We start from the raw sequence: 65,719 nt of genomic DNA, 5'->3' as shown, positions 1-65,719 counted from the left end.
GCACATAACAACAACAACAACAAGATTTTTATTGACTAATTTTCTGAAGTGTATAACCAGGCCTTTCTTGCTGGTCTATCTTAATCTGGAAACTCCACTGAAGCCTGTGAACCATGAATGACATTTTGATACTTGAAACAACAGGGTTATAGCTTTCAGCATCATAGCAACACACAAGTTACCACAAGACAGCAAACTGACAAACGACTGGTGGCTGTTTTAAATAGCAGCAATGAATTCTCTTCTTTGCAATTTAACATGGAATAATCTCAAACCCCCTATTATCAATTGCAGCTCGAGCAGTCTAATAGGATACAATGGAATTTCCAAGAGAGTTTCAAAGGATATATTATTTACAGAAGCAGACTCCTTCAAATTTCTTTTTTGGAGCAGCTGATGGGTTCAAAATGTAGACCTTTCAGTTTGTGGTTGAACTCTGTATTGTACCACCAAGGCCCCTCTAAGTCAGTGGTATATCAAATACATGCATTTATCTTACTTCCCTCCTAAAGCACCATAAAATATCATTAATGATGTGAACAGAAACCTATGAAGTCAAAGAAAAAAAGAGAAGGAGCACAAAATAGCAATCACAGCAAACACTGGCAATGTAGAGAACAGAGTCTATCTGTTGCAGCTAGGTTCTCTGAGAAACAGGCCTGAGATGAAATTTAACACGTGAGTGTTTACAAGTGAGGGCTCTTTGTAAAAGTGTAAGGGGAAAGGAGACAGGACAGGGCAGAAGAAATCAAGATGTCAGACAGATACCACAATAGCTTCAGTTATCCCCATGAGGAGTATGGTACTGTCAGAGCTGTCCTGCTTGGACCAAAGTTGGCCTACTTGTGAAGGTCTAGCCTTGAACAAATTGACTTTCTGCTATGGAGAAGATCGCTGGAGAAACTGACAGGAGAGAGCACTCCCAATGCTTCCTGTATCATTTAATATTTTGCCCATAGATTCCTTCACAATTGCAACTCAAGGCTTGAATCTGTTTTTCAGTTCTTTCTTCTCTTTTGCTTTTCTAACTCCAGTTATTTACACATTTCATTATAATATTTTGCTTTGTCTTCTCAAGCCGACCTAGAAAATTTTCCATTCAAGTCTCTCTTACTTCAGCCTCCCCTCCCCTCCCCACCTGCATCCCGCTTACAATGTAAATCTGAGACCCTCTTCTGACATCTTTTTTGGTGTTTGACATACTATAAGTGGCTCACTCCTGGAAGCTATGCCATGAGTATTTCAAATTCCAGCAAGGTTGCCCCTGGCAGACAGATGTCAGTGGAGATTCTAGACTAAAACAGATTAATAGGCAAGATGTTGGAGAATATCAAAACAAGGCCAGGGTCTGACTTCTGAATGGACCATGAACTACTAATATGCAAGTTCAAATTGAAGAATACATAATATAGTTTTAGTAAAACAGAAAATGGAGAGCTCTGTTGACTTAGTGGTAAGGAGTTGTGCTGCCAGCTCAGAGGCATGCAGTTCAAATCCTCCAGCTGTTTCTTGGGAGAAAGATGGACAAACTCCTCTTTTGCGATTTATGCTCTCTGAGAACCTGCTGCACTGTTAGCTATGAGTGTATCATCAGATACACAACAAAAAAAGAAAAAATGAGCTATGATGGCGTTGTCTGTAGAGAGTGGTGCTGGTAGCCCAAAGGTCATGCCTCTCTGGTGACTTGAATGAACTAGTTGCTCCAATGGAGAAAGATGTGCAATCTCCTTCCATGAGATTTATAGCCTCACAAATTCACCAGAGGACCAGCTATGAGACAATCCTAAATCAACAGCAAAAGATTTTAATACAAATAACAATTTTAGAAAAAATAATAATGGCAATTCCCGTACATAATAAAAATATTTGACAAATTGCTTAAGTTTAAAGATCTAAGCAGTTTTTAGGCAGGCTGAAGAGTAGTGTCCTCTGCCAGGCCTTGATGCATGGCATCTGGTCTAAAGTGGTCAGAGAAATAATGATTGTAGATCTGCAGAATTAGCAATCCTAGAAAAGTCTAGGTTTCTATGGATCCTTTTGTTTGTAGGGATGGCAACGTAAGACACTCAGAAATCAGCAGGGCAAACAGATGGCCACTCTTAGATAACAGAATAAAAGAAATTTTTATTGCCAAAGTTTGTGTCATGTGTCTTGTTCAGGGGGATACAATATAGGTAAAGGCTTTGTGAGGTTTATGCCTTACTGAGAACAGCTTCACTCAGCCAGCCTTGTATAGAGAAATTCTAGTGCTGGGGGAGAAAATAAAATTCTGTTATGAAGAGAAACTGGATGTCCTCCAAAAGGTATACTTCAAATTCAAAAGCCAGACATTCCCTTGTAGAGAAAGGCATCCCACAGCTAAAAGTCTGGAGGCAAATGGCACTTGGCTCATTGTTAAATCTTAATCACAGACCCTACTTATGTGATTCATACAGTTATCACTTATATAATTTGAAGTGTCAGCAATTTTGCTCCTGAGACAGAATCCATTGATCTAATGTTGGGTTGGTTTCCCCCCCACCCCCCTTCCTTATTAGCTGTGCAATAAATGATTTTCTATAAGGAAACCTATGGAAAAACACAAAAGAAAGTCATTGTCTGACTGCTTTATGCAAAGGCTAAACTAGTTTTACTTAGGATAGCATATGTAAATGGGACCAGAGAAGAAACTAAAAGACTAAAGAGCTTAGCCAAGTAAAAATGGGAATTTCAGTTACATTCAAGATATTTCTACCTTCTACTGTGGAGAAACTCTTATATATATGATACATATATGTATATATATTAAAATAATACACACACACACACACACACACACACACACACACACACACACACACGATGCAGCACTTGATAAAACAGTATTTTCTATAATGGTTTTTATACCTGAATCAACAAGGAAGAAAGAACCTGAAAGTTTGAAAGATGACAGATACCAAGTCATTTACCTTTTTAGAAAGTGATCTCTAGTAACAGTTAATTACAATCTCCCCAAAGAAGTTCTGGCAGGGGTCCCACTACCCAGGGCAGAACAAAAGTGTAAGTGAGAAGCTCCCCACAGCAGGTGTTTCTCAGGACTTTAAAAGCAGCTCCTGTATCCTGCCTGTTCTTCGGGCTTGGATCACACTTTCTGGCACTATATTTAAAAGCACCTTCAGAATATCTACTGCTCACATTTAAAATCTTCCTTTGCTTTCTTCTTTTTCTTCACTCTCCATGTTCTTTGTGTTTGTCTTGAATTAGATTATAACCATATTGCTATGTCTTTGGACCTCCTATTTGTTATCATCTTTATATCTCCCTTTATATCTCCCTTCTTCAATGTTGCTTGTCTGTGTTTTGCTCATATGAAGTGAATAGTACAATTTTGTTAAAGAAATATAACAATTCTCCAACGTTTCAAATGCTCTTGAGGAAATGACATGAAGTTACTAGATTTGTGATGTTTTCCTTTTTAAAGAATAAGGACTGACACTGAAAAATTTCAGGAAGTGCTATATGAACAGGAGCTAATGGTAATCAAAGAGGAAGTGGAAGTTGCATTGGAGGTATTGGGAAAAAATAAGGCCCGAGGAATTGAACGAATACCAATTGACTTGTTTCAATTAACAGATGCAGCCTTGGATACACTCACCAGTTTATGCCAGGAAATTTGAAGGACAACTGTCTGGCCAACAGATTGGAAGAGGTCTAGCTCTGTTCCTATTACCAGAAAGGGTGATCCAAATGAGTGTGGAAATTATTGAATAATATCATTGGTATCACATGCTAGCAAAATACTGCTGAAGATCATGCAAAAACACCTGGAACTACTGTTCCATAGGCAGGGAATTGCCAGACTTTCAAGTGGTATTTAGAAGAGGCCATGGCTTGCTGATGTCACATGGATCCTGGCTGAAAATATGGAATACCAGAAGAATGTCTATTTGTGCTTTATTAACTATGCAAAGGCATTTGACTGTGTGGATCACGACAAGTTGTAGCTGACATTGAGAAGAATGGAAATCCCAGATCACTTGATTGTGCTCTTGAAGAACCTATATCCAGACCAGGAGGCTATTGTGTGAATGGAGCAGGGGAGCACTGCATGGTTTGGAACTGGGAAGAGAGTGCGTCAAGGATCTATTCTGACTCCATACCTGTTCAATCTATATGCTGAACAAATTATCTGAGGACCTAGATTCTATGAAGAGGAGTGTGGCATCAGGATTGGAGGGAGACTCATCAATAGCCTGCGTTATACAGATGACACAGCCTTAATTGCTGAAAGTGAGGAGGATTTGAAGTACTTGTTGCAGAAGATCAAGGAATGCAGCCTTCAGTATGGATTGTGTGTCAATATCAAGAAAACAAAGATTCTTACCACTGGACCAATAGGCCATTGCCGTGATGAATGGAGAGGAGATTGAAACTGTCAACAGCCTTATCTTGCTTGGATCCACAACTAACACCCTTGGTACTAGCAGTCAGGAAATAAGGAGATGCATTGCACTGGGCAAAACTGTAGGTAGGGACCTTTCCAAATTATTGAGGAGTAGAGATGTCAGGTTGAGGACTAAGGTGCGTCTGATTCAGGCCACGATCTTTCTGATTACTGGCTATGTATTCGAGAGCTGGACAATGAATAAGGATGACAGAAAAAAAAATGATGCTTGTGAGCTGTAGTGTTGGAGAAGAGCACTGAACATCCCATGGAGGGCCAAGAGAATGAACAGCTATGTCTTGGAGATGGTGTAGCTGGAGTGCTCTTTGGAGGCAAGAATGATGAAGCTTCACCTCCTATACTTTGGATGTATTGTTAGGAAGTGCTATTCCTTGGAGAAAGACATGATGTTGGGAAAGATGGAGGGTCAGTGAAGGAGAGGAAGGCCCTCAACCAGGTGGATTGATACGGCGACTGTTGCAATGGGCTCTTGTGTGTCAGGAAGTGTGAGGTTGGAATAGGACAGGACTGGTTTCAGATCTTTTGTTCATAGAATCACTATGAGTCGTACTGGACTAGATGGTACTTAAAAACAACAATAACAAGCACCTTGAATACATGTCTTTTATCTATCTATCTATCTAACTATCATCTCTTTATTTATTTTGCTTGTTTTAGAATAAACACCTTAAATGCACATGGTAAGATGAAAGGGAGGGAATTTCTTTGCCTTCAGTGTCTTGCTGCCTCTCTTCTGCGAGGACACACTGGTCTGATCATGCAAGAAGTTTGTTGCTTTAAATGAGTTATTACATTTGATATTTTCAAGCGCAAATGAAAGTTCCTTCAAAAGGATTTTGATTATTTTTCTCCAAAAGTAGCCTATTGTGATGTATGTAAGTCAAGAAGAGTCTAGAAAGGGTCCATGGAAGGTATTATTTGATAGAAACAGAATAGTTCTAATGGTAACTATTACCAATACCTTGTAGCCTCATTCTATTTATTAATAAGCAGTATGAAATGTTTCAAACATATGCAAAACTGTTGCTGATGGAGTAAACCTTATGAGTAAGGGAAAAATACCTGTGAATTACACCATTCTATCTCATCATATGCCATCATGATGTTATGTACAAATTTACTCTGTATCTTGCTCTTTTTCCTTGATATCCTTCCATATAATCTCACGAAAGATGCTTTTTTTCCTTTTATTTTTTTTAAGTGTTGGATGATCAAGTGTCAGTTATTATTGTATCTCTGCTCTCATTGTACCCTTTTAAACTCTGCATTTTTAGATCCTGAGTAGCACTAACAATCAATCACTTGGCTACTGACTGAACGACTGATGGTCTACCCAATTATTGTTTTATGTGCTGCTGAGTTGGAACTGCCTCTACAGTAGGTTTTTAGAAGCAGTAAATAGCGTGGGAGGGGAATGCACATCTTTCTCCCATGGAGCAGATGGTAGATTTGAACCTCATGCCTTTGGGTTGTCGGTGAAGTTTCTTACCGCTAGGCCACCAGAGATACTTCTAAAAAATCAGCCACTGAAAACTTTAATTCTACGTTGACACACAAGATTGACTTGAAGGCAATTGGTACATTTTGTACTGTGATGCAATGGCTGGAACTCTGCCAATCTCATGGCTTGATTCTGTTAGGTCTGCTGTTAGAGGTCACTTAGACATGAGAATGCTGTTGGTGTCTATCCTCAAGTCAGAACCTACGCATAGCTGACCCTCCAGTGGGTGTTCGAACCTTTGGGATTACAGTGCAGCTTCCTGCAACTAAGCCGCCAGAGCTGTCAAGAGCTAATGCCTCTTAGCAAAGTAAGAGTGGTTCTGAAAATGTCAATGTAAAGGGCGTAGTAGGTAAAGGGGAAATAGGAATTGAACAGAGAAACCAGTTTCCACTGTGGGGTGAAAGGTCATTAATAAGGTGATGCTAAGAGATGAGAATGCTCACTTTTATTCGCTGCTAACTGAAAGGTCAGAGGTTCGAATCCACCAGCTTCTCCACAGGAGGAAGATGAGCTTTCTTCTCCTCTAAAGATTACAATCTCAAAAAGCCAATGGAGGACTGCTAAAAGTTGGACTTGACTCATTGGCAGTGCAGTTTTTCAGTTCCTCTTAGCCTCACCTTAATAATGACCTTTTAGGGATCTCTAGTGGCCTAGTGGTAAGGAGCTGTGCTGCAATCCTGAAGGCACACAAATCCACCAGCTGCTCTGCAGGAGAAAAATGAGCAATCTTTTCTGGTGTAATTCAACTGCTGCTGAAAACCCACTGGAGGATCTTCTCTGGGTCAATTCTAACTCAGAGGTACACAACAACAACAACAAAACAAGCACCCACAGTGGAAACTGGTTGCTATCTTCAGTTCTTACTTCCGCCTTCTCCTTCTTTTACTTTGGTATTCTCAGAACCAGTCATCTTTTGCTAAAAGGCATTAGCATCCAGACAAGTATCCTACTAAAATCCAAAAAAACCTCATTGAGTTCAGTCTATTGGACTTACAGGCATTGATCCTTTCTCGGGAATCTGACCAACTCCACGAGGCCTCTCCAGTAAACTTATACATTTTCTCTGTGTTCTTTTGCTTCTGAGATGCTAACTGCTGCTTCTTTTTGTGTTGTGTATGTGTATGTGTATGTGTTTAAAGCTCTCTAGTAACTGTTTAAGCTCTAATATAGTATATTTTATTAAAATTTTCTTTATTGAAATCCCTCCTGTGGTTTCTTTTTACCCAGCAGGGTCTTAACAAAGTGCAGTAATCACTGTTAAAATGGGTTTAGCACACCTGGAATCGCTGGGTCAGAAGTCCCCAGCGAGCAGAGCCTGGCCTGTTGTCTATACATGCAATAGACCTTGCTTGTGCTCTAGTCCTGGGAAATACCATTGATTTAACTAGTCCCTTGTAAAAGGATGTTTACATTGTTTCCCAATTTTGCCTCTATCAATGATGTTTTTAAACAGCCTCAAATAATTTTTTTCATCACCTAAGTATGAGATGTTTGTGAGAAAAATGTATAGAAGTGGAAGAGTTGGGCAATGGAATTGTCATATTGCTCTTCATAGAGGTTGTACCAGTTATAGCCTCTCACAGGCAATAAGCAGATGTATCTGCAGGAGACACAGAAAACATCAGCCAAGGGAGGAGTGAACCAGAAAAGACACTTGGATATCCTAAGAGCGTGTTGGCTGATGGAAGAGTGAAGACCATCTGGAATCTTGGGGAATTATTTTTGGCCTAGACTCTATGGACCTCATGTGAGTTCTTTTGGAGATAAAGAAAGATAAGAAACAAATAGAAAAACCTCTCTAAGACATTTGAGGGCAATACAAAAAAGAGAGGTACTACGCTACAGATCACGAGGTTTTGGCAACTGAAAGAGGCTTTGTGTATCTGGTTAGCAGCCATACTCTGTCAGCCTCAGTGTCAAGCAAATCTGGTTGTGGTGGTCAGAAGCAAGAGTCCGATCTACAGATGTGTGACTTTGTAGCAAATGCTTGTCAACTGGGCATACTGTATGTGGTAATAACACATGAGACATTTATTTTTGTTGTGGTTGTTAGATGCTGTCCAGTCAGCACTGACTCACAATGACTCTATACACCATAGAATAAAAAACTGGCACCATCCCTGGTGCACCCACCTCGCACCATCCCCACAAAAGCTGTTGTGTTTAAGCTCACTGTTGCAGACACACTGTCAATCTACCTCTTTAAGCATTTTCTCAATCACCCAGATATTCAAAACCAAAACCAAACTCAGTGTCTTTGAGTTAAAATTAACTAATAGCAACCGTCTACTGGATCTCTGAGGCTATAAATTTTAAAGGGAGAAAACTATCTTCTGAGGAGCAGCTGGTGGATACTATCGCTATAATACCATTGGTCCTTATTCACCTACTAAAATCCAAAAAACCCCCTCACAGTTATCAAGTTGACTCTGTTGTGTTTAAAGGCTAAAATCTTTACAAGAGGAAACTGCCCATCTTTTTCTCGCAGAGTAACTAATAGATTCAGTCCACCAACCTTTAAATTAGCACCCTAACACGCCATATGCCACCCAGACTCACCTACTAAGTCTCCCAAACATTTAGCTGGAACTTTGTAAGGCACTAAGGTCTGTTTCTTTGTATTAACAGAGAGGCCAAGAGACTATAAAACACAGTGACAAAACTCTGATTTACTAAGTTTGTCCGATTTTTTATTTCTACATCTTTGTTTTAGGCACTGGGATAGACTTTTGAGAAAACAAAGTAAAATATTTTTCCTCAAGTCTTGCTATCTTTATTATCACTTATTCTTTACCCAGTATGACATAGCTCCCATTATCATTGTCCACATTTTTCAGGCAGGTTACAATCTGCTCACTTTTGCTGATTTCAGTTTAGTATTTTGAAATAACAAACCCATCTGTACCAAAGCTGTGTCTCTTCACTCTGTAAGCGTGGAGTGTCTTCCTGCAGATCACTTTTATGTTACACTGTGTGTTGTTTGTGCTATTCTTAATTTACACAACAGAGATGCTGTCATTGCCAATTAACATTTTTCAAGGACCCCCTGGATGCATAGCTGCATGGAAAATAGTTTCATATTCTCTTTGTTTCAGCTCTCAGGTAGCTCCTTCAAATGCATTTTTAAATATTTCATTGGTGACAGAGAAGAACAGAGATCTCAATTAGGATTTGGGAATATTTGGCCTTTGCAGAAAATGCTTGAAGAAGAACATTAAGGATTTGTGTTAATATCTGAAAATTTAAAACAGGGCATCCTTAAATTCAGCCAACAAATGATAAGAGCAAAACGCATTAATTACTCCTGAAAAAGACCTAGTTGAGCATCCCATTCTAGCATCTGTCCTTTGAGTCTCTCATTTCACCCTATTTATTGACTCTATCTGACGCCTTGTAGTATGCTAATTCTTGTGCTAAGGAAGGTGAGGGTTTGAATCCACTAGCTGCTCCTCCAGAGAAAGCTAAGAAGTTGCTCCTCCCATAAAGATTTACAGCCTCAGAAATTCAATTCAAGGGCAGTTGAAAAAAAGATTTTTTTTTTTTTTAGGGAAATGGTGGTGGTGATGGTTTATAATTTACAGGGTTTAGGCTAAATATTTTTGATACTTTTTCTAATCATCTCTGTCCTTAGAATGACTCCTTCAAACTCTTGCAGTCCTTGTTCTTTCATACCAGTCATTTGGAAATGCAGCACATGATAAACTATTTTTGTTTGTTCGTTGAAAGGTAAAAAAGTAGATTCATTAGAAAGTTACATCCCAAAGGGATGGACCTCCTTCCTTGAATGGAAATATGAAGAGGCTGATACAATATATATACTATTTGGGAATGTTTATTCTTCCCCAGAATATCAGAAAACTGAACCATTTATTTTTGTCTTTGGTAGAGTCTATTAAGATCAGATGGAATTTTATTTAAAAATGATGTACAACTTGAGGTGGAACACTATCTTTAATAAAGTTTACTAATTTAAGTGCTGTGTGCACATTTTTTGTTGGGCAGTGGGGTATACTTTGGGAATGTTAGAAGCATGTCCTTGGAAAAGGACATCTTGATCGGAAAGGTAGAGAGGGTCAGCGTGGGGAGGGGAAGCTATTCAATGAGATGGATTTACGCAGAGAATATAAGGGTGGGCTCCTGTATGTCCAAGATAGTCAGGCTTCATTGTTTATAGGATCACCCTGACTCCACAGCACATAAAAACAACAATAAAGTGTAGATTAGCAGAGGGACCATCATTAAAAGAAGTCAGCAGTTTGTCTGCACACAATTTTCTTAATTTGCCTAAAGTGAATTCTTGGAGGCAAGAACTTTGAGACTCTGTCTCACATACTTTGCCACGTAGCCAGGAGAGAACAGTCCTTGGAGTAGGATTTTGTGCTTGGAAGGGTGGACAGACAGCACAGGAAGAAAAACCTGGGGATAGATGTGTCAGTAATAGTGAGATTGGCTCAGATAGTGCAGAATTCAGAGCTGTTGTGTATAGGGTCCCTACGAGTTGTAGTCACCTCAGATGGCACACACTAGCACCACCACCACCACGCTGCATTTTTTTAAATTATATTAAGTTTATTTTTAAAATTCGAATACATTGATTTCGAGAACAGATTCTTGCAATTGCCCTCACTCCCCCCAAACCCATCAAATCGTACAACTCTATGATTAATCTCCCATCCCCTTTCATATCCTCATCCCTCTGCTTCCAACCTTCCCTCTCCCATGGATCCTTATACTCATTCTACAATAATGGTTTTTTTACAATATTTGTCCTTGTGGGACTGAGTTCACTCAGCCCATCATCTCTGATGTGATAGTTACGTGTAGTGCGGCCATCGGTTGTAGGGAATTGTTATTTTGGAGGGTAATTCTGAAGACTTTACTTTCAAAAAGACCTTCACTTGTGGCACGCACTTTTGAATAAAGAACGCACCTTTAGGCTTTTTATCGTTAAGAACACCCGCCTAGCAGCGCCTTCCCCTCACATCCATTCCTCAGACCGCAAATCCTTTGTTGCGCACAACCCTTCGATTCTGTCCTTTTCTCAGCAGGATAAAGCTCCCGCGGGGCGCCACCCACTCTGCTTCCGGGGGCCTCATTGGCTAGTTGTCCGTTCTCCCCTCCCATCTGTCCCCTGGATTTGGCATAGGACGTGGGTGTCTTTTTGATCAGGCACTGATTGGTAGAAGTTTAATCGGTGCAAGAGTATTTCTGAGTCTCTATTGGTCTTTAGACTTGAAAATGGGCGGGGAATAGCAGAGCGACAGGACTCAAGGAGGGAAGCGCGGAGTGCGCCGGCGCGTAGTCTGAGACGCCGGGCCGAGGCTTTTCCTAGGAACCAACTGTTGTCGCCCCGCCCCCTCGGGGCCTCTTTGTCCCGTTAACTGTTGGAGTGGCGGGGGCGTCAAGGCTGGGCGACATGCCGGTGCGCTTCAAGGTGAGCCCAGGGCTCCGGGACCCGAAGGCGGCTCGGGGGAGCCACGGCAGGGCGGGTGCAGAGCGCGGCGGTCACGCTGGCTGTCTGCACCGCGCCTGGTGACCCCCAGGCTGGCAGCCTGGAGCCTGCCACGGTCCTAGGATACCCCTCTCCATCGCTGCTCTTGCACATTGAGGAGTTGCCAAGTTGGAGAGTTAGATGGTGTCGATGCAGATTTAGTCTGGTGGGTGGGTGGACGGAGGAGGAGAACGAAATGCTACTTCAAATTGGGGCACATATGGCCCATCTCACAGCCCAGCATTTAACCCTTTTTTCCCCTTTAAAACTTTAAAGTACGCGTATCTTCTAAAGACGAGAAATGTGTCCTTAGTAATGACAGAATATAAGACGTATTTAGGTGCTTATGTTGTGCATTCATTTTAGGGTTTGTCCACAGGTGTAGGTAACTGATAGGACTAGCACCCTTCAACGTTAACAAGTGGCCACATCGTTCCACAAGCTCAGTCCTTTCTTTTTTAACTTAAAGCTTGTATCCAGAATGTAAGGGGAGCTTGTATTTGTTTGACTTCACCACATTTTGATAAGGTACTGAGTAAAACATTTCATGTTCATGTCCTCGGTGAGAATTTAATTAGGATGATCCGTGGTGATTAGGATTTAAGATTGTCATCTGGTACAAGAGAGCTGGGGCTTTGGAATCTATCTGAGAAAGCATGGTTTCTGTGAGCCTGTATTCCTGCTAGCATCTGCTTCAAGTTGTGTGAGGATTAAAGGGGGTAATGGATGTCAGTTGCTTAGCACAGGGCTTGGTAAATATTAGCTCTTATTGAGGCACTCTTCTGTTTCTAATTACCAATTCCAAGTTTCTCAACTCAGTCTTTGGAGGCTCAGATGTAATCTCTAATTGTTGTTCTTAACAATGTTTATTAATGGCCTGATTCTCAAATCGTATTTTCTGTTACAGGGGCTGAGTGAATACCAGAGAAACTTCCTGTGGAAAAACTCCTATTTGTCAGAGTGCCGTAATCCCTCAGTAGCACAGAAGTACCCATTGGCTGGCCTTAGATCAGATCAATTAGGTAAGTTATGCAAACTAACAACATTATAACCTGAGCAAACACAAGTTTGCCCAACCATTTACTTAAAAATTCCGAAGCATGGTTGACTTACTCATTTGTTTATTTAACAAATACTTATTATTGAGGATTTACTGTGGGTCAGGATTCTGACCAGTTGCTAGAAGATAGCCCTGAGCCAGACACAATTCAGTAACTAGAGAAGAAGAAACAGAAAATAGTCAATGCAGTAAGTAAACATAATTTTAGTTTGTTATATAAAATTGTTGTTGTTGTTGTTGTTATGTGTCATCGACCCGCCTGCGACTCATAGCGACCCTATGTACAACGGCCCTAAACTCCGCTCTGGTCCTGTGCCAATCGCACCGTCTCTGACACTCCCATCCCAATTATCCCAGTCACTGAATCAATCCACCTCATAGAGGGCCTTCCTCTCCTGCGCTGTCCCTCCACCCTCCTAAGCATGATGTCCCTCTCCAAGGACCGGTCTCTCCTCACAACATGTCCAAAGTAAGTTGGACGGAGCCTCAGAATCCTTGCCTCCAAGGAGCCACCCGGTTTAACCCTTTCCAGGGAAAATCTGTTTGTTTTCCTAGCAGTCCATGGTATTCTCAATACTCTTCTCCAGCACCACAGCTCAAAGGCATCAATTCTCCTTCTATCCTCCTTGGTCATTGTCCAACTCTGATGCATAACAAGTGATGGGGTAGACCAAAGCTTGTATCAGACGCACCTTAGTCTCCAGACAGACACCATTGCTCTTCAGTACTTTGGAGAGGTCCCTAGACTTTCCCATGGCAATGCGCCTTTTAATTTCCTGGCTGCTGGTGCCAAGACTGTTGACTATGGAGCCAAGCAAACTAAAGCTGTGTACAATCTCAATCTCTTCATCATCCATCCTGATGCTGCCAATTGGTCCAGTGGTGAGAATCTTTGTCTTCTTGACATTGAGCCTCAATCCATGTTGTAGGCTGCAGTCCTTGACACTCTGCAGCAGGCGCTTCGGAGTTGCTTTCTTAGTTAAAAAAGTCATTGCTAGAGCCATCTTGAAGTACAATATTGTCAGTGACAGGATAATATCTATACGCATACAAGGAAGTCCAGTGAATACCACTATCATTCAAATATATGCACCAACAACCAGAGCCAAGGAAGAGGAGATAGAAGATTTTTACCAACTTTTACAATCGGAGATTGATCGAACATGCAATCAAGATGCATTGATAATAATGGGTGACTGGAATGCAAAAGTCGGGAGCAAAGAAGAAGATTCAGTAGTTGGAAAACATGGACTCGGTGACAGAAATGGATCTGGAGAGAGAATGATCGAATTTTGCACAATGACTTATTCATGGCAAATACATTTTTTAAGAGACATAAACGAAGGTTATATACCTGGATTTCACCTGATGGTATGCATAGGAATCAGATCGATTACATCTGTGGAAAGAACCGCTGGAGAAGCTCAATATCAGCTGTGAAAACTAGGCCAGGAGCTGATTGTGGAACAGACCACCAACGACTCATATGCAAATTCAAGCTGAAGCTGAGGGAAATTAAACCAAATCCAAGGCAACCAAAATAAGACTTTGAGTCTATCCCACCTGAATTTCAGAACCATCTCAGGAACAGGTGTGAGGCTTTGAACACTAATGAGCGAAGGCCAGATGAGTTGTGGGAGGATATAAAATTGTTGGATAATATAATAGATAAACTTGTGGAAAGGGTAGGTGAGGTATCACTTTAGAGACAGTGGTCAGGAAAGACCCTTCTGAGAAGGTGATTTTTTTGACGCAAGACTTGAAAACAAAGAAGGGACAGGCCTAACGATGAGTATTTCAGGGGCTTTTGAAGCTAGAGATATGTTAAGCAGTGTGTTCAAGGTTCAGTGACAGAATCATTTAAAACCAAGTTGTCTTTGCTTAAACCGAGTTCCTCTTCTTTCACACCTGCTTTCCCCCTGTCTTCCAGGGAAGTCAGGACCATGGCTTGCTTCCCAGGTTGTGGCAGAAGGGAAAGAAGACAGAAAACACTTTGCAACCGCTTATTTATTTTCCCCCTCACTAGAATGTAAGATCTCCAGGAATAGGGCTCTCTCTGTGTTTCACCCTTTCTCCATCCAGTATTTAACGCAGGGCCTTGGCACACTCTGATAATCATTAAGACTAATTTTTGAATTTGAATTCACAATGACCGTGGGGCTTTGGATAAACCGAGCCTGTTTTGCTAAGTGGGAATAGAGATGCTTGCTGCACAGGATTGTAAGGGGTGGGCTAAATGAGACATTGCGTGATGGAACGTGGCACGTGTTCACGTCAGTGGTTGGTGCCCATATGGGACATGTGTGGGAGTACCTGGCAAGTCCCTCAGCTGCTAGATGTTTGAAGCTGGGAAAGTGAAAGATTTATGCATGGCATGCTGAGCCTGGGAAGTTAATAAAATGATGACGTTATCTCTAGGATTAAGTTGGGAGAGCAAAGGGAATCCAGTCGAGAGAGGATGGCTCCTTCTGGGTTTCTCTGAATCATTAGCATTCTTAGTCTAGAGCCTGATTCAGAAGCAGTGTGTCCCAGTTTTTCACTATTCTCTTTCCACATGACCAGAAATTCTATAAATTTGCATTTCCATTTGACTAAGGTTATGAACCACACCCATCTTTTTTAAAAAATTTCTCACTGATCATTAAATATAATGCAATGTTATATTCACACCCAGCGTAAATCATGTCCAGAAAGAAAACCGAACCTGTGCCCTTTGAGTCACAGCTGACTCCTGGAGACCTCTTGTGTTACACAGTACAACTTGTTTCTTGATTATAGATCCTTGCCTGTGAACAACAAGTCTTTCCTTCTGTGCTGGCTTTGAACTGGTGGCTTCAGGTTGGACTAGACAAAACTCACAAACTCACTGCAGTCCAGTTGATTCTGATTCATAGCAGTTCTACACTGGGTTTTCAAGGCTGGAAACTGTAAGGGGAGGAGATTGCTCATCTTTCTTCCACAGAGCAGCTGGTGAAGTAGAACCACACCCATCTTATAGACCTGTCACGGAGGGCCTGGTGGGATGTCATGGCATCTGAGAATGTTCGCCAGAGAGTTGCCCCCCTAAAATTTCAGCTGCATTTTCAGATAGGGTAATAAAGTGAGATACAAGGAGCAAAGCCACTTTGGAATACAGCACACTGTGGAAGGAAAGAATGACTTAGATAACAGATGGGCTCCCTGCCCCTAGTTTTAGGGGAGTGAGAATGTGGGGTGCTCCAAAGGAAAGAATGACTTAGATAACAGATGGGCTCCCTGCCCCTAGTTTTAGGGGAGTGAGAATGTGGGGTGCTCCAAAAGGGAAGTAAGCGTTGAGAAGGGAACAGCAATTTTACCTAGGATTGATGGTTCATCTCCTTAGAGTATATCCATCCCTCCCACTGCTTCTGCCAGCCCAATGGAGTCCCTTGGTGGTGGAAACAGTGAATGTACTTGGGGTACTAATCAAAAGATTGGTAGTTCAAGTCCACCGAGAAGAACCTTAGAAGAAATGCCTGGTGATCTACTGAATTCTCATACTCATTGCCATTAAGTCAGAACTGACTCATAGCACTGAGAGGCTTTTCAGAGCTGTAAATCACGTGAGAGGAGATTGCCCTTTGGGGCAGCTGGTCGATTTGAACTGCTTGCTTTTGGGTTGGCAGTACAATTGCTTACCCACTAGGCCACCAAAGCTGCAGGTACTAACTGGGCCTGACCCTGCTTAGCTTCTGAAATCATGGGTGTTGAGGGTGGACTGAAAACATTGTAGAGCTCAGGTCTTCTCTGAGACATGTGGGATTGCCTTAGAATTGCTGTTGACTCTATGGCAGCTGGAAAGAAAGGGGGAGGGGAAGATTCCCCTAGGGCTTTAACATTGTAGCCGAAATGAAAATCTTTTCTTATCTACCAGAAGCTGGGGACTCAGTACTAAAGGAGGAAGAAAGCTCTTATCTTCAAGCTTGCTTCCTTCCCCACCCTCTGAAAAAATTCAGAAAATCTTTCTATTTCCTTACATGTTTTAATGTTGTTTTCAGTAAACCATTAGTTAAAGAATGTGAATGTTTTCTGTTAAATTATAGACCTGTCTTATTTTGCTCTGGAATTTATCATCGTGGGAAAGTCATTGTATAAGGTCACCTTTATAATAGCTATGTCGATATTTTGTTGTGGACCATTGAGTTGGGGCTGACTCATATCTGACTCTCCAGGGGGTTTTCTTGGGCAGGAAATGTAATGGAAGGAGAGTGTCCTTTTTTCTCCTGCAGAGCAGCTGGTATATTTGAACCACTTTCCTTTGGGTTGACAGCGCAGTTCCTTACTGCTAGGCCACTGGAGATTTCTGCAGTGTTTCCATTATCATGAGGAGCCGAGACAGCACAGAGCGTTGTGGCATAAGCTTCTAGTTCCATGACTTCAGTCAGAAGTTATAGAGCGGCCCCCAAAAGACCTCAGACTGTCTATATGCGAGTCTTTTCACATTTTCAAATTGATATGTGAATTTTAAAAATCATATGTTTAATGCATAGTTTCAAAGGATGTAAATCAGGATGGATGGTGAAGAGATTGAGATTGTTAACAACTTTAGTCTGCTTGGCTCCACAGTCAACACTCTTGGCACCAGTAGTCAGGAAATGAAAAGATGTATTGCGATGGGAAAGTCTGCTGTTAGGGACCTCTCCAAAGTACTGAAGAGCAGTGGTGTCACTCTGGAGACTACGGTGCATCTGATACAGGCCATGGTCTTTGCAATCACTTGTTATGCGTCAGAGAATTGGACAGTGACTAGGGAGGATAGAAGGAGACTTGATGCCTTTGAACTGTGGTGCTGGAGAAGAGTATGTACCATGGACTGCTGGGAAAGCAAACAGATTCATCCTAGAGAGGCTTAAACCGGGCTACTCCTTGGAGGCAAGGATTCTGGGGATTCGTCTAACATGCTTTGGACGGTGGAGGGACAGTGCAAGAGGGAAAGACCCTCTATGAGATGGATTGATTCAGTGACTGGGGTAATCGGGATGGATGTGTTGGAGGCAGTGTGATTGGCACAGTATAGAGCAGAGTTTAGGGCTGTTGTATATAGGGTTTCTATGTGTCATAAGCAACTCGACCGCTCCTAACAATGACAACAACAGCATCAGCTTATTACTGTCAAGTCAGAATCGACTCATAGCTGACCCTCCACTGGGTTTTCTGAGGCTGTGAAATCACAAAGGAGATTATTGCCCAGCTGGTGCATTTGAACTTCCAGAGAGATGCTGCCTTTTAAAATTTATTTTATTAGAACTGTCAATTTTAGTTAATGGAATTTATTGAAAAGGTTCTTCATATACTTGACATAGCCAGTCCTTACAGCTAAACCAAACAGTCAGTGTAGGCTAAGTTTACATGAAAAAGCAAATCTAACTTTAGTATTTAATTCAAATACATATGTTAAATAATGTACACAATAACTGATTCAGCCCTGAATTTTAATTCTAAGATCATTGGCTAAAAAGGGTGTTCAAAGCTAGATTAAATAAGGTTATTATGCCCCTTAGTTTTCTAGTCTCTCTAAATTTGGTTTAATGTCACATCGTCTCCTCAGGAATTATGCTGTCCCTCTCAGGGTTATAGTTTTCCAGTGGCCTCTTCGTCGCCCATGCCTGGGCTTTTCTCTATGCTTTTCTGTGGGATGATGCATCTCAGTAAGTTTCAGGCTGGTTGAGATGCACCCCTTTCTTTTGTGATGTGAGAAAACGGTGCTTTTGTTAAGGATGATGAGAAGTGAAACTCCAGATTGCAGGGGAGGCTCTCAGGTCCATTGGAGTTAGGAAGAAGGATATACACAAGTTGAGGATCTGAGAAGTAATTTCCTTAAATTGTCCATTTCTGTTCTCTATGTTCTCAGAATGTCTTTTTGTACCACAAGACTTGCATAAAGCTCCAGTTTGAAGATCACTTGTCTAGGGAAACCTTTTAAGAATTGAAATCCTAGGTCTGATGGCCAAAACATACATGATAGAGACTAATATGAGGCTGAACCTTATGCTAAATTTTCTGCCCACCATCATGTTCCTTCTATTCTAGTCCTGATCTTCCTTCCTTCCCCACCCCACCCCACCCAGTCTTCTATTTAAATAATGGCCCTAAACTAGGGCAGTATCTCAGTGGCTGTCATTTTGTACAGCTTTTCTTACCTGGATAGAAAGTTAAGCTTTTTGGATATTTGCTTGCCAGACAGAAATGTAGAGAAGTCGTATCTTAGCTCTTGGTAAAAGAGTGCATTCTTTTTGATTCTCAGGAAATCAAGGTTAATGGAGAACTAAGATCCAGCATAATGACATTTCATCCCTTCTCATCTTGGGCTACTCTGCATAATGGGAGCTTTGTGAAAAGTTCCAAATTTTGGCAGTACCAAGGCCCATTGTTCTGCTAAGTAGCACAGGAAAGTAATTAGAAACTGAGGCAACATGTGCTGCCCAACTGGCCAGGTCCATCTCACTGTGATTCTGGTGCCTTATGTAAGGATAACTTGAACAGAGTGACCCAATTTTTAATTTTTGGTTATGGTCAAACTTTTAATACTTCTTTAAGGCAAAATTGAAGATTTTGTTGTTGCACACACACATGCTTTTTTAAAACAGAACCTTTAATTTTGCCTTTAAAAATATTAAAAGCTTATATATGTGTGTGTATCTTTGTAGTTTTTGTCATATTACTTAAAGACTATGTGAATGAACTGCATTTTGAATACAATTTTTTACTCTTACAGATGTTACTGAAGATTGTAACTTTGTGCTTTGGTAGATATTTCTATGTACTTTTTTTTATAGGAATCACAAAAGAACCAAGTTTTATTTCAAAGAGAAGAGTTGCTTACCATGACCCACAGATTTCAAAATCTCTTGAATGGAATGGATCAACTTCAGAGAACAACATGGCTGCCTCACCAGAATCTGAAGCCCCCCCGATATTGCAAGAGGCAGAACAAAAAGATGATGTTAACCCAGAAAACATCGTTGCCCTGGACGTGCCCAAAGTACTGGAGAGAAACAGACTTCACTCTGTGCTCCCCAGAGACAAAGGGGTTGCAGACCTGGTGGAGAATAAAGAGGATGTCCTAGCAAAATGTACACCAGTTAACGAAGACATAGAACCGAAACACTCTGCCAAGCCTCTTTCAGATAAAGTGGATAATGGGGTAGGTGTGATCACTAAATTGGGTGTTTTTTGCAGAATTCACCATCATTTCACTATTAGGTTTTGTGCTAAAATTTTTTGTTGGTTTTTTTTTTTTTTTTAATATCTGTAGGATAATTGACAAGAGATTATTGACTTCAGCTATTGTGAATTAGTCCTAATCTTAATACTGATTTCTCTTGGATATGCTAAGATAACCCTTTATTTGGTGGCAGCCTGTCTCTGGATTTAATTCATTGCCCATCAGCACTTGAGTCCTCAGGGAGAGATCAAGTTAAAGGAGAAAAGTGGGGGAGTAGGCCATTACTTCTGGCAGTGTTGGTGAGCTGACTTCTCCTTAGCCCCTTTTCAATTTCTTGTTATGTGCCAGCAGGAAAACAAACAATCTCAATTGATAAGATGCAAAAGGAAGAAGAATTCTGGTCTATCTCAGAGATCTAGTAGTTCTGCTCTATTATGTCACAACTGGCTTGTGGAAGGTCCCTGCAAGCACATAAGCAGAGGCGCCAGGGTCCCATGCAAGGAACTTGCTGCCTCCCACATATCTTTCTCTACTCCACTGTTTCTTCACCACTTCATAGTCACCACTGGCTGGAACCTCAGAGAGACATTTAGCAGTGTTGGAGAAGCAGAACGGGCTGAGGTGAAACCACAAATGATGGGTGGATAAAGCAAGGCGCTGTTGTTTTTCAGTAATAGATTTAATTGTAAATAATTTGCATGGGACTTCTGTTTACCAGAAATCATTAATAATTGTGACAGTATTAGAGAAAGAACTTTTAAATAGTTTGAAAGTATATAAGGGGGATTATTTATAAACTGGAAAAAGTTTGAATAGACATTTGTAATGCCTTTGAGTGGATTTTTTTCCCCCCCTTCAACAGTTGGATAGACTTCTACGAAAGAAAGCGGGATTGACTGCTGTTCCTTCACAAAATACCTTGAGAAATTCTGAATATCAAAGGCAGTTTGTTTGGAAGACTCCTAAAGAAACTGCTCCAGTTTTTGTAGCCAATCAGGTAGTTTAATGGATATAATGCATTTTTTTTGTGTATAATCTTTTGATATAGTGATGCAAGCTAACATAGAATTATGAACTGAGAAAATTTAGTTATTTAAGTAGACCTAGAGGTAGGTTCTAGAGTGTTATTAAAATCATCCTTTTACTTTTGATTTATAGTAGTAATATTATACTGTCCTAGGCTACTGATGATCATTGTTACCAGATCCATCACATAAACTAAATGTGAGACAGGGTAATGAAAACTTGGGCCTGGTAAGTTTTTGCATGCTGTAAGATTTTTTTTTTACTTTTTAAAAAAATTTATTCTAAAAATTTGTTTACTTGACTGATATAGTGCATGTTTTCTATCTTCTAAGAAAGACATAAAAGTTTTGAATATTTTAATTAATACAAAATATGTTTAAAGGAATAGAAGCTGTATGATTTTGTCCTTGTATGGTTATGAATAATAGTAAAAGGATTATCAGTTTGACTATATAAAATAAAAAAACTCATCTTGTATTAATTTGCACAGTTTTAGTGTTTGATTACCAGTACTAACACTCTTGTTTTAATACTGTAGTCCTTTGTGCAGTTCTTATTCTCTTAACTCGTATATTTTGCCACATCACCCATGCCTGGGAAGTAAATATTTCCACTGAGACTCATCATGGTTTAGTCTTTTCCTTTCTCCTGGGTTTTCTGTTTTTCCTTGTACCCACACACATGCACCTTCACACACACATTCTATTATTTATGTCACAATTGTATAAGGGTAGAGGATAAAGATTCAGTAAGACAGTAACATGAGCTGTTTTGCACTAATATAATCGCACTAGTTGTCCTATAAACTATAGTAGCTGTGGGCTTAGTTTTTACTCAGTGTTTTAAAAAATCCTGAAATTCCTGTAAACATTGTAGAAACAGATGGTAACAGTTTTATGTACCTGTTTCAAACTGATAAATAGGTTCAACACATCATTTGATTCTTCATATATGTTGTATAGAAAGTATTATCTACTTAAAACCTGAAAATGGTATTTGTTCTGTCTTGTATTTATTTGGCCTTTCAACTAGGGAAGATTCAAATAAAAACTGTATTGACAACTTACTTTGTCAGATGTAGTGAGAGCAGAATTACTATTTTTTAGAACCAGAAGTACCTTATAAAACAAATCACCACCATTATCTTCTCTAGTAGTTTTGTTGCTTTCATTAGTGAATTTCAAAGGATTTCTTTAGAAGCAAATGCTCTTTGTTGTTCAAAGGGTATCATTTTCAGTCTTGAAGAGCTCTGTGACAGAAGCTATTAATGCTTATTGGTGAAAAATCTCTAAAGGAATTGTTCAGTTCTATTTTTTCAGACACCTGTGTTCTGAAAGGATGCCTTATTTTAATATATAAAGGAGCCAGAACAATCTTTGTTAGAAAAATCTTTGAGATTATATTATACCAGAAAAAGAGATATTGTTCAGATTTAATCTGTATGCAGATGAGTTCTTCACCATTATAAAGCAATTATGAACCTTATTTAATCACTGTCTTTTCAATTTGCATTTCATGGAAGCAGCAGTAATGTACCAATCAAATGGAGACCATAGAGTGAAATATTAAGCATATAAGGAAACAATTAAAAAGAGAAGCATAGTAATAACTAGTTTCTTCCCTTGCCTTAAAAAAACAACAAAAAATGGAACAAATTGACTTTATTAGATATTAAAAATATTTAAGAATTTTTCATTGTTTCAGACCAAAAAGTATTAAGGAAGAAAAAAACCTTTAGAATTGATATCAGAGTTGCCTTGTAAAGGCAATTTTATCGCCAGTCTCCCTAATACTAGTGCATATGTCATAGTGAGTGCCCATGTTTATATTCCCAAAACATGCTTGTCTTCAATATCTCTTTATCAGACTGGTGCGTGGAGGATTGGGGAACATTGGGGAGAAGAGGCAAAACACACATATTCTTCATAATTTCTGTTGCCTTAAGCATTTTTATTATAATAAAATTCAAAACATAGCAGTGAATATGGAAAGTTGACTGTTGGATGTTACTCAGCTATATGAAATGAAATGATAATGTCTTTTTTTATATTCTATAATTAAACTTGGTGGAGCTTTTTAAAGATCTAAATTTTGTATAATTAACAAAAACTAAACTAAAGTAATTTTTGTTTTAAGGTTTTCCACAATAAAAGCAAATTTGTTCCACAATTCAAAGGTAACTCAACCATCCATGAAACTGAATACAAAAGAAATTTCAAGGGTTTATCTCCAGTGAAAGAGCCAAAGTTAAGAAATGATTTGAAAGAGAACGGAAATCTCGAAACTCAAGCTCCTGAAAAGAAGGTATTCATCAACCCTCAACTTTGGAACAAAATCCTTTTGATTTTAGATTCACCATGATTTCTTTCACTTATACTACTACTTTGTTTCTTTGCTACAGAATAAATTTATTTGCTTGTTCTTCAAACAGCAAATGTGTATTGAACACTTGCTAGGCAATGGGTACATACTGAAATGAAAATGATGATAAACTATAGTAAGTCTTAAGCAGCTCTTGGATGAGTGAGGAGACATGTAAATTGCTAAATATAATACAGTGCCTCGCTGTGCAGCTCTTGCGTTTTCTACAGAATGATCAGATGATTGACTTTCTAGTAATAAGAACTCAAGGGATAACAATATGAAAAAAACACATATTCTACATTAAATAATGGAAAATAATCATGTGTGCACACATACATTTTTAAACCAAAGCTTTTGTATGTGAAGTGTAACTGTATGATTCACCTGATTTACCAGGATGTGCCCATGCCTACTTCTGTATGAAATTATAGCCATTTAGCTTGCAGTGCCAGGATAAAATGGTTTATTTTTGGTAAATCAGATCCAAATACCATTTTTCTATCTCCCACAATAGTCCAATAATCTGATACCTTATTAATTATAATAATAGGAAGTCTGATTAAAAATAGTTTATTTTTAATAAACGTGCATAACCACCTTTGTTGGTCTTTTGGACCTGCACTATCTCTGATGAGAATAAAAGAGTTGATAACATATGTAGTAAAGCACTACTGTAATTTCCTCCCTGGAACTTTACATTTAATCCCATTTTTACAGTTACATGTAACTTTGGAATACTGAGGACAAATGCATGCTTTAATAGTTAATACCAACAAGCTTACTTCTTTATATGTTTGTTATCTTTCCCCCCTTTAGGCAAGGATCTAAAAGCTTTATTCTTAGAAAATGAAAATGTGTCCTGAGTGATATTTCAGAACACCTAATCAAAGCTAACTTGTTTCAGTCTTGCTTGTTGGTTTTTTGTGATTTAAGCTTTAACTTTTTTGGTTAGAGATTATTCCTAAAAATAAAAATATAATACAGTATCTAAGTGCGACTTTGTAATAGATATTTTTACTTTTTTGTGTAAGGCATTTTAAACAAGTCTTAACTATATTTTACAGATAAACACCCACGTGTGTATGTTGTCGTGATGTATTGTTCTCTTGGAACTGACTCATCACTGTCCCTCTGATGGATTTTCAGAGGCAGTTAATCACATGGGTGGAGATTGCCCATCCTCCTTCCATGGAGCAGCTGGTGGACTCAAACTGCATGCCTTTGGAGTTTCCAATGCAGCGTTTTGGCACTAGGCCACCAGAGCTCCCTTTGTGTTTGTGTGTGTGTGTATGTGTGTGTGTGTGTGTGTGTGTGTGTGTGTGTTTGTATGTATGTATGTATGAATGAATGATACATAGGATGTTATTGAATACTTGTCTGTAGATAATTATACTGCAAACTCAAAGGCCATACCTCTCTGGAGGTATGAATCTACCAGAGACTCTGGGAGAAAGCTGGGCAATCTCCTCCTGTACAATTCACTGGCTTGCTACCCAGTGGAGGATAGTGAGGTCAGTGCAGGGTCAGCTTTGAGTCGGTTCTGACTCCATGGCAATGAAAGAATGAGAGAGAAGGGATAGCTAATAATCTTGATCATATCTTCATGTGCTTGTTGCCCATCTTAATGTCATCTTGGTGAAGTGTCTTTTTATGTCTTCTGCCCATTTTAAAATTGGTTGTGTTTTTATTGCTGAAGTGATTGTGTTCTAAAAACATTAGTTTCTTGTCCAATATGTTGTTGCCATATATTTTCCCCTAGTTATTAAATTCTCATTTTACATATTTCTGCAGAAGTCTTTTGATGGCACGTAACAATTTTAATTTTTTTTTTTTTTTTTTTTACTATCCCAGTTGTCAAGTTTATGTTTTGCCATTTGTGCATTTTTTTTTATGTTAGATTGTGTGTAGCACAGATTAGGGGTCCCAAGTATGCCCCTACTTTTTGATGATCTTTATACTTTTAGATTTTGTACTTATGTCATTTATCCATTGTGTCAATTTTTGTACATAGTGTAAGGTATGGATCTTCTTTCAGTTTCTGCCTCAGTTGATAGTACTACATGATTCTTTTCCTTTTTTAAAATTTTTGTGGTAGATTATACTGATTGTTTCTCTAAAGCTGAAACACCCTTACAGTGCTGTTGTGAGATGCCATCAGTCAACCCCAACTCCCAACAGTCCAGTTTACAACAGATCTGAACCTCCACCACGCTCATAATCTCAGCTGTGCTCAAGGCTGTTGTTATGGTCACTGTGTGAGTCCATCTCCTTCAAGGCAGCCCTCTCCTTCACCGATCATCTGCCTTTCTTAGTATGATGGATGTCTTTTTTCCTAAGGACTACATATGTGGTATAAGATAATGATCAGATACATTTCTTTTATATGATGTTGGAGTGTGTTGACTAGAATTTTGTTGAAAATTTTGATGAACCTGTGTTTATGAGGGATTGTTGTTCTTAGGTGCCGTTGAGTCAAATACGACTTACAGCGAGCTTATAAATACAGCGACAGATCTAATCCCTGTCCTATCCTGTGTCATCTTCCCATTTCCTGACACACAAGGGCCCGCTGTGGCAGTCACTGTGTCAGTCCTCTTCGTTGAAGCTCTTCCTTTCCTTTGCCAACCGTCCTCTCTCCAAGCGTCATGTTCCTCTCCAAGGAATAACCCCTCCTAGCAACATGCCCAAAGTATATGAGGCGAAGCCTCATCATTCTTGTCTCCAAAGAGCACTCCAGCTGCTCACTCTGCAAGACATTTTGTTTGTTCTCTTGGCTGTCCATGGAATGTTCATTGATCTTCTCCAGCACCACAGCTCAAAGGCATCAATTCTTCTGTCATCCTTATACATTGTCCAATGCTTAGATGCATAGCAAGTGATTAGAAAGACTATGGCCTGAATCAAATGCACTTAGTCTTCAAACTGACATCATTACTCCTCAATAATTTGGATAGTTCCCTAACTATAGATTTTCTCAGTGCATTGAGTCTCCTTATTTCCTTATTGCTAATACCAAGGGTGTTAATTGTGGGTCCAAGTAAGATGAAGTTGTTGATAGTTTCAGTCTATTCTCCATCCATCATGATGTTACCTATTGGTCCATTGGTAAGAATCTTTGTTTTCTTGACATTCAGATGCAATCCATTCTAAAGGCAAATTCCTTGATCTTCTGCAACAAGTGCTTCAAGCAAGTTCTCACTTTCAGCAAGCAAGATTGTATTAACTGCATAATGCAGATTACTGATGGGCCTCTCTCTGATCCTCATGCCACATTGTATTTCATAGAGTTGAACTTCTCGAATAATTTTCTTAGCATACAGATTAAATAGGTATGGAGAGAGACTACAACCCTGGCACATTCCCTTCTTTAATTTTAAACCATGCAGTGTTGCCTTGCTATAAACTGCCCTGTGCTATAAACGTTGCTGTGCACCACAAGGTTTGATAATGTTGTATTGTCAGTATCATTTCCAGATTCCAGAAATATTTCATTTTTTACTTCTTATATTATCCAGATTTTAAGCAGGGTGTTGTATAGTTTCCATGTACTTGATTTTTTTCCCTCTTGGTCTTCCTGTTACTGATTTGTAATTTTATAACCTTGTGATCTGAGAAGATGCTTTGTAGTTTTAAAATTTATTAAGACTTGCTTTGTGGCCTGGCAAATGGTTTATTCTGAATAATGTTCCATGTGCACTGAAAAAGAGTGGGTCAGATGGTTCCATACATTACATATGTCTATGAGGTCAAGTAGGAAACTCTGGTGAGCTGGCTTCTTGAAACTGCACTGCAATCCCAAAGACTCTGGTTCAAATCCATCAGGTGCTCCATGGAAGAATGATGGGCAGTTTTCTCTTGTGTAATTTACTGCCTCTGTAAATCTGCTGGAGGGTCAGCCATGAGTCACTTCCAGTTTAGCAGATATTACAACGTGAGGTCAAGTTGGTTAATTGTTTTCTTGTCTTTGTTGAATAGGCTTACTGTATTTTAAATGTAAAAACAATGAAAAAGTTTTTTTAAAAAATTTTTACACATTATTCAAATGTAAATTATTTGTATTGTAGTGTCATAAAGGTGATCCTATAAAACCAGAGGCAGAGATGGAAGCAAAGAACTTAAACCAGCCTAAAAAGAAGCTTACTCCTTGGAGGCATCAAAGACTTGGGTTTGTATTTGATATTAAATATATATTGTATATTAACATATCAGAATATTTAGAGTATGAATAAAGCAGGATATTTACTTACATGTTTTTCCCTCTTAGGAAGGTGAATTCTGAATATAGAGCGAAATTTCTGAGCCCAGCTCAATATTTATATAAAGCTGGGGCTTGGACTCGTGTAAAGGAAAATGTGCCAAATCAGGTGAGTGAGTATAAGTTTAGTATACCCATTTTAAAATTTTTCTCAGCCTACATAATTGTTGAATTTTGAAATTAGACTCATGTACTAATAACAGCTACAGTTTTTAAAGATATTAAAGTTTAAAAGAATAGCATTAGAAGTAGCAGAAATTTAAAGATCTATTTATAGGCTACAAGTTACTTGTATGTTTTGCTTTCTTATGTAAAAATTGGTCCCTTAGATATTAATATATGCTGGTAATGTCTTTAAATTTACAAATATCTTTTACAGTCAAATATTTGATTGTGTTAATAAACGCAGTTTGTAGGATTATAACACGATAGATTTGATTATTTTAGACATCCAGACCTCTTTTAACTCAAGATTAATTTTTGAGATTAAATGAGCAAGCAGAAGAACATACTAAAAGTAATGGATGATTAGAAACTATGTGTATGACAATTGTCTTACAAAGGGAATTTAGGTCGGGGAAGAGGGAGGGAGGAAAGAACGTGAATGAATGAAAAAAAGATTAAATGATTTGTCAACATACTTGCAAACCTGTAAGCAAAAGGAAGAGGTGGCTGGGCTGTCAGGCTTCAGTTGGCGCTAGAGACCCCTGATATGCTGGAAGTCCAAAGCTTTGAGGGGTAGGTGAGTCTCATGTTTAGTATTAGCATCTTATACTTAAAGGATAAACAATGGACTTTTTTTACCTTTTGAACTTAATGTAAAATACCGTGTTTTCTGTGAATCTGTGAACAAGATATTTGAAACCTTTTTGTATGGACTAGACTTAAAGACATTAGTAACTATTCTCCCCTCCTTGGTTTCCCACTTCACACATGCCCCCAGCCTTGTCCCCGCTAGTCTCTGTAAAGAGAAAGATAGTTTGAGTGGAGAATAAATTTTGATTTAACTGTGTACTAGGTTTCGTAGCCAAAAGTTAGGTGTAGTGAGCCTGTAGGGGCCAGCACTGGCTGTTTGAGCCGCAGACTCTGGGCTGGTGGCTTTTAGATGTTAGTTGGTGTCCTCTGTGTACCTTGTGTTGCTTGGGGAAATCGTGTTTTTCCTGCCACCGTGGCTGCTCTTGACACACAGTACTCCTCTGCTTTAGCTTGGCTCAGCCACCGGCCGGCCAGGTCTAGACACTTATCTAGGTAGGTTTGTGAGAAGGTAACCTTGTTTTGGAAAGATTATCTCAGTCATTGAGACTTTAAAAAAATGAATTAAATTTAGAGTTTCAAATGACAGGATTGCTATGTCTGAAGCAAGATGATGTGAAATACCTTTCCTTACACTACCATTTTTGTTGTTTTTAACTTACTATCTTTTTTTTTATAATTTTTTAAAATTTTTATTATTTTGTGTATATGTGTCTGTGTACCGTCAGATCAAATCTGACTGGTACAGGAGGAGATTGTCCCTCCTTTGCCGGCAGAGCATCTGGTGGATTTGAACCATGCATCTCTGGGATTGCAGTGCAGCTTCTTGCCACTAGGCCACCAGAGCTCCCCTAACTTACTATCTTTTTTGAAGTTTTCTATCTTTATAACCTGGTAAAATGACTTTATAGGTGTATTTTAGTAATTGTTGTTGGTGGTTGTAACTAAATTGATGGTATAGTTTACCTTCATGAGCAGAATAATTTAAAAAGTAAATTGAAATTAGAAAAGGAAAGAATTATTAACTTGGAAGTCTGTGGTGGATGATAACAATTTTAGGTACATTTAATATGGGCTGTGTTTTACTTAAAACATAGGCTTTGGATAATTTTTTTTTTTTTACTAAAGATATTAACTATGTGTGTGACTGATGAGATATGTGAAGATAGGATACTCCCTTATTTTCCAAATAAGAAAAGATATATAAAGAAGTTTTAATCTACTTTAGACCTCTTCTTCATTTACTTTTGCATGTTTGTATACATTTATAATATTAGAGGTATTTCCCTTTGTGTTTCATCCACTAACTGAAAACACAATAAATACAGCTTTCCTCCAATATGTTTTGAAAGTGTATCAAGCTTATACAATGTACTTTTGATATCAGTGACTTTGTTATTATTAGAAGGGTAAAATACTTTTTAGTGTTGTTAGTTTTTTCCAGTCTTTGTATTATCTTCATTTCTTTCTGTGTTGTTTGAGGTAGTATACTTTTCAGTCTGTTTAGAGTTTTTGTCTGGTACTATAGAACTAGTTCCTATTCATAGCCATCTCATGGACAGACTAAAACTTAACACATAGGGTTTTCTCAGTTATGTTGTTGTTGTTAATTACCATCGAGTTAAGCACGACTCATAGAGACCCTGCGAACAAAAGGCCTGAAGCCTTCCTATAACTATCGTCATTTATCAAAGTTCAGAGTTTCCAGAGGCATGCGGTTTCAAAAGTGAATGCCACTCCTGTTTCAGTTCTTAGTAATAAGCTTTATATTAATGGAAACAGATCACCAGAAATTTTTCAGGGAGACCTGCTGGGTGGATTCGACCAGTGTTTATTTCAGCAATTGAATGTTATTAATTTGTCTCACTTAGTTTGTTGTTGAATGCTTTTTGAGTCAGAACTGACCCTCTAGGTGACCCTCTAGGAGGTCTTCAGAGGCAGTAGATCACCCGGGCGGAGATTGTCCATCCTTCTCTTGCAGAGCAGTTGGTGGATTCATGCCTTTGGGATTGCAGCACAGCTTCTTACCACGAGGCTGAAAGCTCAGAATAATGTACTTGTAACACATTATAATACTAGTACTAAGATTATTAATATATTTAAGGAATTTAAATTCAGTGACAAAAAGAATGAATAAAATTTTCACAAAATTTCAGTAAGCTTTATAAAATAATATTTCTAATAAAACCTGATGAATGTAAATGAAAGGGACATTTTCCCATCCTGTTCTTCAAACAGTAGCTCCTTTGACCTTGATAAAATGCATCCTCCCCATACTGCTTCTCCCCTTTCAGCTCACCTCACACTCCAGAGCTGATCACTTCTTTGTTGAACCACTTTAATTTAGATCTCATTTGTTTATTATGACATAGACTATGACCAGTATTACTGTAATTTATGCACAGGTCTGTCTCTTCTGCTAGACTCTTAGTGCCTTAGCCCCATTATCCTAGTCACGGAATCAATCTATCCTAGTCACTGAATCAATCTATCGCATTGAGGGTCTTCCTCTCCTGCGCTGTCCCTCCACCCTCCCAAGCATGATGTCCTTCTCCAAGGACTGGTCCCACCTTGCAACATGTTCAGAGTATGTCAGGCGAAGCTTCAGAGTCCTTGCCTCCAAGGAGCAGCCTGGTTTAACCTTCTCCATGGTGAACCTGTTGTTTCTCTTAGCTCTCCATAGTATATTCAGTACTCTTCTCCAACACCACAGCTCAAAGGCATCAATTCTCTTTCTGTCATCCTTAGTCATTGTCCAGCTTTCCGATGCATAGCAAGTAATTGCAAAGACCATGGCCTGTATCAGGCACACCTTAGTCTTCAGACTGACATCGTTGCTCTTCAGTACTTTGGAGACATCTCTGACAGCTGACATTCCCAATGCAATTCATTAGCCTCTGAAAACCTACTAGAGTATATCACCTGTGCTTCAGTTCCAACTCAGTGGCCATGAGGTTTGAGTTTTTAAATTGTGGTATTTAGTGAAGCCAGCAGATGGCAGTATAATATAAAAAAAGGAAGTGTTTCAAATGAATACAGACTTCAAGGGAAACTAACTACTTAATTGCATGGGAGTGGACCCTAGACACCTTAAAATTTGTCACAGCATTAAAAAAAAAGCCTATTGGTTGAAATATTGAAATTGTTTTGTGGGATATTATTGTTGATTTTATCCCACAAAGAATAATTACAGTATTTTAACCAAGTGAGCTCTAGTGGTTTATTGGTAAGGAATTGTGCTGCCAGCATAAAGGCATGCAGTTTGAATAGATAGTTTCCTCCCATGGGATTTACTGTGTTTGAAAAAACCCATTAGAGGGTAATCTGTGAGTTGGTTCTTTCTTAATGGTACATAACGTGATTTTGCTTATTCCAAGTAAATGTTGAGAAATTTGTTGAGCGAAACCATATAACCCTCTCAATGGAGATTTCTATAGTTGTAGCAGCTGTAGAGCTGAGAAATTAACCTAGACCAGGGGTTTCCAAGGATCCCTGGTGGCATATTGAAAAGGTGACGTGCGTGGCTGCTTACAAAAAGATGATGGATGGTTCACATTCATTATCTCTGTGAGAAAAGAGGTAGCAGTCTGCTCCCCAAAAGATTCAACCAAACCCACTGTTGATTCTGTCAATTCTGACTCCTCGTCTTGCTCTAGGAGAGAGTACAGTGGCCCCTAGCATTTCCAAGACTGCACACCTTTAAAGGAAGGAGATTGCCCATTTTTCTTCCCTGGAATGGCTGGTAGACTTAAATTGACAACATTTTGTTTAGTAGCCCCATGCTTAATTCACTGAACACCAGGATTTGCTTTTCCTATAAAGATTACAGCCTTGGAAACTCTATGGGATAGTTCTCTTCTATCCCATAAAGTTGCTTTGAGTTTAATTAGACACAAAGACACAGCAACAACTTAAGTTTCTGGCAGTCGGTGCTCTTCCAGAGGTGGGGAAATAGGAAGAATGATTAGTTGTCATCAGCACCATCTCTGTTGTACAAGAAAGTAACTGGTTTTTGAAATATATTAGATACGTTGTTACCGAATTAAAAATGTGTTAAAAAATGCTAAAAGGCTGTTGGTGGACCAACTTTGTATATACTTAAAAGAGGAATAGTAAGATATTTTACTGATTCCATTAATATGCAGTTCTGGCATTAACCTGTCATTAAGTGTGTTTCTGTATTCCTTTCCCTAGGCTTCTCTGAATGCCATGTGGTATGCAGAGGTTGGTTTCCTTTGTGTTTTTACAAATTATAATAATGCATAGAATACTTCTGTCACTGAAAATCTGAGTAATTAATAAGTAGGTGTCAATATTTTTGTTAGCTTTTGTAAATGTCTCCCTGCCTGTTGGCCCAAGATAAAATAGCTGTATCTCGCTTTAGCTTAACTGTTTTAATTTCTGTATGTGGATACTTTTGCCTTTCTTTGACCTTGGTTTCTGGCTGTATTTGTGCAGTATGTGTTTAAAATGCTACTTGGTGATACTTTCAAAGGAGAATATACAGTAATACATGATGTCTGAAATTTCCTAAATAGGTTAAAGAACTTCGAGAGAAGGCTGAGTTTTACAGGAAACGAGTGCTGGGAACACATTTTTCACGGGACCACCTGAATCAGATTCTGTCTGATAATAATTACTGTTGGGATGTCTCCTCAACTACGAGCTCAGAAGGAACCATTAGTAGCAACATCAGAGCTCTAGACCTTGCTGGGTAAGCTGTTGATTGTAGATAGTGAAAAGTATACCTATAATCTATTTTAAGTGCTGTTGTGTTTGTTCTGATGCATAGTGACCCTGTGTAAAACAATAAAAGACTGAAACTGCATCGTCCTCACAATAATTCCCATGATTGTGTCTATGTGGTAGCTGCTGGGGCAACTAGGTCAGTCGATCTCATTGAGTCTCTTCTTTTTTGCTGACTAATAAGGACTAGTCTCTCCTGAGAGCTTGTTCATAGTACATGAGAGGAAGTCTTGCTGTCCTCATGTCTTAGGGGCAGCATCCAGGCTGCACTTCCAAGATAAATTTGATTTGTTTTCTGTGTCCATTCATGAAATAGTCCATAGTCTTAGGCAATTTAATGATATTCCACCTTGAGGCTTGAATTTTCTTCTTCATTATTTCAGCTTGAGTAATGCCAAACCTTTTCTTCCCTTGCTTTTCTAACTTCATGTCTTTGTACTTTTCATATTAGAAGTTTGGTGTTTGTAATTGCCCTTCAGAATCTTTTGTTACGCTCTCTTACATCATCATTTCTCCCAGTTGCTTTAACTACTCTATTTTCACAAATTTCCATTCTACACATATATTTTGGTCTTTTCATTCTTATGTTTTTGAATGCCTTTTTTTTTAAATTCACTTCATGTGTGATACTGTAATGCTATTCCATAGCTCATCAGGTCTTCAATCTTTGATGTGGCAAAGCTGTTTTAGAGATAGTGTTTTAATTCAGGTAGGATAAACTCAAGGTCATATTTTAGTTCTGTGGACTTGTTTTCATCTCCTTCGGTTTCTGTTTGAACTTGCATATAATGATCTATTCCACACTGGACTCCTGGCCTTATTCTGACTGATGCAGTTGAGTTTCTCTGTTGTCTCTTTCCACACATATGGTTGATTACTGATTCCTCTGTTGTTGTTGTGCCATTGAGTCTCCTGCAATTCATAGCAACCCTATGTACAATAGCCCTAAACTCTGCTCTATCCCTTGCCAATCTTATTGTCTCCCACACTCCTATCCCTTTTACCCCAGTGACGGAATCAGTCCTTCTTATTGAGGGTCTGCCTCTCCTGCGCTGTCCCAAGTATCACCACCTCCCATGTTCACCCTCCCAAGCATGACACCCATCTTGAACTTGTTTGTTCTCCTAGCAGTACACTTCTCCAGCACCAAAGCTATGTATTCCTATATATCCTGTCTAAATGAAATATCCAATGAATAGCTTATTGGTCTTAGAAAATTTGATTATTTAGTCTTTTTGATATCATTTCCATCACTAATGCCATGTTTTCCAACTTCTGATTCTTTTGTTTCCTGCTTTTACATTTTAATCACCCATAATTGTCAATACATCTTGGTTACATACTTGGTAAACTTCATACTGCAGAAGTTGGTAAAAGTCTTCCATTTTTCTATATTTGGATTTAGTGATGGTTAGTAAATTTGAACAGGTCTTCCTTCTAAATATATGGATTTTATCCTGCCACTAATGGCATTGTAATTCAGGAAAGCTTATGAGATGTTTATTTTGACAGTGGGCAGCACAGTTCCTTTTTGTCATTTCTAGTATAATAGACCATATTCAATTCAGAGTGGCCAAAACCAGTCCATTTCACCTCCATTCTAATTAGCACATTAATTTTTAAATGTATTTAATTTTTGACACCTTCCAATTTTCCAATATTAATACTGTCTGCATTCCGCATTCCAATTATGAATAGCTATTTCCAGCTCACTCTTCTCATTTTGAGTTGTGCCACATTGACTTAAATATGCTTAATACCCACTGTCAGCAAGTCAGTTCCTACTTAGTGACTTCCATCGTATTTCCACAGTTCTGCCTCTGTGGGAGTAGACTTCCCATCTTTCTCTCATGGAGTGATGGGCAGATTTGTCATGTTAGTGCCTGACATGCTAGCTACTGTGCCAGCAGGGCTTATGTGTACATAAAACATGATGTAAATTTTAAAGGCTATGTTTTTATAATATTCCTTATTTATAATTAACAGAATGGGGATGCTGTATGATAGCCATGGTATTACGTTAAAGAGGAAAGAAAAAAGAAACTTCAATAGCTGTAGTATAAAAACTACAGAAAATAAAGCTCAGAAGAGGATAAGGTCCATATCTTTCTTGTTGTTCATTAAGGGGCTTTGGGACTAATATGAAAATTGCTTTGCCAACACAAAAATATGTGGTTCACATCCACTAGCTAATCCACGGGAGAAAGATGGGCAGTCTCCTCCCATAACTGCCTCTGAAAATCTGGTCGAGGCAGGTCAGCTATGTGTCAGTTCCGACTTGATGATACACAACAATAGCATTTTATGAGGGGATTTTCTCATTGTTGAGTTTTTAAATTAATATGATTTAACTATAAGAGAAATCACATGTTTAATTTTATGAATGAAGTTATTTCTGATCAGTTTTTTGTAGTCACACAAACCAAATTAAGCCATCAGTCCTAATTATGTAATGCATCATTTAGAAGGTATTGCCAGATATAATCATTAAATGCACCTTGTAAAGGTGAATCTTTCTGAAGTAAACATTTGAGCCAGCTCATATGGCTTACAGATATTATTGAATTTGTGTAGGCACACACCTCTAATTTAGTATCTAGGCAAGTTAAGCTGCATGAGAGCCTCAGTTCTGGGAGTAAATGCCAGTGGAGATGTTGGGGTTAGTTTTGCAAGCATAGGTGTAGGCTTGTATCATGTGTGAAGGTAAGAGAAGAGAAATAATATTTTAGAATATTTTAGTAGAAATTACAGAGTAGAAATAAATTCAAATTTTGAAATGAACTTTTACAGATTTATTTCATCACTCTATGAGGTAGGGTAATATCTGTGGGATAATTATGTATCTGTGAAAAATAGGGACATAGAGTATCAAATAGAAAATTGCCAGAGTTTCAAGGTTAAAATAAAACTTTTGTTTTACAGAGGACCGGCAAACCATAAGACTCTGCAGAAATGTCCTTCTACCAAATTAGAAGAAAAAAGACCTGTCTTGGAAGAACAGTCCCCCAAATATGCCACAGAAAAACTGGGCGTGTCAGATGCTCCCACAATGCCTGTTAGACGACGTCTAGCATGGGATGCAGACAACACCAATGAAGATACACAAAAACAGCCAAGAGGAAAGGAGGAGGAGGAAGAAGAGGAGATGGAAAGGGACAAGCAAGTTTACAGGGAAGACTTAGAGAAGTTGGATGTAAAGGAAAGCTCTAAGTTTGATAAGATAAAAGAAGGGTAAGAATTTTAAATTTAGTATTATATTGAAGCATTATGGTACATGACTTCTAAGTGTTTTTGATTTATCACTATGTACACTCCTCATTTTACTGACATGATGTGAAAGTTGGCATTATGTGAAAGTGAACGAATATATCCTTATCTGCTGATCTATATGGTTGTACAGATTTAAGATAGATTTCTATGCACATACAAGGGTAATTATATCATTACAACTCAGCTCATTGCCATTGAATCAATCTCTGTTGAATCAGAACCACCTCATAGCTGACCCTCCAGCAGTTTTCCGAGGGTAAATTGCATGAGAAAAGATTGCTCATTTTTTTTCTCAAGGAGCAGCTAGTAGATTTGAACTGCCTGCCTTAGGGTTGGCAGTTCAACCTTATCCCCACTAGGCCACTACAGCTCTGTTAGCATTGCTTAATTGCCAAATTATATCTTACATAAATGTTAAATTATATAATTACATAACTGCCTGACTATTGACAATCCTGGCTTAGTCAAGTAGTCGCATACCTTTAACCATTACGACCACCATTATTCTACTCCTTTCACACCTTAGCATTGATTACTACCAGACACATATCATTAATGTGCAAAATGGTCAGATAGTAGATTTTTTTACTATTGTTCCAAATGTGAAATGTAATATAAAGAGATAGTCAATAACTGATGAGTAGTGTATAACAGGTTTTAACATTTTTTGTTTTATGGTTAATACAGGGAATATTTTATTTTAATATTATGAAATAAACATTTCTGTGTGACTTATGATTAATCTTGTCATTTGTCTGAACCGTCACCAATTGATAATTGAATGTGTGGGCACTGAACCATATGGGGAGGATGGAATTTTGTTTCCTTAACTAGATTTCACATGTTTTGGTATGGATGACTTTTTAAAAAGTAAAATAGCTCAAGGTCTTGAATATCAGATTAGTGTGTAAAACCTAAAAAAGGTTATGTTATATGTTAATAAAAATATTTTCTGCAATAGCTAATTCTTGTAGATTTATGTACAAGGTGTTTTAAAGAATGCTTCCTGTTATTAATAATGCTCCTTTTGCCCATAGTTTTTATGATTCACATCATTCTTGCAATTGGTAGAAACTTTAGCCCTGACATAATGGAAGAATTCTTTACTGTTTTGTAGCTAATATGTCTCTTTGCCATTGGATTTGATTGTAATTTTTTTTCATAAACAAAAAATGGCCTTTTCGTGTATTTATCGTGCATGCAGTTTATAGCCTCTGAAAACCCACTGGAGGGTCATCTATGAGTCAGTTCTGACCTGATGGCATTTAACAATAATAATAAATTATGTAAAAATATTTTTTATTTTCTGGGGAAAATACTTCATAATAGGTTGTTTTACTTTGTAGGTCAGATTCTTCTTCTTTATCCTCAGTAAAAGGAGGCAGACTTCCCACACCAAAGCTGAAAGAACTTGGTGGAGCCCAGAGGACTCATCATGACCTTACGACTCCAGCTGTTGGTAATGGGCACATACTGTGTAGTCTTTATTTTGCTTGTTTTTTCTGCAGTATAATTTTATTAAAGTTTGTAATCGTTTGCATTTCCCCAGGTGGTGCTGTTTTAGTGTCCCCATCTAAAATGAAGCCAGAACAGAGGAAAAAACTAACCCCTCAAGATGGCTTAGAAACTCCTAAGAATGATTTCAGCAAGGTAAATATATTTTTGTGAAAAGCACCTGTTAGGAAGTGATTATTTTAATCCTACGTGAACAAGTAAGCTTATATTTTAGGAAGTCCTGTAATATGTGAAGATGGTGCTATTAAATTACTTTTATTAAGACAAATTCAGTGGCTTTTGTCTGACAGGGGTGTTCCATTTGCTGATGCTAAGTCAGTGGTGACCTAAAAGAAGAATTTAGCTCGTCATGTAGAAGATGCTCAGTTCTCTGTTAGGTCACTACTGGCTTATCGCCAGTGTATTTGTGTTGTATTCCAGTTATGTTGTAGACACTGTTCTGTGCACTCTGTATATTGTTGTTTTTAGATGCTGTGTCAAATTGCCTCTGACTCAAGTGACCCTCTGAATTCAATACTGCTGATCCTGTGTCTTCCTCATGAGCTCTACTTAAGTCCATTATTGTAACCACTGCATTAGTCCATCTTGTTGAGGGTCATCCTCTTTTTTGCTGACTCTCTAACTTTACCAAATATGATGTTTTTCTCCAGTGACTAGCCCTTCCAGATAATGTGACCAAAATAAATGAGGCAAGCTCTCGCCATCCTTGATTCTAAAGAGCATTCTGGCTGTGCTTCTAAGACAGATTTGTGTTCTTTGGAAGTCTGGTTCTGTATTCTTGGCCATTTCCACATTTAAGAGGTATCAATTCTTTGGTCTTCCCTATTCATTGTCCAGCTTTCACATGCATATACGGCACCTCGGTTTGGGCCGGTGCACATTAGTCTTCAAAGTCATATCCATGTTCTTTGTACTTTAAAGAGATCTTTTGTAGAATGTTTGATCAATGTATTATATGACTTATGACTTTTACTTCTATGGATGTTGATTGTTTATCCATGTGAAATGAAATTAACCACTCTAGCTCCCTATTGTAAGTATAGCAGTGCTCTTTATTCTAAATATTATTGTTGTTAGGTGCCATCAAGTTGAGTATGACTTACAGCGACTCTGTGAACAACAGATCTGATCCCTGTCCTGTCCTATGCTATCCTTACCATCTCTGACACACTTGAGTCCATTGTTATTGTCACTATGTTAGTCTATCTCATTGAAAGGATAAACAAATCTGTCTTAGAAACACAGACAGAATGCTCCTTAGAAGCAAGGACATTTCGAATTCTAGGTACAGTAGTGAATAAAACAAAGTCCTAGCCCTTATTGAACTTACATACTGGTTGAGGAAAAGGACTATAAATAACTAATGAAATACAGAGTATCTCAGTTAATGACAGATATTAAGGAGAAAAATAAAGCAGGGAAGGTGATTAGGAAGTAACTATAAAGTTAACAGTGTCAACAGTGGCATTTGAGCAGAAGTTGGATTGACCCAGGCATACTTAGGAAGACAATTTAGAGAAAACAAGTTCAATATCCCTGAGGTGGGTAAATGACTTATTTCTTTGAACAGTGTTCAGAAGGTCATGATAGCTGGAGTAGAGAGCTAGGGAGGAATGCATAATAGCTGATAGACCTAATTGGGTGCTAATAAGTGACAGGATCTCAGCAGGAATGGAAGTTGTAAGCAGATCCTTACAAGTCATAGAAAATACTTGGGATTGTAGTCTCAATGAGATAGAAAACCACTGGAAGAGTAGGTTTTACTGAGGATATACTTGTGTTGTGAATAATCAGTAGAGGAACAAGAGTGTGGGTTCATGGGGGTGGCTCGGGAGGTAAGGGGGATCTGGTGTGAGTGGCAGTATAGATGAACTTTATTAAGTAAACCAGTAAAAGTGGGGAAAAAAATGTAAGAAATAAATTTTAAAAAAACCACCAAAATAAATTACCTAAAAAAAAAAAGTGTATTACTATATCCAGGCAAGAAGTAATGAATGTTTGGAGTGTAGAGGTAGGCTTCGAGGTCATGTGATGAAGCCCATTTCAGGGTGTACTTTGAAAATAATAGCTTCCTCGATTAGTGGCAAGATGAGAGAAAGAGTGGGAGAGAAGAACTTATAACTCAAGGTTTTTGGCCTAAGTGAAATTTGATGTGAGATTAGTGATGATGTTTCCTTCAGGCTTGTTTGACTCTTAAGTTACAGAATAGAGAGATTTAGTTTTTTTGTTTTGTTTTTTTAATTTTGGTGCATGAGATGGTTAGTTTTACAGTTAAGAGATACAGTAGTTGGAAACTGAAATTGTGTAGAGGTTACATTGTCAGTGATGGCAGTAAATTGCATGTGGAATCACATGGGAATAAATGGCTTAAGTAGATTAATGGAGAAGTAAAATGATTATTTGAAGATATTTTATTCCATCGAGTTTCCCACGACCCATAACAACCCCATGTGCAACAGCTCTGAAGCCTGTCTTATCCTGAAATAGTCTCAATGACTCCGACACACCTACCCACATTACTCCTGTTACTTTGTCAATCCATCTCATCCAAGATCTTCTCCTGCTCTGTCCCTCCACCCTTCTAAGCATGATGTCTTTCTCCAAGGACTGTTCCCTCCTGGCCATGTGCCCAAGGTATATGAGAGAGAGATTCAAAATCCTAGCCTCCAAGGAGAAACCCTCTCCAAGACAGACCTGTTTGTTCTCTTGGCAGTCCAAGGTATGTTCAGTCTTCTTCTCCTCCAGCATCACAACTTGAAGGTGTTGATTCTAGTGTCATCCTTAGTCATTGTCCAAGCTCTCTGATGCATAGCAAGTAATTGGGAATACCATGGCCTGAATCAGATGCACCTTAATCTCTAGACTGACATCTTTGTTCTCAGTACTCTGGGAGTTTCCTAACTGCAGATTTTCCTGGTACAATTTGTCTTTTGATTTCCTGCGTGCTGGTGCCATGAAGTGTTGATTGTTTGTTGTTAACACACTCAATCTCTTCTTCTTCTATCTGCTGCCAGTTGGTCCAGTGGTAAGAATCTTTGTGTTTTTGATGTTGAGCTTCAATTCATATTGAAGACTACAGCCCTTGACCTTCTGTAGCAAGTGCTTCAGGTCCTCTTTAGTTTCAGCAAGCAAGACTGTGTTATCTGCATAGCTCAGGTTTTTGACAAGTCTTCCTCCAATCCTGATGACACATTTTTCCTCATAAAAGCTCAGCACCTTGATCAATCTGTTCTGCATATAGACTGAAAACATATGGAGACTGGACATACATCTTTCCTGATTTTGAACCATGCAGTTTCCTTGCTCTGTTCTGAGGATTGCTTCCTGGTCTGAGTATAGGTTTTGCATATTTCAACTGTTTTGTGATTCCCATTCTCCTCAAGGTTGGTCATAATTTGTTGTGATCCACACAATCACAGTATTTTAAGATAATTGATAATATTTATCCCTAACAAATCATTAAAAGATATTTCACATGGATTATGAGAAGCATAAATAAAGTAAATGAATAGAAATAGAGAAATCATTAGCTAATTGAATAGAGGAAAAAGCTTATTTTTATTTAGTTGTGTCATGGGGTAGGAACTCCTGAGCGAAAAAAAAAAAACAAAAAACAACCAAAAACAAACCACAAAGTTAGAAGCCGTATGGCAAAAACATAAAATTTAAATGAGAAAATTTAAAATTTCTCTGCTTTGATCTCTAGTGGGTAAGGAGCTATGCTGCCAAACCAAAGACTCATGATTCAAATCCATCAGCTGCTTTAGGGGAGAAAGTTAGATAGTCTCCTATTCAATTTTCAGCCTCTAAAAACCTGCTGGAGGGTCAATAGTGAAGGCATTCTAACTTGATGGCACACAACAACAGGAACTTAAAGGAAATTGCAGTTTGGTGAGAAAAGATTAATATTTTTATTTTATATAAAAGTATCTAAACATCAATATACTAAAAAGAGAATAAAGGATATTAAAGTAATTTCACATAAGAATACTGGAGATTTTTTTTAAAAGGGGGAAATTTTCACCTATCAGGAAAAAGGTGGTTTTTTTTTTTTTTTTTAAAATTTTAATGAAAGTTTACAGAGACTTTGGATTTCCATTCATTTACTGTTGCACCCTTTCCTCCCTGTCCACTCCTCTCCCCCAGTTTGCTTTTCTCTTTGGAAAGTAAAAAAAAAAAAAGTTTCATTGTTATTCAAATCCCCTCCTCTCCCAAGTCCACTCCATGGTGCAGCTTTCATTCTGGACTCTTGACATGCCAATAATACCTAATCATATATCCCTTTAAAATAGTTCTTTCCCTCATCTGTTTCAGTGTAGTATATGTAATTTATCCACACTGTCTTGACCACCATGGCAGTGTAGTAGGATTTGAAATCAGGGAGTGAGATGTCTCCTACCTTGTTTCTCTTTTTAAGGAATAATTTGCCTATTTGGGGCCATTCCGGATGAAATTGCAGATTGCCTTTTTCATCTCGTTGAAGAATGGAATTGGTATTTGTATTGGGGTTGCATTTAAAGTGTAAATTGCCTTTGGTAGTATTGTAATTTTCACAATATTGAGTTTTCCTTTCCATGAGCAAGGTATATAATTCCATTTCTCCAGGTCTTTTTGTTTCTTGTAGTAATGTTTTGCAATTTTCTTTTAATACATCCTTTGTGCTTCTGGTTAGATTTACTCCTAAGTACTTAATCTGTGATTAGCTATTGGGAAGGGTATTGTTTTTCTTAGCTCCAGTTCTCTATTCTCTTTGTCACTGTAGAGAAATCCAATTGCTTTTTGTATGTTGATCTTGTATCTTGCCACTTTGCTGAATTGGTCAATTATGTCCAGTAGTTTTCTTGCTGAGTCTTTATGGTTTTCTAAGTGTACTATCGTATCATCTGCATATAGAAATAATTTTACCTCCTCTTTACCAATTTGGGTATCTCTTATTTCTTTCTCTTGTCGTATTGCTATTGCAAACACTTCCAATGAAATAGTGAATAGGAAAGATGATAGTGGGCATCCTTTCTTAAGTTTTTTTTTAGTTTTGCTAGTGGCTTGTTGATTTTCTTAACTTTTCAAAAGAACCAACTCCTAGTTTTATTGATAGTTTCAGTTGTTTTTCTGTTTCCTATTTCATTTATTTCTGCTCTAATTTTTATAATTTCAGGTTTTTTAGATGGTGTCAGGTTTTCATGCTGTTCTTTTTAAATTTGTTGGAGATGTTGGGTTAGAGAGTTAATGGTCATTTTCCCCCCTGCCTTTTGATGTGTTTGTTTATTGCTATAAATTTCCCTCTGATTTCTGCTTTGGCTGTTTCCCAGAGGTTTTGGTAAGTGGTGTTTTCATTGTCATTTGTTTCAAGAAACTTTTTAATTTCATTTTTTATTTCTTCTAGTACCCACTCATGTTCAAGCAAGGTGTTGTTCAGTTTCCAAATGTGTGGTTTTTTCTCCTTTATTCTCCTGTTACTAATTTCTAATTTTGTAGCATTGTGGTCTGAGAAGATGCTTTATATTATTTTTATATTCTTTTATTTATTGATGCTTGCCTTGTGATCTAAAATGTAATCTATTCTGGAGAATATTCTGTGCACATTAAATAAAAAGGTATACTGTGCTTTTTTTGTGCATTAGCCTATAAATATTTATGAGGTTGGGCTGGTTTGTGTCGTTTAATTATTTAGCATCATTGTTGTGTTTCTTTCTGATAGTTCTATCTTTTCTTGAGAGTGCTATATTGAAGTCTCCAACTACTATAGTAGTATTGTCTGTTTCCTTTTTCAGTTTTGATAATGTTTGTTTTATATATTTTTCAGGTCTTTCATTTGTTGCATGGATATTTATTATTGTTATGTCCTCTTGAGCTATTGACCCTTTAAGCATTATGTCGTGACCTTCCTTGTCCTTTGTGATGGTTTTTGCATTGAAATTTATTTTCTCAGACATTAATATCCCTACTCCTGTTTTTTTCTGGTAGCCATTTGCGTGGTATATTTTTCCCCACCCTTTTATTTTTAGTCTTTCTTTATCTTTGTTTTTTTAAATGTGTCTCTTTTAGACAACATATTGATGGATTTTGGTTTTTTTATCCAAATGCTACTCTTTTTCTCTTCAGTGATGCATTCAGTCCATTCACATTCAGTGTGATTATTCAGAGAAAAGGTTTTATTGCTGTCATTTTGTTGAGTTCTTTTTGGTGTTATTGCTAGTTACTTTAGTCCATCCTGCTTTCTGTGACACCTCTGTAAGAAGGACATCTCTTATTGTTTCCTACAATGCTGGTCTTATTTGCACATACTCCCTGGGTTCTGTTTTTCTGGGAATATCTTGATCTCTCCTTCATATTTGATGGACAGTTTTGAAGGGTACAGTATTCTTGGTTGACAGTTGTGTTCTTAGAGTGTTTGATATATGTCGTTCCACTGTCTTCTTGTTCACGTGGTTTCTACTGAGAAATTAGCATTTAATCTTATCTGCTCTCCCTTATAGGTTACTCTTTGTTTCTCCATCACTGCTTTCAGAATTCTCTCCTTATTTTTGGTTCTGGAAAATTTAACTATGATATGCCTTGGTGTTTTTCTTTTGGGATCTATATGGTGTTTTTCTTTTGGGATCTATATGGTGTTTGCTCAGCTTCTTGAATATATATTCTGTCATTTTTCATTATGCTAGGGAAGTTTTCCTCTAGTAATTCTTCCACAGCTTTTTCAGTGCCTTTACTTCGTTCTTCCTGTCCTGGGATTTCGATGATGCACATGTTATTTCTCTTGATGGTTTCCCACATTACTCTTAGTTTTTCTTTTTTTCTTTCCTTTCTGATTCTGCTTTTTGCTCTAGCAGATCAGTGGTGACAATTCTATCTTTTATATCACTTGTTCAGTGTTCCATCTATTCAGCTCTGTTCATGTGTCCCTCCATCCTGTTTACAGCATCTGAAACATTGGACCTCATATTCTGGGTTGAGGTTTTTGTTTTTCCAGAGCCTTGTTTTAGATTTTTTTTTTTAAGTTCCTTCTGATTTTGCTTTTAGTATCCTGCAATTCTTCAAGTTTCTTTTTCACCCATTGAAAATATTCAGTTATTCTTTTAAATTCTGTGTCAAAATGTTCCATTAGACTTTTTTGGCTTCAGGAAATCCATTGATACTTTGTCATCTTTTGGGGGTGACATCTTGGGATTGTGTAGGGTGTGAGGTAGCCTGCTTCTTGTATGACATTGCTGTGGTAGAGCTTTTCATGCCAGAGGTGATGATAGGTTTTTGATCTGAAGTCACTGCACTAGAAGAAGGTGGAACAGCTACCCTGCCTGTGTTTCTCTCTGAACTTCTGATCCAAGGGGAGGTTCATTTCAGGGCCTGTGAGAGCAGCCTTTTCTTGCAGCTAAGTCAGATCCAGGTGCTCTGGATTAAAGGCAAGTTAGTTGACTGGACGTGGAGGCATGGATGCGGGGCATAATGGGCGCTGAATGGGCACTTATGGAGACCTCTCTCCGTTTTCAGTTGTCCAGGGTGAGCTTGCTCAGGGTCCTCATTCAAATTCCAGCTGTCTGGTTCTCACATGGTGGCACTTGCCCAGTGGGGTTCTATGTCCAGTGGGGCTCTGTATCCGGTGGGGTTTAAGATAACTCGGTCAAATTCCTGCTGTCCTGCTTGCTTCTGGCAGGTGGGTCCCACAGTGGGCTCAGATGGCAGCTCCTCCCAGGGCTCAGCTGGTGGCTCCTGCTGGGGCCTGCGGCTTACTTCTTCTGTGGCTCCCAAGATAATTATTTTAATTATAGTTCTCACTCAAAATTCCTACTGTCCTGCTTACTTTCTGTGCATCGCTCTCTGTGCCCAGGCCAAAGTTTTAAGAGTTGAAACATCTCTTGTTAAATATGTAGAAAACCAGACACTTTAATATACTTTTAGTGGAAGTAAAGTTGACACAACTTTGTGTATAGTCAGTTTTGTGAAATTTACTAAGTCTATAAAACAAACAGACGACTTACATATATCCTCCCACCTAGCAGCTTTAGTCTGGTTTAACCTTGCTGTTTATGCCTGTGCTTCAATTGTTGCTGTCATGAAGAAAAAAAAAGTTTGTTTTCATTCTTGAAATTTCCAGAAATGAATTTTCAAAATAGCCATTTGAAGCTGAGATGTCAGCTCAAAATACATACATCTTTATAAGATATTGGTACTTAACAGTTAATACAAGATAAATAAAACCTGCCACATTCTTGAGTAATAAAAACATGTTGTCCAAGTTTCTCTTTGGAGGCAAGGATTTTGAAGCTCTGTCTCACATACTTTGGGGACAGCGACGGGGCCAGGAGGGACTAGTTCTTATAGAAGGACATCATGCTTAAAAGAGAGGAGGAACTCTCAGGAGAGGAAAACCCTGGATAGGATGAATTGATACAGTAACTGGGGTAATGGAAGTAGTTGTGTTGGAGTCAGTGAGACTGGTTCAGGATAAGGCAGGGCTCAGAGCTATTGACATAGGCTCACTATGAGTCACAGGTGACTCAATGGCACATAACATCAACAATTTATTAAACTCTTTTACATTTTTCTCCTTATTCAAGAAACATAATTTTTTTAGATTTTCTGAAATAAAATTTCGCAATGTTTATCTGTAGGATATTTAACAGACATAGGCTAAAAGAGAAAACATTTGATTTTAGTGTGTTGTTCACATTTAAGTAACATAAAATTAAGGAGTACAGGTTTCAGAACGGATTAGTGTTTGGCTGCAACGTAAAATTATTGATTTTTGAGGGAATGACACAGTGATCTCCTTCCATAAAGGTGCCACTCTTGTCAAGTTGGGAACTTTCCAAGTGAAGCTTTCTTGGCCCCCTTATTTAAAATTGTAAATTGCACGCCCTAGTGCTTAGAACAGTGTGATCAGCTTTTAGTAGCTGTTACTTAAATACCTGTTAAATGAGCCTTTTTGGAATAACAGAATCCTGGTTACTTATAAGCATCTTGGTTTATTAAAGTGAATATGACAATAGGAATGCAGTCAGGATTGATAAAGTGTTAAGAAATTATTTTTTAGCAAAGAACACAAAATTTTTAAGGCTTTTCTTAGGTATCAAAAGCTCACCATGAAGAGTGTGTTCCTACTAGCAGTGAATGTGAATGCTAGGTTTTCCACATGCATGCCTGCTCTTGGCATTATAGTTTTGTTTGGTTATGTAATTGATCATTACAACTTGGTAAGTGAACATTTAATACCACAGTGAATTTATTTTGAAATTATTTTATTATTAGTCAGATTATTTTTGCCATTTGTAATCACAATAGTAAAGCATTTAATTATTAACTGAAAGGTCAACAGATTGAGTCTACCTAGTTAATCCACAAGAGAAAGACCTAACCATTTCCCCCCAACCCCCACCCTATAAAATAGTTCAACTTAAAGTCCTCATGGGGCAGTTTTCCTCTGTCACATGGAATTGCTTTGAGTTGGAATTTATTTGATGCCACCCAACAACACAATAATTTATGTATACTGAATTGCTTATTCAGTCATCCTTTTTCTATTTTCCAATTAGGTTTATCTTACTCTTGCTATTTTTAAAGAAATATTTATGAGCAACAATGTTACTTGTCTAATAAAAAACTGGTATATTTTTTAAGTTTACAGTTTGCCTTTTGCTTTTATAAATGAGTATGTTTGTGTATATACACATATATATACACACACAAAAGAAATATATATATATATATATGCACAAATATACATATGGATGTATATGTTGTGTATAGTTTTTTTTCTAGATTTTTTTTTTTACCTATGTTTGTGATGCTTTTAAAACATTCCCCACATGGAGGTAATACATCTTTCACCCACATCTTTTCCAGTGACTTTTGTTATGGCTATATTTTTTATGTTTAATATATGTTTGTATATGTATTTATGGAGCTCTGGTGGCCTAGTAGCAAGAAGCTGCGCTGAAATCCTGAAGGCAGTAGTTTGAGGCCACTGGCTCCTCTGCAGAAGGATGAGCTTTCTTCTCCCCTGTGATTAACTGCCTCTGAAAACCTGCCAGACGGTCAGCTATAGGTCAGTTTTGACTACAGTACACAACAACAACAACAGTGTCTGCGAGTTGCTTTGTATGTTTATATGTGTATATCTTTATTTATTTTCTATCATTTAGAAAGCTGTTCATACTGTGCCCCTACTGACTTCTCCAGCTGCTGGTAAAAAGACAGTTGATCCCCTGCCTTTGAGAGAAGATTCTGAAACCAATATTGCCACGCTTGCAGAAGAAACTCATCAACTTTCAAAGATTCCAGAGTCTCCAGCAAGCACTCCAGGACAGTGTCCTTCTCCACCCTACGTTCCATTTTACAGTCAGCCTTCTCTGCGAATTAAGGGTACTCTAAGAGATCCAGAATTTCAGCATAATGGTATTTATTTTTTTTTAAAATGACAATTATTAAAAGTTAGTGAAAAGATTTTATTAGATAGTAAAAGAAAATGTCATCTAATACTCACTTGAGCTGAATTTAAGTTTACTTTTTTTCTCAGCATGAAACAGCTCTCAGATTCTTTCTCCTTTTGGTATAACAACCAGCACGTCTCCAGACATTGTCACACAATCCCTTATATATAGGATTCAAACCAGCAATTGTTTGCCTTCATCTATTTATTTACTTGTTTTTTTCATGTTGTTTAGATCCTTTCCACCTTCAACTATTAAAAACTCTTGTGCTGTTTTTATTATAAATGCCTTGTATGTGGTTCACTCCCTCCAATCCCCCTCTTCTAACAGATTTTTGAGATACTGAAAATTTTAACCAGTTTCTTGATAATTAGTATATTTTCTCAAGTTGAAGCTCTTACTCAGTTGTAAGAAACTGAGTTGGTCAGCAGCTTTTTCCTTTCCATTTATTTTTTTCACTCTTACACTTTTATTATTAGACATTTTGGATGTTTTGACACTCTATGTTCTTTTTACACATCACTCTGATCTTGTTTCATAGATTGAATGTTTTCTTTTTTGAGGAGATGAATAATAATGTGTTTTCTCCCTTAGTTGTCTTCAGATGTCTTCCTTTTGTTTCCCTTTCTTTCTGTTTGTTTTGGTCAGCTGTCTTTGGATACTTCAGAGCAGAGAGTTATCAAGTTAATTTGGAAGAGTAGAAGCAATGAGTAGTGCTTAGTGACTAATGGATGTACTTATAGTGAGATTTATAGACTTAAGAGAGTAATATCTTTTGGTCTTTTCTTTAGTTTTATGCAAATTCCTTAGTGAAGAATGTTCCAATCATTTATTCTGTTTGGGAGTTTTTAAGAAATAGTACTGGAAGTCCCAAAGTTCAGTATTAAGATTCTCATAGATCCCCTCTTTTTAATATGTACCATTGCCCTCAGCTGAACTTGATGTCCTTCAGTCAAGGTAGCTATGATTTATTTTCTTGAGAAAAAGATCTCTATTCTTCTTTTGAGAGGATAGCAGTTACAAAACTGTGGATACACAAGGAAGATAACTGATAATGTGATTATATTGTAAAAAGACTTTCAGCCACTTCTCTTGATTCAGTCTTGTCTTTAACTTTCAGTGTTTCTCAGTACCCATCAGCTGTTTGGGTAAACAGATTGGTTTCCTCTTTAGTCTATTTGCTGTTGTGTTGGCTTAGATATAGCTCTCAAGTGTGAATAATAGCACACCCGTTCCCTTTCCATTTACTTTCAACCCTCAAAATTTTGTTGCTATTTTCTTCTCTCCTTTTTGTCCTAGTAAATTGATATTTTTTCCCCTAAATATCTATATTCAAGCTCTTATTTTTAAAGAGAAGTCTACATTTATACTTATTTAAGATTAGAGTAGATCAAATATTAACATTGGAAAAAATTTTATCATGTGTTTTGCACACTTCCTAAGCATGTTTTACACCAGAGAATGCTCCTTTGGTGGTAATTTCTGTAAAGATATAAAGTAATAAAATTATTGAACACACACTTTCACTAAGTGTTCACTGTAAATAAGTTGATTAGCATCTTTAAGGGTAATTTCTTTTTCTATTTTGTTTCTTTTTTAAGTGGGAAAAGCAAGAATGAACAATTTCCAGTTGCCACAACAGGATGCCTTTAATGATGAAGGTATAGTAATAGTTTGATAACACAAGATAAAATGAGGTTCTGCTGTGTACTAATAATATAGTCTCTTATTTGATTCGTACTTTACAGTTGGCAGAGTGTTTATACCAATGTTATTTTCATTAGGTTCCGGACGCACTGTTGGAGGAGGCAGGATGTGTGTGTGTGTGTCACACGCACTCACACAATCTCTCTCTCTCAAGAGAGAGACAAAGAGATACTACTTCCATTTTGTAAAAGAGAAAGCAGGCCAAAATCTGCTAAGAATATTTTCTGTATCAGATCCTAAAATATTGTGACTAGTATCACATCTGAAGTTGGGACTTTGTTTTTGGGGCTCAAGAATTTGACATAGTGTCATATGCTCCATTTTTGTTTTCAGATACTAATTTTCAAAATCTTTTATTTTTAAAAAAAATATTATGAAAAGTGTCAATTTTATTTTGACTCATAAGCTTCTATTAACAAAGAAATTTAAATTTTTGATAAGACAATTGCAATTACTATTTAATTCACATTAAGAAGTATTAAATGACTAGGTTTCTTTTTTAAATTAATTTTAATGAAAGTTTACAGAGACTTAAGGTTTCCATTCATTCATTGTCGTACTTTTCTCCCTGCCCACCCCCTCCCCCCAATTCACTCTTCTTGAAAAGTAAAACTCTTATTGTTATGCAACCCCTTCCCTCATTCCAAAGATTTCTAAACTTTGATGTGTATTAAAAGTTTGCAAACATTAGTAGATATCACCTTACTCTTTAGAAGTTCAAGAAATTTTAAAGATTTCGTTAAGGCAAACATCAACTAATATTTCCAAATGCAAATTATCTGGCAGTTTTTAATCCATTTCTGTTTTGTTTTTAGTAGAAAAAGTGTTTGCAAGTAACCTTGCACTTTTTTATGCATAATTCATAATTTTAGTATTTACAAAGCATTGTTGTTGTGTATGGTTGAGTTGATATCAGCTCATAGAGGCCCTATTAAACCAGAACTAGTCCCATAGAGTTTCCCAGATCCACTGCAAAGTGACTGATGGAGTAGAATCTCTGACCACCTAGCAGCCCATTACTTAACACACTGAGCCATTGGAGTGCTGTATGTTGAGGGATTACATGTAAAAATCAGACATTATTTCTATATCCAGGGAGATAATTTTAGAAATGTGATATAAGTGTTATGTTAAATATTATTCACTTAGGGTATTCTTATTTTTAAAAAATTTGAGAAAACATTCTCTAAGAAGAGTTGTGCTCTTTTAAAGTAAGATATGATAAATCATTTTTTAGTAATACTGAAACCATAGGCCGTGTTTTTCAGGCAATTCAGACATTATGGACTGTCAGAAAAATATTTAACATTAAAATATTTTATTTTCTAAGTATGATGGGAGAGGAGGCGGCCATGTTGTTCCTGCTTGGCTCCTCCCAGGGTCTCGGGAAGTTCTCCTTGCCAGAAGGAGCATGGTGGCGTGAGCGCAGGAATCGTGGCAAGCTTTTGGAGTCGAGTGCTTTTCCAGGCATGTGTTTGACGTGCAGCTTTGCTCTGTCCCCGGGAGCGAGGCAAGCCAGGCTTGGCCTAGGGTTTGAGCCAGGAGGCGGCCTTAAGCCCAAAGGGCCCTCGGACCTGCGGCACTCAGCCAGGTTCAAATTGTTTTCCTGTCAAACAGGTGGTAGAGCACTGGTCTGTGCATTGCTGTACAGTGGTAACTCGTGGTTGCTGTGATGCTGAAGACTGTGACAGTGATGTGCCGATCATGGTAATGGGTACCCATGGTGGACAGTGTTGGCTGGAGCTTCCCGACTAAATCAAGCCTGGAAGCAGGAGTGGCATCCACTTCCGAAATGGCTTGCCTCCGGAAACTCTATGTACGAACAGTGCTCAGGCTGTTCGTTCATAGGGTCGCCATGAGTCGTCTACAACTCGACGGCACCAAACAACAAACAAACAAGTATGATGAACTTAGAAAACTGCTTTGAACAATCCATAAAATGTTACTTATTATATTAATAGATTTCCCACTGGAAGAACTAATAAGGCCATTACAAAGCTTGATGTTTTAATGTTCTATTAATGCTATAACATGTATATTTACATAACATGTATTTTTTGGATTGGATGTGATTTGAGGAATCTTTCTTTTCAGATGACAGATTGTCAGAGATTTCTGCTCGCTCTGCAGCATCTAGTCTCCGGGCTTTCCAGACATTGACACGAGCTCGGAAGAGGAAGGAGAATTTCTGGGGCAAGACGTAATTAAGTGTACTCATGGCTGAATTTTTTAGGAAACGAATGTTGGCATTTTTTCTTAATTGCTTACTGTGTTAAGATTTTTCAGGTGTTTGGATTTTCTCCCCTAGCGTTTCATGCTTAAAAATAATTCTATTTCAAGTCAATTGCATTTACTTGGAGATTTTTAACACAGTTTTATGCAATTTCACTTTAAAGAATTCTTTTTATGTCTTTCCAAAAGTACAAAGGAATAGATTATATAGCTCTTCACATATTCTGATTTTTGTATTACGTGTCAAAGCTAGCTGCCAGAATTGACAATTTCACCATTCTGAAGGAGAATATTCTGAAAGGGTAAACAGAGTGAAATAAAAATTAAGATCCAAGTTTAAAGTATATATCTTCTTAATTTTAGATAAAAAGGTTAACTTGTTGCTCCTTTAACTTTTACTACTGTTTTTATTTTAGTATATTCTATGTGATTATAATGCTACTTAAGATAATTGTACTGTAGATTGAAAATACTAGCTGTATATATTTATTTATGTAACAAGGTTTGCTGGGAGAGTGTATATTTTTTATCTTTGTGTGTATTCTATTTGTATAAGAACTTTGGCTAACATTTGAGTAATGTCTAAATTTTGAAAAATAATTTGTATAATGGAATTAAAACTTTGTAGACATGTTGAAATAAAAACTGATCAAGTGTGTTTGCTTTCTCCAGAAAGTTTTTAAATTGGACAAATCTTTAGAAGTATTAAAATTATTTTGAAGCTATGAAAATGTCAAGAAGCTGAGTCAGCCATATTTTTGCACAAATATAGGACAGATACTGAATTTCAAACACAGGGTTTTTAATTTCAATTTAATACACTAACTTCACTCATAAGGCAGAATTACTACTAATCATAATTGAATGTTACAAAATTAAAGATTTCACAAAACATTTAAAATTTTTGCAATAAGATACAGGATATAAGAGGCTCTGAAGGTAAAATACGTTGTTGATTATTAGAAAACAATGAATTATCTGTTCTCGGGTGTTTAATTTGGTCCTTACCGTAGGTCATTGGTTTATGGTAAGTTATTATTAAAGTTTTGTCAAGTTGAAAAGAATTGGGAGCATATGAATGTTTGTTTCCAATCTACTGATTTTTCAAAAAGTAGTCTATTAAAAATTACTAAAGCACTAAACATGTCAATAAAAGAAATTATTTGGTGTATGATGAGTTTATTGTTATTGTTGTTGTTGGTAAGTGTTGTTGAGTTGAGCATGACTCATAGCGATTCAATGAACAAAAGACCTGAACCCTGTTCTATAACTATCATCGTTTCTGTATGTTCATAGAGTTTGCAGAGGCACGTGGTTTAGGAAGTGGATGCCACTCCTGCTTCCAAACCTGAATCATTCTTGGATTCTTGGAGTTCCAGCAAACATTGATCATGATAAGTAACTATTAAACCATTTGACACACCAGTGGCATATTGTTCACGATCACAGAAAAGCCAAGTTGCTTCAGTCCTGTACCACGCAGAAGAATGTTCATCCCAAATACGATTAATACCAGCCCTTAGGTCCTACCATATTTGAAATACTAGTCCTGCCAACCAGGTCCTGGATAACTCTTAAGAGACTTATAGCCCACAGCTCATTGTTATATCTGGCAAATTGAATCATCTCACACCTGATTGTGAACAAAACAAAAACCCCGAAACAACCAAACAGTCCACACCTGACCCTCACAAGTGAAACCGTCTTCCAGAATCCAGCCACTTCACACATGAGCTTTCAAACTGGAGACATATTTGGGCTCAAATCCCTTTTAAAGACAAGGCCTGCCCACCAGATCCTGGTTGACTTAAACCAAGAGGCTTCCAGCACACAGCTCATTGTTACCTAAATCCAGAAAAATCTAACCAGCTCACACTCGATTGTGATCGATAAAACTAACCAAAGAGTCCTTACCCGACCCTCATTAAGACGAGAAACCTTTCTCCAGAATCCAACCACTTCACACATGAGCCTCCAAACTGAAGAGTAGTTCTGCCCTACTGCCTTTTCAATACAAGACCCACGTTCTGGTTGACTTAAACAAAGAGGCTTCCAGCCCAAGTGCATTGTTAACTAAATCCAGCAAATCCAATCAGCTGACACTGGATTATTAATGAAGAAATGAAAACAGTCCACGCCCCACCCTCAATAAAACAAGAGAAACCAGCTTTCAGAAACCAGCTGCTTTATTCATGAGCCTTCCAACTGGAGACGTAGGCCAAACCACCTTTTAAATGCAAGGCTTGCCCACCAGGTCCTGGTTGTCTCTACACCAAGAGACTCCCAGCCCACAACTCATTACCTATATCTAAAAATTCCAATCAGTTTATACCCAATTGTGAATGAAAAGAAAGCAACAAAAAACACCAATCAAAGAGTTCAAACCTGACTCTGACTGAGACAAGAAAAACCATCATCTTGAATCCAGCCACTTCACACATGAATCTCCAAGCAGGAGTCTTAGTTGGGCCCAACCACCTTTTAAATGCAAGATCCACCTACCAGGACTTGATTGACTCTAAACCAAGAGACTTTTAGACCACAGCTCTTTGTAAGCTAATTCTGGGAAATCACATCAGCTCACACCCGATTGTCAATGAAAAATAACAACCAAACAGTCCTCACCAAACCCTCACCAGGACAAAAGAAACCATCTTTCGGAATCAAGCCTCTTCAAAGATTAGCCTCCAAACTAGACACTGAGTAGGGCCAACTGCCTTTCAAATATAAGGTTGAACCACCAGATGCTGGTATAAACCAAGAGGCTTCCAGCCAACAGCTCACTGACATCCAATTGTGAATGAAAACTCACAACCAAACAGTCCACACCAAACTCACACCAAAACAAACTATGATCCAGAATCTAAACTGGAGACTTATTCAGGCCTGACCACCTTTTAAATACAAGGTCTGCTCACCAGGTCCTGGTTGAATGGGTGAGGAGTCTTTAATCATAGGGTCATAAAATTTGAAGGGTGGAGGGAGGGCTGGGTGAACAAAATGGAAAGAATCTGGTGTGAAAAACAATGTATATGAACTTTGAAAGTAAACCAGTATAAAATAAAAATTTTATTGAAAATAAAAAACAAAAAAATCCCAAACCTTTTGGCATTTAGAACTACCTCATAGCTGACCTGCCAGCATATCCTATACCAAGAGCATGCCAGGCATAGCTGTGGCCAATTGTTACATAATCAGGAATTTTGTGAACAAGCTGTTCATGGTCAGTAGCTTAAATTGCCATAATGGAGTATTTACACAAGTGTCAATTTGACAGCTGCTAACACAAACAGAAGAATTGATGCCTTTAGTTGTGGTTCTGGAAAAGAGTATTGAACATATCACTGACTGCTGGGAGAACAAACGGGTCTGCCCTGGAGAGGCTGAAACCAGTTTGCTCTTTGAAGGCAAGGATTTTGACACTTCATCTCACATCCTTTGGGCATGTTGCCAGGAATGACCAGTCCTTGAAGAATGATACCATTCTTGGAAGGGTACAGGGTTTATGCAGAAGAGGAATACCCTGGATAAGATGGATTGACACAGTGAGTGTGGCAGTAGGATCAGGTTTGACAGAGGCTGGTTGGCTCTGGTTAGGGCAAGATACATACAGTGGCAAAGGGTCGTAGTTGACTTGATGGCACATAAAAACAACACAGAATATTTACACCACAGAAATCAGCAAATGTATCAAACATGAGTATACCCATTGCTCCCTTACTCTGCCTGAGAGCCTTTTTTGGTTGCCCTAACCTGTGCCATCCTTATAATCTCTCATATCAATCCACTATTACAGTCATTGTATCAATCCTTCTCATTGAGGATCTTCTGTGTTTCTCCAACCCTTCACCCTTTCACATGGTGTCTTTGTCAAAGGACTGGCCCTTCCTAGACAACATGTCCACTAGAGTGCCCTTGTAATACGGTAGCTGGAGATTATCTCAATACGTCCATGGAGCTACCCAGGGACGGGTTTTATGACACATAAAATCCCGCAGATAATTCTGATGTTCAGGTAGTTTTGAAACCACTGGTTTTGGATTTATAGTGATAAACTTTATAGATTTCTAGATTCCATCTGAACAAACCATTGAAATGCTTTGAATGCTCCTCATTTTGTAGATGAAGTTAATGAACTCTCAAATTACGTTTAAGATGAAGTGGCATAAGCCTGTAAAGGTGCTTTCCATGTGTTATTCAAATGACATTTGATGTAAACTGATATATATGCTGGAAGCAAGTTTCATTATGATGATGGGAATACATTGTTTTAGAGACTGAGGTTAAATCTAGAAAGCAGGAGGCAGTGCATCCTGAAATTGTAGTATTTTGCATCACAGACCCTTCTGTTCTGACCTAAATTCAGTTCCCATAGAAGCACTTTTGGGTAGGAGTGCTGAAATGATTTGTCTATTTCCGCTATGTGGTGAAACAAATAAGACTAACTACCTTGTTGTGACTCAGCGACTCTGGAAGGTGGAATCAATTACCTGGTACATGCAAACTGTATTAGTGTAACCATGAATTGAAGATGTTATCAGATATGAGTCAAGACATGTGGAGATAAAAGAGCCACAAAAACTATAGAGGAAAGACAGCAATTTGATTTGCAAATGGATGTATGCATGTCCAGTTTTGAAAATTTCCTATGCTTACTACAAATTGCACTTTTAAAAGAAAAGGAAAACTCTGAATTTCATAATTTCAAAACGAATACAAGGGTCTTGAAACATACTCTGGGAAAGATGTGTTAAGAGTTGTAACTTGAGTTATAGTCGGGTTGGTTAACTTACAAAGGAAAATTTTACCCACAATGAAGACCTTAACATTTGATGTTCCCACTAAGTTATTTGGGTCAAAATAGTTAACGTCTGGAGAAACCAAAAGAAAATTAAAAATAGATTTGTAGGGCAATGGTAGAATTTTTGTTCCCGAAAGAACTGTTGTTAAAAAGGTGGTTGGGTTTTGGTTTTTGTTGGTTTTTTAAAATTAATTTTAATAGACATTTACAGAGGTTTCGGATTTCCATTCATTCATTGCCGCACTTTTCTCCCTGCCCACCCCTCCCTCCCCACCAGTTTGCTCCCCTCTCCGAAAAGAAAAAAAAAATCATTAGTATACAATTCCCCCATCCCATCCCCCCACTCCCCACCCCGAGTACACTTCTCTATGCAGTGCTTGGGTTTTTTTAACTTTTAATATTGCAAAGATAAAATATCAAGTATGCTTTATTAAGTAGAGAATGGTCATCTGGTACTAGTCTAGCAAATTAATCAGAGTCAATTGTAGCCATCCGGACTTAAAAAGCGTCATAGACCAGTGTACTAAGACTATATTAATTTTTTAGTCTTCAGAATAAAAAATGTGGGGACCAAGAAATAAATTGCATTCAGATTGTTATACTTTGAAGAAGTGGAAAAATAGAGGAGACTAATAGTGAAAATGTCTTTAAGGATTTATGGATTAAAATAAAAGATCACAGCCTTCAGTATGGATTGTTGTTAGGTGCCGTCAAGTCTAATATGGCTAATGCCGACACATGAACAACACATCTGAACCTTGCCTTCTCGTGTCCCAGCCTCATCATCTCAGCCATATTCAAGCCCATGGTTACAGTCAGTATGCTATTCCATCTTCTTGGAGGTCCTCCTCTTTATTGCTGACTTTCCAAGCTTGATGTCTTTTTACAAGGACTGGCTCCTGGTGACAATATGCCCAAAATATGTGAGATGAAGTTTCACTATTTTTGCCTCTAAGGAGCATCCTGGTTGCTCCGCTCCCAAGAGAGACATTTTGTTCTGTTGGTAGTCTGCAGGATAGTCAGTACTTTCCTCCAACAAAATAGTTCAAAGACATCTTTTCTTTAGCTGTCACCCTTATTTATTGTCCAACTTTCAGATGTGTTAGAAACAATTGAAAATACCTTGACTTGGATTAGGCACATCTTAGTCTTTAAACCAACATCATTACCCTTTAGCCTTTTGGAGAGGTCCCTGACAAGCGGATTTTCTCAGTGCAACGCATGTTTTGATTTTTTGACTGCTGATGGTCAGCAAATGGTAGGAAGAAGACCCTCGAAGAGATGGGTAGACACAGTGGCTGGAGCAACCAGATCAAGCATATCACAGATGATGGATGGCATAGGACAGGACAAAATTATATCTGTTGCCCATAGGGTTGCTATGAGTGATAATTGACAGCACTAAACAAGAACTCCCATGGGTGGGGATCTCTGATAGTTTAGTAGTAAGGAATTATGCTGCCAACCCAAAGGTATGCTGTTTGAATTTACCAGCTGCTCTATAGGAGAAAGATGGACAATCTCTTTCTATGAAATTAATTGCTTATGAAAACGTGGTGGAGGATCTTCTATGAGTTGGTTTCAACTTGATGCTACACAACAGCTACACTACTGTGAGTTTTTATGGTGAAGCTAAGCAAACTGAAATTGTTGACAACTTCAGTGATTGTTGTTGTTGTTATGTGCCATCGAGTCGCCTGTGACTCATAGCGACCCTATGTACAATATCCCTAAACCCTGCTCTATCCTGTGCCAATCTCACTGCCTCTAACACACCCATTCTAATTATTCCAGTCACTGAATCAATCCACCTCATAGAGGGTCTTCCCCTCCTGTGCTGTCCCTCCACCTTCCTAAGCATGATGTCCCTCTCCAAGGACCTGTCTCTCCTTACAACATGTCCAAAGTATGTCAGACGAAGCCCCAGAATCCTTGCCTCCAAGGAGCAGCCTGCTTTAACCCTCTCCAGGATGAATCAGTTTGTTTTCCTAGCAGTCCATGGTACTCTCAATACTCTTCTCCAGCACCACAGCTCAAAGGCATCAATTCTTCTATCCTCCTTGGTCATTGTCCAACTCTCTGATGCATAACAAGTGATTGCAAAGACCATAGCCTGCATCAGACGTACCTTAGTCTCTAGAGTGACACCATTGCTCTTCAGCACTTTGGAAAGGTCCCTAACAGCAGGCTTTCCCATCGCAATACATCTTTTAAATTCCTGGCTACTGGTGCCAAGAGTGTTGACTGTGGAGCCAAGCAGACTAAAGTTGTTAACAATCTCAATCTCTTCAGCATCCATCCTGATGCTGCCAATCGGTCCAGTGGTGAGAATCTTTGTCTTCTTGGCATTGAGCCTCAATCCATACTGAAGGCTGCAGTCCTTGACCTTCTGCAGCAAGCATTTCAGATCCTCCTCAGTTTCAGCAAGCAGGGTTGTGTCATCTGCATTAACGCAGATTGTTAATACATCTTCCACCAATCCTGATGCTACGCTTCTCCTCACAGAGCCCAGCCTCTCGGATAATCTGTTCTGCATACAGGTTGAAAAGGTATGGAAACAAGACACATCCCTGGTGTATACCTTTACCAATTTTGAACCATGCAGTGTTTTCTTGCTCTGTTCTGACGATTGCCTCTTGGTCTAAGTATAGGTTTCTCATTAGAATGATCAAATGTTCTGGGATTCCCATTCTTCTCAGAGTCAGCCACAGTTTGTTATGATCCACACAGTCAAATGCCTTTGCATAATCAATGAAGGACAGACAGATAGACATTCCTCTGGTATTGCCTGCTTTCTGTTAAGATACATCTAACATTAGCTAAAATATCCCTAGTAACACAACCCCTTCTAAACCCAGCCTGGACTTCTGGCAGTTCTCTGCTGATGTACTGTTCTAGTCGTTTTTAGATAATCTTCAATAGAATCTTGCTTGCATGTGAAATCAATGACATTGTTCTATAGTTTCCACAGTCTGTTGGGTCACCCTTCTTTGGAATGGGAACAAATACAGATCACTTCCAGTCAGTTGGCCAAGTGGTGGTTCTCCAGATTTCTTGGCACAACTTGGTGAGCACATCCAGGGCAGCATCTGTCAGCTGGAATACGTCAATTTGCTGTTTCCTTCAAAGCAGCTTGAACTTCTTCCTTCATCACCATAGGCTCTTGCTCATATGCTATTTCATTAATCAGTGATTACACCTCAAAATAAAAAAATTCTCACTGGTAGACCAATAAACAGAACCATGGTAAGTAGGGAAAATATTGAAGCTATCAAGGATTTAATTTTACTTGGATCCACTTTCAGTGTCTGTGGCAGTTGGAAGTTGCTCTTTCTAGGTGTCACAGTGTTGATTGATTCTGATTCATAGTGACTTTATGTACAACAGATAGAAACTTTGCTGGACCATGGAAATAAGAGATGAAAAATCAGTGTATCTCTTTTGGCAAATCTACCGCAAAAGATCTTTAATGTGTTAAAATGTTTAAGGGTTAAAATTCCATGTTGAGGACTAAGATAAACCTGAATGACTTTTATTGTTGTTGAGTACTCCTAGATTAAGTATGACTCATAGTGACCTTCTAAACAACAGATCTGAACCCTGTGCTATCTTGTACCATCCTGATAATATGTGACACACTTAAGCCCATTGCTGCAGTCACTATCAATCCACCTGGTTGAGGGTCTTCCTATCCTTCACTGATCATTCACTTTTTCAAGCATGACATCTCTTTCCAAAGAATAGCTTTTCCTAGCAACTTGCCCAAAGGAAATAAGATGAAGCTTTATCATTTTTGTCTCCAAGAAGTACTCTGGCTGTACCTTCTTAATGACATAACTTATTGTTCTTTTGGTAGCTCATGGGATGTTCAATACCCTTCTCCAACACTACGGTTCAAAGGCATCAATTATTCTGTCATTCTTATCCATTGTCCAGTTCTCAGGTGCATAGAAAGCACCCAAACCATAGACTAAATCGGGTGCATCGTAGTCTTCAAACTTACATCATTGCTCTTGAATCGCTACGTGGTAAGGAACTGCACTGCCAATGCAAAGGCATGCATTGTGAATCCATCAGCTGCTCTATTGGAGAAAGATAGTCTCCTCCCATGTGACTTATTGCCTCTGAAAATCTTCTGGAGGGTTAGTTGTGGATAGAATCTCACTCAATGGTACATAATTATGACATACTCTTGATAAAACAGGAAAATTAATAAGGAAGATAGAAGAATGGATGAATTTGCATTTTTATACTGACAAAGAATATTGAATATGTCACAGACTGCCAGAGAAGTAAATGTATTATGAAAGGATAATCAGAATGCTACTCACAAGCAAATATATAGCATCAGTAGGATTCAGGAAAAACTTGATGGTATCTAACAACTATAATATGGATCCAAGTCTGAGTTTAATTTCTTCTCTAAGGGTTAAACACGTGAGTTCATTGAGTTTATTGGCACAGTGAACTTCACACAGCAAACCTTATGTGAATGTTAACGATGCTTAGAAGGAAAAATGTAGAAATCATATGCTTATTACCTGCTTTATTTTTTTGCCTATGAGATTTCATTTGGTTTTCTAAATATTTTTGCCATAAGAAAATTCACACTGAGAGAATTGGAATCTAACTCACTTCTTTTAACCTGAGTACCATGTACCTTCCTCACCCCTCTCACAGAAAAGTGGACAAAGGTCACCGACAGCCTTCTCAAATCAGTCACAAAGTGAGAGTCAAAAGCAAAAGCCAAACTGATTCAGAGATTCTGAATTCTAAAATCATAGAATTAGAAAATCTGCCTGACATTTCAAGGATAAATAGAAAACTGAAAGTCTTCATAAAAGATCAACAAACTCAAGTTGATTCTAAACAAAGATTCTAGCCCAATTATTTCAATATAAGAAAAATCTTACATTCAAGTAATATATGTATTTTTATTGAAAATAAATGTCTTCCTCTAAATTGTCCAATACTTTGAACTAAGCCATTGGTGAGATAATTGACAGGAAGTTAATAAAGTTACGTTTAGCTATGCCTTCAGAAAGCCCAGCAAATGGTTCTGTGGAGTCTGGTGCTGAGGCATCCTTCTCACTTTGTGACCTAGATGGAAATAACTAGTCTTAAGGGGTTTGTCTTTTTAAAAAACCCTATAATATCATGTATGAAATGGTATTACACTGGGAAAAGTTTCACTTGTTTCTCTGAGACAGTGAGGTTTAAAGAAAAGGAAGTTGGAATTATATTACTAGGTCAAACCACATGAAATCACTATTCTCACAGGTCCAAAATAGCCCAAATATTTAGTCATTCACCTGCTTCAAGTTATCAGTTAAATGGAAACTTCAATTCAAAAGTAACTTCCCTTCTAAACCAGCAGTGGATTAGGAGGAGTCTTTATTGCTTAAGCAACCATACTTCTTGAGCCCAGATGCCCTAGGCAGTAAGTACTTCAACTGTTGTAAGAATATTAACTCACTTAGTAACACAATTGTTGTTGTTGTTAGGTGCTGTCAAGTAAGCTTCATAGCAACCCTCGGAACCACAGATCTGCACTTTATTCTCTCCTGTGCCATCCACATCACCCATGACGAACTTGAGTCCATTGCTGCAGTCACTGTGTCAATCCATTTTGCTGAGGGTCTTACTCTCTTTTGCTGACCCTCTATCTTTCTAGGCATGATGCCCCTCTTCTAGCAACATGTCCAAATGGATTAAGCTTTGCCATCCTTGCCTCCAAGGAAAATTCTGTTTGTCCCTTCTCCAAGACATATGTTTGTTCTTTTAGCAATCCATGAGATATTCAGTACTTTTCTCCAACTCAAAGGTATCAAATTTTCCTCTGTTATCCTTATTTATTGTCCAGCTTTTAGATGCATAGCAATGATTGAAAAGACCATGGCCTGGATCAGGTGCACCTTAATCTTCAAACTGACATAGTTGCTCCTGAGTAATTTGGAGAGGTCTCTGACAACAGTCTTTCTTAGTGTAATATGTCTTCTGGTCCTCTTACTGCTGGGTCTGGCTGTTCCTGTTAGGAACCATCAATTTGGTTATGATTCCTAGCTAACTTATGAAAGAAATGCTGCCCAGTCTTTTCCATTCTCACAAGCACTGCTGTAAGCCTGTAGCTTCAGTCACTGTCAATCCAGTTGGTTGAGGATCTTCCTCTTTTTTTGCTAACTCATTGCTTTACTAAACATGATGTCCTTCTCAATGAATTGGCTTCTCCTGATAGCATTCCCAAAGTATGTAAGACACTATGAAATGGGAACTGTTACTATCCTCATTTGACAGGTTTACAGGTTACATATGGTCACTTCATAAAATAAAAAGAAATCTCTGTGCTTGGGAGTCCCCTGTGTGGTGTAAATAGTTAAGTGATCACCTACTAGCTGAAAAGTGAGCTGTTCAAACCCATTCACAAAAGCCTTAGGAGAAAGGTCACAGGCATGGAAAGTGTGGGGCATCTCTACTCTGCATACATTTTGTCCTGAGGCATTGGAGTGGACACAGTGCCAACTAACAGCACCAAATTATGAGCTAAATGCTAAACTAATGTCTTTACAAGGATAATCACATTAGCTATGAAATAAAGGCAAACTGCTTTTCTCACTATTCAGAGAACATGGAAGTGAGACAGGCTCAGACATTTTCTCACATTCACAGAAGTAGTACTGGTTGTTGTTGTTATGTGCCATAGAATCACTTGTGACTCATAGCAACCCTATGTACAAGAGCCCTAAACCCTGCTCTATCCCGTGCCAACCTTGCCGTCTCTGACACACTCATTCTCACCACCCCAATCACAGAGTCGATCTATCTCACCGAGGGTCTTCCTCTCCTGTGCTGTCCCTCCACTTTCCCAAGCATGATGTTACTCTCCAAGGACCAGTTCCTCCTTGCAACATGCCCAAAGTATGTCAGATGAAGCTTCAGAATCCTTGACTACAAGGAGCATTCTGGCTTCACCCTCTCCCGGGCAAACCTGTTTGTTCTCCTAGCAGTCCATGGTATATTCAACACTCTTCTCCAGCATCACAGCTCAAAGGCATAAATTCTATTTCTATCATCCCTATTCACTGTCCAACTCTCCAAAGCATAACACATAATTGCCTGGATCAGGCCCACCTTAGTCTCCAGCCTGACGTCTCTGCTCTTCAGTACTCTTGAGAGGTTCCCTCACAACTGACTTTACCAATGCAATTTGTCTCTGTTTCCTGGCTGCTGGTACCAACAATGTTGACTGTGGAGCCAAGTAAACTAAAACTGTTAACTATCTCAATTTCTAGAAAAGATAATTACTGCGAGTGTACCACTCTTGGAACATAGCTATGAAGGAGCACTCTTTCAATCCTTGGTCTTTTCCATCTTGTACCCTCTCCAAATCAAAGCAAACTCATGCTGAGCCTTCTGATAATTCACTTGGTCCTATGAAGGACTTGACAAATGTCTTCTCATGTACATTGCTTGCACAGATTGTTGATTTTTTAAAATACAGAATTGCTGTAGCATGTTTGAAATGAAGGCCACCAAATATATTGATTCCAATAAAGGAACTGATTTCTTTTTTCCTACTAAAAGACTAAAGTGGCTCTAGGAAGACTGGCACTGGGTACATTGATTTCCTTAAATCTGATTCTCAGTTAAGTAGTAGCCTCTGAAAGCTTTCAATGTCTCAGAAGATAACAGACCCAGACTTCTGCACTGATGTGGCAGTGAAATGATTTCTCAGGGTGGTGGCACAGTTCTTAGTCATCATGTACAGTATTTATTGAGTCTCCTGCTGGGTACAGATATTACTGTTACCATGAACAATGGAATGAGAAAATTGAAGAAACAAGGTAAATATGAAACTATCAGTTGAAGTCAAACTGATGCATACAGTTCCTGTATTGAAAAGATTTTCTGGAGCCAAACATTTAACAGGTTTAAAGAGCCTACAGAGGTCAGTGGCTGATGCTTATCTTTGGTTTAGATTTTCTCTCACCCTTGGTTAACTTACTGTAAGTGACCTGCTTCCTATTGTCATGGGGAAGTCGTTTAGGGCCCCAAATTAAAGAATAATTTCATCTGGAAGATTTGTCACACATATTTTCACACCCTAACAGATGTGGCTCAAATCAGATCTGTGCAAAAGAGTGTTATTATATTTAAAAATATGAGTCGAAATGAAAAATGAGAGGGTGATAGTAAAAACAGTGCGTGATGTTTTGCCCTCATAGTGTACAGAAAAATAGGCTTTCTTTGAAGCTATTATTGTGAAGTGTCATCAGGCTGACTATAAATCGGAGGGACCCTATGAACAAGATATGAACCCTGCCCCGTCCTTAAAATCTCTGAGGTACTCAAGCCCATTGTCACAGTCATTGTGTCAATCCATTTAAAAAGGCTCTTCCTTTCTCTTGTTAACCTTCTGCCTTGGCCAGTTTGATATTTTCACCCCAAAGGCTGGCCCCTCCTTATTGCTATTGTTGGTATATTCTGGTTGATTACAACTCACAGAAACCCTATGAACAACAGATCTGAACCCTGTCCTATCCTGCACCAGCCTTACAATCTCTGACACACTTGAACCCACTCACAATCTCTGACACAGTTGAACACACTGTTGCAGTCACTGTCAATCCATTTCACTGAGGGCCTGCCTTCCTCTTGTTCACTGAGCCTCCACATTTCCTAACATGAAGTCCCTTTTCAAGGAACAGAAAGCATATCCTGGCATCATGCCAAAGCATGCAAGACAAAGCTTTGCCATCATTGCCTCCAAGGAGCACTCTGGCTGCACTTTTCCCAAGACATATCTGTTTATTCTTTTGGCAGTCTATGGATTCTCCAGTACTCTTCTCTAACACCCCAACTCAGTAGCATAAATTTATGTTTTCTATCATCCTTATTCACTGTCTTTATCTCAGCAGCATGGCAAGTGGTTGAAAAAGACCATGCGAAG

At 38.3% G+C, this 65,719-nt stretch overlaps 1 protein-coding gene across 2 annotated transcripts; it reads left to right on the top strand.

Annotated features, from left to right (window-relative positions):
* The first annotated feature begins 11,361 nt into the window (after positions 1 to 11,361).
* MDM1 (Mdm1 nuclear protein homolog (mouse)) lies at positions 11,362 to 51,943 on the top strand. 2 transcript variants are annotated; one of them, XM_006886073.1, is made up of 14 exons: positions 11,362 to 11,379; positions 12,344 to 12,458; positions 19,291 to 19,658; positions 22,842 to 23,009; positions 27,134 to 27,234; positions 27,334 to 27,433; positions 32,272 to 32,301; positions 32,616 to 32,791; positions 35,746 to 36,054; positions 37,440 to 37,552; positions 37,643 to 37,743; positions 47,745 to 47,997; positions 49,634 to 49,693; positions 51,834 to 51,943. In XM_006886073.1, exons 1-14 carry the CDS (start codon positions 11,362 to 11,364, stop codon positions 51,941 to 51,943), a joined length of 2,022 nt encoding a protein of 673 aa, XP_006886135.1. The 2 variants fall into 2 exon arrangements, with proteins under 2 accessions (XP_006886135.1, XP_006886134.1); XM_006886072.1 differs by lacking the exon at positions 32,272 to 32,301 and adding an exon at positions 20,542 to 20,676.
* The last annotated feature ends 13,776 nt before the right edge of the window (positions 51,944 to 65,719 follow it).

The sequence above is a fragment of the Elephantulus edwardii genome, unplaced genomic scaffold (assembly GCF_000299155.1).
Source record: "Elephantulus edwardii isolate Elephantulus edwardi_28Jun2011 unplaced genomic scaffold, EleEdw1.0 scaffold00047, whole genome shotgun sequence".
Taxonomy (NCBI): domain Eukaryota; kingdom Metazoa; phylum Chordata; class Mammalia; order Macroscelidea; family Macroscelididae; genus Elephantulus; species Elephantulus edwardii.
Note: the sequence above shows the minus strand (reverse complement) of the source record. Positions and strands in the feature narration are given on the sequence as shown.

Coding starts and splice junctions, on each gene's coding strand:
- MDM1 (XM_006886072.1), top strand. Junction 37,553..37,642: donor CCTTACGACTCCAGCTGTTG/GTAATGGGCACA, acceptor GCATTTCCCCAG/GTGGTGCTGTTTTAGTGTCC. Junction 49,694..51,833: donor GGATGCCTTTAATGATGAAG/GTATAGTAATAG, acceptor CTTTCTTTTCAG/ATGACAGATTGTCAGAGATT.